The sequence below is a fragment of the Zingiber officinale genome, chromosome 2A (assembly GCF_018446385.1).
Source record: "Zingiber officinale cultivar Zhangliang chromosome 2A, Zo_v1.1, whole genome shotgun sequence".
NCBI lineage: Eukaryota > Viridiplantae > Streptophyta > Magnoliopsida > Zingiberales > Zingiberaceae > Zingiber > Zingiber officinale.
This window is the reverse complement of record NC_055988.1, coordinates 171,877,989-171,948,939: the sequence shown is the minus strand read 5'-3', so window position 1 is coordinate 171,948,939 and position 70,951 is coordinate 171,877,989. Positions and strand designations below refer to the sequence as shown.

Sequence of the window (70,951 nt, the reverse complement as noted above, 5' to 3'; positions counted from 1 at the left end):
TCTCCGGGAGATCCAGCCCAATCTACATCACTGTTGGCAATCAACTCTCATGAGAACTGACAATATAAAATAAAATCATATAGAATAGTGTCTTTGAGATATCGAAGAATTCTCTGAATACATTCCCAATGGTGTTCAGTAGGAGCATACATAAATTGACAGACACGATTCACAGCAAAAATAATATTGGGTCTTGTAATAGTGACATATTGTAGGATACCAATAATGCTTCGATAGATCTGGGGTCAAACATTGAAGAGGAGGATGAAGGTGTAGTGAAATCACCTTCGATGATTGGTGTGGAGATAGGACGTGCACCATCCATTTTAGCTCGTTGTAAAAGTCCAGTAATATATTTGCTCCGAGAGAGAAGACAACCTTCAGAATATGAGAGAAACTCTATGCCAAGGAAAAAATGAGCATTGCCAAGATCCCGAATAGGAAACTCTTGACGAACAAGATGGAGTAAAGTAGTAATGTCGTTTTTATCACTACCAGTGATTAATATATCATCCACATAAATCAGAATAAATATTAAAAATTCCTCGTTGCATTTGTAGAATAGGGAAGAGTCAGTTTTTAAGCCAAAAAATTTCTAAATATGAAGTCAGGTAGATAGATGATGAAACCATGCACGAAGTGCTTGCCAAAGACCATATATAGATTTTTGAAGTCGACACACATGTGTTGGAAGATGCGGGTGGATGAATCCATGTGGTTGTTTCATATAAACAGTTTCTTCAAGGTGTTCATGAAAGAAAGCTTTGGAAACATTTAATTGTCGTATCAGTCAATTGGAGCTAATAGTTATAGATAGTAGCAATCTAATAGTTATAATTTTGATGACTAAACTAAAAGTATCATTGAAGTCAATACCTGATTGTTGATTAAAACCTTTAACAACAAGGCGAGCGTTGTAAGTTCAATAGATCCATCTGTGTGATATTTAATTCAATAAACTCATTTAAAGCCCACAATATTTATAGATAGAGTACGAGGAACTAAGCTTCAAGTTGCATTGCGAAGAAGAGCATCAAATTATATAGTCATCACAGCATACCAATTTGAATCTTTGACTGTCTGTTTAAAGCTAGAAGGTTCAACAAAATTTAAAGAAGCAATAAGAGCACGTTGAAGAGAATAATGAGTGGAAACTGGTTGACATAGCGCATAAATATCGCTTAGAGGAAATATTCGTTGAGGAGTATCATCATCAGAGCTACTCAAAGATGAGTAATCAGACAGATGAGTAATCAGACAGATGAGAATCAGAACTAGAGAGTGGATCACCACTAGCCGTTGAGTCTACAGGAATTTATGGAGATGGAGCAGAACCCAAGATATCATCCCTCTTGTACTTTCAATATGTCCTGCTGAATCAATATGTGGGGATTCTAGTATATTGTTCAGTGATATTAGATAGGTGTCTTGATTATTTGAAGGAGGATCTGAGGTAGCAACTGCAAACAGAAAAAGAGATTCATCAAAAATAACATGTCGAAAAATATATATCCGTCCGGTCGAAATATGGAGGCAACGGTACCCATGATGTAAATTACTATACCAAGGAAAATACATTGTAGAGAGAAAGGAGTTTAACTTGTATTTAGAGTAAGGTCGTAACCAAGGATAACTAACATGGGCAACCAAAGATACGAAAGAAAGAATAATCTGGAAGATGATTATAAAGTCTTTCCAAGGGACACTTATTTTGAAGTAGTGGAGTGGATAAATGATTGATAAGGTAGACTCCAGTTTGGACGACATTATCCCAAAATTTAAGTGGAACTGAGGCATGATTAATAAGAGCTAATGAAATATCAACCACATGACGATGTTTTCTCTCGACAGATCTATTTTGTTCAGGAGTATGAGGACAAAAGACTTGATGGAAGATGCTAGAGGAAGTAAGATGATGATAAAGTACTTGATACTCTCCACTCCAATCAAAATAAATGGAGAGTATTTTATGATCAAAATAATGGTCAACATGCTTTTGAAAACAATAAAAAATATCGAAGAGATCAGATTTTTTTTTCATAGGAAAAATCCAAGTAAACTTGCTAAAGTTATCAATAAAAATAACATAGTAAAAAAAATCTTGATTAGAAAGAATAGAAGCAAGACTCCATACGTCAGAGTGAATAGTTTCCAAAGGAAAGCTAGATTTGCGAGTAGAGGATACAAAAGGTAGTTTATGAGATTTTACTTTCATACAAGCTTCACATAAATGAGATCATGATGCTAAAGAAGTTGATAAACTAAAATGATTAATAATATCCTGAACAAGACGTAGAGACGGATGACAAGACGTGTATGATAAGAGAATTTGTCCATGCATTCTCCAATAAAAGTTTTGAGAGAGGTGGGTTGAAGATGATAAAGACAATTTTTAGTGCCCCCTTGGAGAAGAATAGTTCCTGTTGCGAAATCCTTCATAAGATAATAATGAGGATGAAATTCAAAAAATATATTATTATCAAGAGCAAATTGACGTACAAAAAATAAATTTTTAGTGATAAAAGGAACATGAAGAGTGTTGCGCATGTAAAAAGTACGACTATATGAATGAAATAATGTGTTTACAATGTGATCAATTTGCAAACCTGAGTCATTGTCTATTTGTATCATAGTAGATCCATGATAAGACGAAGCTTCTGTAAGAATATCATACTCCGATGTGGCATGACGAGTCGCTCCAGAATCCGGATGTCATCCTAGGGTTTCAGGAACTGATGATGTTGCATTAGGAGAGATGGAGAGTGATAATGCTCCAGAATGAGATGATTGAGAACTAAATTGTCAAGATGAGAGAGGGGGTCGATTTGATGATATAGGTCCTCCTAAAAAATTTAAATCATATTTTTTTTATAACAATTTTGAGCATAATGACAATAGTTGAAGCAAATCTGACAGTGTCCTTGACCTTGGCCTCGACCTCGGCCTTTAAAACCTCCAATCTGATTTTGATAACCATGTTGGGGAGGAGACTAATTATATTGATCAGATTGTGGAGCTTTGCTAATCATGTGCACCGATAAAGATAGAGAATCTGACATCCTTTGAGATTGTATTTGTAGAAGTCTTTCATGAGAGGATAACATACCATGAAGAGGTTCGAGTGATGCTTGATCCATGTGAGTTGTCATACTAGGAACAAAGCTATCATATTAAGGATCCAAACCTACAAGAACATGCATTAATAGTCATTGATATAGTCATCTCCTCATTGCATGAATGCCTAATTGCGGTTAGGTTGTTGGCAATGATCTTGATAGATTGCATATAGTCATTGATATAGGCATCTACTCATTGCATAGACTGTAATTGTAGACGAAGTTGGAAAATCCGTGCTTGAGAGTAGGATGCAAAAGAATGATCAAGAGCCTCCCGAATCTGACGAGAGGTGTTGAGGCCAACGAGCATGGGAAGTACATGCTCAGTAATTGATGATATTAACCAAGACAAAACTAATTGATTATTCTTAAACCAAATAGCATAGGATGAATCATCTTTTTGAGTTAGGGATGAAGTACCATCGCCATGACCAAGTAAGTCATGAACCTAAAGTAAAGAAAGAAATTATAATTTTCAAAGTAAATAGTTATCATAATCAAGCTTAATGAAAAAAGAAAAGAACCATATGAAAAGAGAGAGATGTATTTTGTGATGGCGCAATGATTAAAAAATGGAAAAAAACATGGTGAAGGAAAAAAAATGAAAAGAAAAATAAAATGAACAATAACAACTTTATCTTGCTACAACATTGTCGAAGTTGTTGCCGTCGATAGAAAAGAGTTGTTGATGAAAGGAGAAGAAAAGTTATTGTTGTTGAAGCTGCCAAGATTGTCGCACTATAGACGATGATATCAAACCTGGATGTAGAAACTCCTGTAGCTGATATAACAAAAATTCGGAATAGGTAAATTGGGAGAAAGAGAAGATTACTCTAATATCATGTGGAAACTAATAGATGAAGAAAAGAAATAGAATAGAAAATAATTTTTTGATCTATATTTACTAAAGTCAATAAGCTTATTTATACAAATTGTCCAAATAATAATGGAAAAATTAAATATGACATATAATTTATAAGCATAGTAATAAATATAATAGATTTGGAAGTATTATTTTTGCTATTTGATTCATGTCGATTGATTGTAATACCGATCTTGATTGTGATGTTTAAATATAATATATTTCAATTGAGTGAAATCAATTCAAAATTATTTTCCATAATTGTCATTGCAGATAACCTTGCTGGTTATCCGCCTACGGTTATTTGCGATAACCACTTTTGCTTTGAGGTTTGTCTCGATTCTGAAGTTTTTCTCAATTCTAAAACATCAGCAAACATCATGAATTAGAGCATCCAACCTGAAATTGGATTGCTTCGAGCTACCGAGGTTTTTCTCGATTCCAATGGTTAAGCAAAAAACTTTTCTGAAATTATCCTTAAAAAGATCAGAGTACGATTGGATCCGAGCGTGGTCATCTAGCACGAGCGGGGCGACACTGGTTCCTTCACTCGAGCAGGTTATCGTCGAAGCTTTATTTGTGCATGGCAGCGGTGGCTGGAGGTGGCAGCAAGTGGCGACGACCGATGTCACCGCCATTCGTGCAAGATAGCGACAGCTAACAACGACCATCGAATGACAGACGACGACAGCAGGTGTGCAGAGACGGCAGAGGCACAGCGACCGGAGGTGGCAACAAGTGACGATAGCCAACATCGTCGTCATTCCCATAGGATGGCGGCAGAGACCAGCGGGCAGCGGGTCGTGGGCAACAGGAAGAAAAAGAATGATTTTTGTTTTTTTAACTTAGGTATTTTGATTAAAACTTTAGTCAATTAACTTAATGAACTCCTACCTAAAGTTAGGATAAACAAAATAAAGTTAACCTAAAGCCCGATAAAATTATCTATTTTTTAAAATAATAAAAAATTAAAATATTATTCAATTTTTTATTTATATGTCACTATTAATAATAACATTATCATTATTATATAGATTTTTAGATTTTAATTTTCAGAAATTAAAATAAATAGAATCACAGCATCAATCCGACAATTTATATAATTCTCTCTGCACTTGAATCGAGGGTGTGGACAAGCATATAATATTATTATATATATTTTTTTTAATTTTGAATTTGGATAAGCATATAATATCATCATGTTTAGCATTAACCAAGTAATACAATAAAATGTTACATTAGATTATAAACTAAAACCTCTAAACAAATAAAGTTTTATTACATTACATGAATTACTCCCAACAATATCAAATTATGTTTCATTCCTCATAATCAATTGTGGCAATTTGATAATCATAATCAAGATTATATGATTAATGGATAATCATATAATATGATAATCTTAAATCAAACACACCCTAAGTATTTACCACTATACCATATCCGTGGAAGCAAGTTTGACACAATTGAGTTCGTTAAAAAGGTTGTTGAAAGATATATATGATGCAATTTACACATTCTGAAATGATCAATAAAAGTATGATCGATTTAGATCTTATAAAGCTACACAACTTCTTAAAGAAAAGTTTCAACTAATTATAAACAAATCAACGCTGAAAAGCAAAAGAAAGATTAAAAGATGGGTAATCAATTGCAGACAATGAAAGGCACCGACTTGGGACAGTTCGATCGATCATTGCCCATCTTTATAAAAACTTTTCTTAATTTTCTTTTCCATAGTGGAAACCCTTAAAGCAACATTAGGCTGAACAAAAGAAAGGTCCTGTAAAGATCCATGATAAGTAGTTTGCATTTCTATGGACGATCATGGAAGCAGCAGAAAAAGAATTCACAAACTTTGTAATACTTTTTTAATAAGAGTCAAGTGAGTCTAAAATGAATTAAAATTTTAAAATAGTTGTTTAAGTTTAACTTCATATATTTTTTATGAGTTTGAAGTTAATTTATTCAGATGTTATCGAATTTTCAATTTGAATTTGTTTATTATTTAATTTTTTTATATTTTTAAATTTATCTGGTTAAATATTGAATATTAAAAGTTTATTTATCTATTTGCAAATTTGATAAAAAATTTATTGATAAATATAATTGATAAATTTTGTCCTAAAATAATGATTATGAATATTATTCAAATGAATAGTTCATGATTAAGAAACCTAGAAGACTAAGAGGTGGATACATGGACTGGGTCATAGGATGTGTTTAGATCGATCGAATCAGAATGAGGAGGAAGATATAGTGTGCGACACTTGGAACTCAAGTATGCAAGAGCTCAGGATCGTTCATTATTAGACATTTAGGACTCGTGTATGTGAACCCTGGGATCGTTTGATGCTCGACACTTGTTATAGGTCCTAAAATAAATTAGAGGAATCTCTTGCTTTCTAAGTTAGCAAGGGTACAATAATAACTAAGTACAACTAATTAATATAAAAAATAATAACATAAAAAATAAAAAGGCTCATAAATTTACTTAGTTATAATCTAACTAGTTATTAATCTAAATTAGTTTTAAAAAAATTCTACTAAAAAGACTCCTTCGTGAAAGTGGAGTAGCCTCTTAGAGACTTTGAACGTTTAGAAAAAGCTAGGAAAAATAATACAGTGATTGTTATCTAATTCGTAGCTCTAGTGACTTTTTACAGCCTCCTGAAAAAAACAACTCTTGCTTCGAGGAGCCTCCAAGCCATCCAGTGCACCTCTAAGTAGATAAGATTTTATCCACTCTTCAACGATCAGCCAACGACTACTGTTCATTGGAGGCACCTCTATGGAAGCTTTAAGGCACCTCCAAGAGAGCTTCAGGGTGCCTCCAAGAGAAGTGCGAGGGCACCTCCAAGAGAGCTCCAGTGCGCCTCCAAGAGAGATAGGAGGGCACCTCCAAGAGAGGCACGAGGGCGCCTTCATGCATTTTGGAGGTACTTTGAGCATTGTTCATCTGAGAATGAACAACTCTAATCACTTGGGTGATGCTCTGATCATCCAGAGTGTTGGTACCCTAAGGTTATTTTGATGTGATCAAATAAGTTAAGTTAGGTCATGTTGTGTTTAACCCTGTGTCTAAGTGTGCAGGAACTTAGAAGCACAGGAAGTGTGTCTAAGTGTGCAGGAACTTAGGAGCCCTATTCCGGATGACCGAAATCACTCAAGTGAGCAGAGTCGGAGCTAGAACGGAAGACCTGGACCGAAGTAAGCGGAGCCGGAGTAGAAGGCCCGGACTGAAAAAAGTCAACATGGTTGACTTTCCTGGTCCAGGTGTTCAGAATGAAGTTGTATCCGGATCACGTTTGACCATGATTCGTTGCGAAGGAGATAAAATTTTATCCCCCTCCAGGCACCTGGAACCCTTCCAGGCGCCTCGACCAAGGCTATAAATACAGCCTTGGTCCAAGAAGCTAAACACAACAAGCTTTCTGAGTAACAATACTTGCACACTTTCAGTTTTCGTTTAGCTTCTTCTTTTCTAAGCTTTCATTGATGTAAAGAGACTTCTCCGCCTGAAGGAAAAATTAGTGCGACATTATTCTTTGGATTAACAACCTCATCAGTTGTAACCAAGTAAAATCCTCTGAGCCTCTATCTTTTTAGTTTCCTTATTTTTTTTATATACAAGTGTTTGTTTAAGTTATAAGTTGAGGAAGGTATTTTTTGTTTGATTTTATGCAGGGGCTATTCACCCCCCTCTAGTTGGCCTCTAAGGGTCCCAACACAGAGTTAAACTCACTCAAACCAAACTCAGATTTTCTCCTCGAGGAGGCTTCCTCCCCGAATTTTCATCCCTCGAATGCTCCACGCGTGTCCTTCTCGTCCCCTAATATACTCTTCAGTAACTTTTCATCCCTCAGATCCACAGAGGTCGTCGACCCATTTCCTGTGCCATCCTTCTGGCTCACCGCATCTTCCACTCAACTTCTTATGTTCCTAAGTTCCATGACACTTAGACACAAGGCATAAAAATGACACAGAATCTAACTTAACTCGATTGATCACTTCAAAACCAACCTATGGTACTTACACTTATGACTTGAGCATGGGGGAGTTTTGGAATGTTAATGGATGAAGGCTTACATGAAAATGAAACATTTTAAGAAGGGTCGACCGATAAAGAAGACAACCAATAATGATAAATGTTAGTCATTACAGAGAAATTGTTAGGGTCGCTAAGGGAGTTGGCAGCTGTTGCTAAAGGAATATCATAATGGGAACTATTACTTGGTAAAGGATATAAAAGGAGTTTGGTAATCTAGGGATGAGGTATGAGCATAGTTTATAAAATTGCGATCCTGGATCGTAGGATTGCACGATCCTATGATTTTGGATCATAAGATTGCAAGATCCTATGATCCAGAAGCATAAATAGATATTGGATCATGTAGAATCGATTTTGTAGTAAAAGCACAGCAAGATCAGTAGGATCGAATGTGATTGGTAGGATCATAATATGATCAGTGGAAACTTTGAGAGATTATGACTTTTAACTTAGGTTGAACCATGGGACCTATAATATTATCAAATCGAAGCTCATTTAGATAGTTATAGTTAGCTTAAAGGTTTACTCTTAATCTCCTAATTTTAAATCTAAAAAATATCATTTAAAACCTTTTCGACGACTCGAAAGATGTTTAGTCTTTATTATTATTATTATTATTATTATTATTATTATTATTATTATTATTATTATTATTATTTTGTCTTTTGCATGGTTATTGTTAGAATTTTGAGACTATCTAAATATCTATTTAGTTGTTTTAAGTTATTTTTTATTAATAATATTATGTCATTTCTTTTTCTCAAAATGACAAGTTTTTGAATGTCTATTGTCCGGTATTTTGTAGAATCAACAAGTCTTTAGAAGATTATTTCTGACGTTCATATTCAAATCAAAGGATTCAATAGTTTCCACTATGTTAGCTATTTTGTTGGCCTTTATATTAGGTCATCTTGTTTGTTGGTGCAATCGTACTCAAGTCAAAGTTAACCAGTTTTTTTAAACTTGGGTTTGCTCAAACTTGAGTTTTGATATTTGACAATGTGTGAGAAAGAATTTAAGTAGGTCAAGGGAGAACCAGATACTTAACTATAAAAGTCCTAATTAGGGGTTAAGCAAATGGAAAGCGTTGGTGCAATGACTTTTAAGGTTTTGATGTTTGATAATATACCTAAGTCTGGTCAGTTTGACCAAGGGTTGATCCAAACAAGACTTAATATTTAGAAGAGAGAAGTCTAATCAGGACTAGATGACTAGCAAGGGTAAGTTATAATCGAAAGATAGACAAGTGAGAAGTCTACTGAGTGATTAGTTATAACTGGAAGTTAGGTAAGTGGAAGTCATGGTGAGTGAAGTCGGGTCCTAGTGAGTAAAGCTAGGTAGTGGAAGTCCTGGTGAGTGAAGTTGGGCCCTGTGAGTGAAGCTAGGCAGTGGAAGTCCTGATGAGTGAAGCTGGACCCTAGTAAGTGAAGCTAGGTGACAGAAGTCCTGGTGAGTGAAGTCAAGCAATGAAAGTCCTAGTGAGTAAAGTTGGGCAATCCTAGGGGGAGGTAACCCTAGCTAATGAAAAGTTCTTGAGGAGTAAACTCTAAGCTTGTGTGGCCGACTGGTATCCGGTCACAATCGCACTGGCGCTATCAAGTAATAAAATTTATATAAGTCAATCCCACGAGGACTGAGGATCAAATGCTAATTGATTTTACACTTCAAATTTAGCTAGACAAAATTGATAATTATTTGATTTGAGATTATCAACTAAAATGTGAAAATAGAAGAAAGAAAATTGAGGAAGCCCTAAATTCAAGAAGATATTCTAGGCCTTCAGTTTCATTGTAATGGTGAATTGTGATATGTATTTGTCCATTCCTAGTTCTCCACTTCTATGCTTGCAGGATGGTCTAAACTACTACCGATTACCACCCGCAACTATATATCGGAGTACCTTCCCTGTTAAAAACCAAGTATGTCATCAGGTGAAGAAATAACTTAGAGAGTCCGAATTTTCAATAAAGTACCTCCTGTCACAAGGCCTCCCCCGAGTTTACGTCTTTAGATTAAGTAGGTCACTTGCATAACATATGATTAAGGAAAACCCATTAGGTCAAGTGAAAGACTCATTAATATATGGAACTGTTCTTCATAGGAGGTTATGATCCATATAGAAGGATAGTTGCCTTAGATACTCAATGTTAAACAAGCATCCTAAAGCCATGTCGAGCTATATCGAACATACACTCAAAAGAGGTAACAATCTATGCATCCATTCAATAAAAGTTTAGGTTCACACACAGATTTAGACACACAACAATGTTCTAGTGCAGAACTGAGATCTACACATACAATGCAATCTAGATAGATAAATTCATGTCCATAAAGGAAGCTTTCTTGCAAGCATTTCATCAAACAGAACAAGTGTCATACAAGCTTCATCAAATAAGGAAATTAGCAATTCCATAGAGTTTTACATCATTCACACATTATAATTACTCCCTACATCTTAGAACAATACAGATCTACTCCATAATTGAAAGATATATAATTCAAGAACTCAAAATGATAGAAACTTTGAAAATCCAAAAAAATGAGAGAAGAAGCTTATCCTTTGATGTCGAGTGAAACCCCTAGATGTGTTAGGACCCGTGCAACTGGCAAGAGGGGTGAATTTTCCTTCAAAAAGAAAATGAAACCTTTCTCAATCTTTTAAAATATTAAAGCACTTGTATAAAAAGAATTGATAAACTAATTAAAATAAAGAAGCTACCGATTTTACTTGGTTACAACCGGGAAGGTTGTTAATTCAAGACTTTGATGCACTAATCAAATTCTCCTTTCGTTATAGGCGGAGAAACCTCTTACAAGAGTTGGAAGAACATAATCAAAGCAGTAGAACAGTAAAAAAACTCATATATAAGTTATTTTGAACTACTGGGATTAGGGCTCGCACCCGCGAGCCCGCGACCAAGGCTCACACTCGGGGCACCCTGGCTACCCCGGGTGATCCGTGTTTGTGTAATTTCCCTAGGTCAAGGTTGACCAGGTTGACTACACTTGAATTGGCTCAAGCTTGAGTCGGCTCAAGCTTGAGTCTTAATATTTGAGTTTTGATGTTTAACAATGTATGGAGATTGTAGGTGCAATCACCCATTAGGGAAGACTGTTGGAGCAATTCTTCTCTGATTAATGTTTGACCAGTTTGGTATGAAGATGAGTCAAGTACATCAAGATTGACCGAATACTTGACTAGAAAGTCCTAACTGGAAGTTAGGTAAGAGCAAGTCCAATAGAAAGGTTGGCAGATGATGAAAATCCAAGTGGGCCAGTACTAACTGGACACTTGGTGTGGAAAGTCTTGGTGAGTGAAGTCAGGCAGATGGAAAGTCTTTGTAAGTGAAGTTAGGCAATTGGAAAATCCTAATGAGTGAAGCTCGGTAGAAAACCTAGTGAGTGAAGCTAAGCAGATGAGAAATTCTGATGAGTGAAGCCAGGTAAAAGACCTAATGACTGAAGCTAGACAGTGAGAAAATCCTGGTGAGTGAAGTCAAGTGAAAGTCCTAGTGAGTGAAGCTATACAGTTTAAAAGTCTAGTGAGTGAAGCTAGGTAATAAGAAAGTCCTAGTAAGTGAAGCAAGGCAATAAAGAAGTTCTAGTGAGTGAAGTAAGGCGTGTGAAAATCCAGGTGGATCCAGGGTAACCAGACACATGGTGTTTGGAAGTCCAAGTAGGTTATGCAAGACCAAACACTTGGCACGAGAACATAAATCCAAGTGGGTCAAGATTGACCAGACACTTGACATGGCTAGAAAAATTTAAATGGGTCAAAGAATTGATCGGACACTTGGTAATGAAGTCTCAGCAGGCCAAGGTTGACCAGATGCTAGGCATGTGTGAGTCCTAACAAATTACAGTTGACCGGATGTTGAGTTTGGGACCCTAGACTTGAGTTAGTCAAGTTAAGGTTGGTCAATCGATCAGCCGATCGATTGAACCAGAGTCCAATCGATCAGTTGATTGATCGGGAGAGTTTTACGAGTAAGGACAGCCTAATCGATCAGCCAATCAATTGGGGCTACGACAATTAGAGCTGTCAGACGGGTCAATCCATGGCGGGGCGGGTCGCCCGTGGTGGGCCAACTATTTGGCGGGGCGGGGCGGGCCGTCAACTTGGCGGGTTAGAAAATTTCCAACCCAACCCAATCCAAGGCGGGTCGCGAGTTTGGTGGGCCAACCCGCAGGCCTATCAAATTTTTTAAAAAAATTAAAAAATAGTTTATATCTTCAATGTTTTACTTTGGATATATTTTATCAATCAAATATATTCATAAACAAGTATTTTAAATATAAATGGAAATAAACAAGTACTTATGTTGGGTCAAAAGTACTATTTTTATTTTAAAATTATAACAAAGAAAGATAATAAACTGACATAAAATTGTGCAACGAAGGGGAATAGTAATTAGGACTCTTGACTGTGCGTCGAGCAGTTTAGATCAGTGGTACCCTGGTTGTACGTGCATAAACGAATCAAATAAGAAAGTCATCTATTTTTAAGAAGGTCATCTAGTTTGGGTACACACACCAAGCTTTTCATTGTGCATAATGTATGTTTCAGATTTATCCCATAAATGAATCAAATAAGAAGGTCATCTACTTTTAAGATTAATCGACTTTGTGTGCATATATATTTATGTAACTTTTGTCTATCACACTCAACTTCACAAGTATGGGCTTTTCCTAATTAGTATTCCTCTCAACGAAGAAGATAATGAAATGCTACAATTTAACTCCTGGTACTCTCGCAGTTGCAGCATTGACTACTGATCTAAACTGCTTACACAATATGTTTCTCAACCCGCGGGCCAACCCAAGTCCATCGCGGGCTGACCCGTGCGGGTCGCGGGCCTAGGCGGGTCGACCCGCAGCGGACTTGGGTTGATAAAATTTCAACCCAACTCGCTTAAATTGTTTGGCGGAGCGGGCCAACCCGACGGGCTTAACCCAAATTGATAGCTCCAACGGCAATCGATCAGCCGATTGATTAGGGCTATGGCAATCGATCAACCGATTGATTATGGCTATAGCAATCGATCAGACGATCTATTGGAGGCTGCTCACACGAAGAGCACAGTGTGTTCCCTAATTGATCAGTTGATCGATTGGGATAATCCAATCGATCGGTTGATCGATTGGTGCTTATTTTCTAGCAAGATTGTGAAGAGCATAGAGACACTCTAAATCGATCGGTCAATTGATCAAGTCTCTCCAATCGATTGGTCAATCGATTGGGATATGACTGTTACGCAGGATGTAGGTTTTAGATTGTTGGGATTGCATGGATCTGACATGGCAATCGATTGGGAGCAAGCTCAATCAATTGGGAGCCCTAGATCATGGCAGGATAAAGCCGTTGGAGAGGTTCTCCTATTCTCTTTACTGAGCTTACAACTACTCATTGCTGCTTCTCAAAGCATCTTGGAGATAAGTGTTGTTGCACTTCCAAGGTCAAGGGGCATCTACAAGCTACACGAGTTCAAGCAAGAAGGAGGTTTTCCCTTGTATTCTTGTATTTATTTCTTCATTGAGTTGTACACTTGTGTAAGTATTGTAAGAGGTTTCTTCACCTCCGGTTGTTCCAAGAAGGAGTTTCTTTCTTAGTGGAGAGTGTTCCCGGTGTGTGGATCCATAAATTAGTCACCTCTTTTTGAGGTGGATACCAAGTAAATCCTTGTGTTAGCATTAGGAGCTTGCTTCGAGTCTATTCCGCTGTAAATCATCAACATCGAAGCGTGAGAAGCTATTCACCCCCCCCCCTCTAGCTCCAAAGTGTCCTAATAAGTGGTATCAGAACGAGGTCGCTTTTTTCGGACTCATCACCAGAAGGGCAACGAGCTAGAGGAAGAAGAAATTGAAGCACCAATTTCATCAAGTCAAAGATTTCAAAAGCTTAACTTCAAATAGTTTTCTGAGATGGACTTGGATATGACACAAGGATGCCTCCACCATTCACATCCACGAGCTTCGATTCTTGGAAATTAAGAATTGAAAACTTCTTAATGATAGAGATAGAATAATGGTTTGCTCTAATGGAAGGCTTTCAAGCTCCAATAAATGATAAAGGCAAGTTCATCAAAAAGATCAAATGGAGCGAGGAACAAGTTACGAGAAGCGAGACCAATGACAAAGTGATCAAATTATTGGTCAATTTATTGCCAAGCAATATCTTGAGAAAGATAGGAGAATTTGAGGATGCCAACGAGCTTTAGAGTAAATTGGCTAAGATTCATGAAGATCCCTCCAATATACAAAATCAAGAAGAATCTAAAAAGGTCAACTCATTGGATCAAGAAGAAGAGGAATCCGAAATTGAGAGATGCTCAACATCAAAATAAGAAGAAGAAGGTTCATTCTCTAGAGAGCACGAAGACAAAGGCAAAGGAGTATACTCCTTATTTCATATACATGAGGATGAAGATAAAGAGACCTCCACCTCAAAGATTGAGGGGGAGCATCGAACATCAATGTCAGATCAAGAAGAAGTCTCTTCATCCGGATCAAATATAAGTAAAGATATAGAAATTTAATTATAAATAATAAAGATCATATCATTTATTTTGAGTGTAAAGAAAAGGACACTACTAGAGTAAGTGTTATAAATTAGCCAAGAAGAAGGGTCAAGTGGCACCAAAGGATAAGGAGAAGCCTAAGGAGGTTGGCCCCATGGTACACAAGAGCAAGGAGTACATTGTGTGCTTCTTGTGTAAACAAAATAGACATTACCGGAGTCAATGTCTAAAAAGGAAGAATCCAGCCAAAGTCAAAAGAGGAAGCTCAACTCAAGGGGGAGCTTCTAAGGAGAAACTCAAGGTATCATTTGTTGAACCAATTCCTTTTACACATGATAAAAAGTATGCCAGGTTTACACATTTTATTGCTATTTATCATGAAAATAGGAAGCATAATAGGATTAAGGAAAAATATGTAGCGTATCGTGCAAAGACTACCTCACCTAAGGTTAGGAAGGTAGATAACAAATTAGGCAAGAACTCTAAGAATTTTAGACATATGCCTAAAAATAAAAATGCTCATGGGAATCAAGAAAATTCCAAATCCATGGACTTAAGGATTGAAAATCAATCCTTAAGGTCAAGGCTTGATAAATTAGAGAAGACCCTAAAGAAAATGAAAAGAATCTTAAAGGGGTCAAATGGACATAACCTAGGTTTAGGAATATATAAACAAGAATCATCCAATAGCCATAGGGGTTTGAGATACAAACCTAAAACCAAGAAGGACGTGACGTCATACCATAGTGTTCCATATAGTTATGGAACCAATCCTAGGTCTAGGGATCAAGTCAAGGTTACAAGGGAGGTCATCCCTAGAGTTAACCTTGAGAAGACCAACATGACTGAGGCTTCTAAGAAGCCTAAGAATGTCACAAGAGAAGTTATCCCTAGAGTTGACCAAGAGGAATGTAGCATGACCAAGGCTTCTAAGAAGTCTAGGAAAGTTATTAGGAAGGTATCCCTAGTGAATACCTAAAACACCCAAGGAGCACTAATCGGTTTTGGGTTCCTAGGAGTATGTTTTCTTTACCCTAAATGAATTTAGAAAGTGTCAACTTCAATTGGAAGGGTAGTTAACCTAACCTTGAAGAAGTTGACACTTGGAGGACATTTTCAGGATAGTTATACTCCTTGAAAATAAAAAATATTTAAGTGGTTACTCTTTTAGAAGAGTAAAATGTGTCAAAATTTAAGGAATTGTGATTAATTTAAATTGGTACAAATAGAAAAAGGTGAAAGAAATGTCAAGTTAGGATTTTTAACATTTTATTTGGTGATGAGGGCAACTTAGGATAAATTTTAGCTAAGAAAATTAATTTAGGATACTTGATAGATAATCTAGCTAAGAAAATTGATATATATATATATTAATGGTCATGATTGTTTGTCCATCATATACCATGACATCGTATTTTGCATTTATAATTATTATGAAAAATAAAAACATAAAAAATATCATGCCTTGTCATACATACATCATGTAGCAATAGTATGTTTTCTTTTAAAAATTATTCATTTTGATGTATGTCATAAATCATCATGCATTATTTTAAATTTCTTGTAATTAAGGATAATGGCGTTAATCAACAAATGACATCTTAGGTGGATGATCAGTTTTATAATGCATAGATAGATATGCATGATTCCTTAGATTATGAAAAACTAATATCCACATCTCATAAAGACCATAAGTTGACTTGTATATGTTTTAGTGCACATTAGATACGAGTGAGATATTAGGAAGATGAATATGACTCAAGATGTTAATTTAGTGCATCTTTTTTGAGTTTTAGTATCATTCAAACACATAGTTATGTGTTATTCAATCATTGGGAAAGCTAATATACAAGTCATGTGCATTTAACCCAAAGAACATGGTTGGAAATTGGTTTTGAAAATCATTTCAAAATGTTTTTGAAAAACCATGGTGAAGGTTATCTTTTGATAGAAATCATCATTGCATAGTTTGACACAAATTAGGAAGAAACTTTGAAGTTTTTCAATGGTTTCAAGTTTTGTGTCAATTTTTAAAAATAAGATGTATTTTCTTAGAAAACTATTTTTTCATGATAGTATATATCTTAAATAATATCTACATGAACTTTCATGATTTTTAGAATTTTGTAAAATTATTAGGGCATTTTTGAATTTTGGCTGAAACTTGATTTCAGTAAATCAAAAACTCAATCGATCAACCAATCAATTGGGGAGGTTCATGTAGGTCCCTTGATGACCGACAGGAGGGGGGGGTGAATTATCCTGCACAAACAAACTCAACCCTTTCTTGACTTATAACTTAATTATGAACACTTGTATTAAAAAATAAGAGACTAATTAAAAAGACAGAGACACAAAGAGAATTACTTGGGTTGCAATCAGAAGATTGCTAATCCAAAGAAAATGAAGCGCACTTATGAAGATCTCCTTCGGGCAGAGTAGCCTCTTACAACGTTAATAGCTCACAATCAAAAGTAGAACAGAAAGAGAATAATTTACAAGTTGTTATTATGAACTACTGAAATCAAGGCTATATTTATAGCTCTTTTCCGGACGCCTGGAAGGGTTCCACGCGCCTGGAGTGGGATAGAATTCTATCCCTGACGCATCGGTCAATGTCCACGATGATCATGATAAGATTCGGGTTCCGAGCGCCCGGACCCAAAAAGTTAACATCCGAGTCCTCTGCTCCGGTTCTGCTCGCCTCGGTCCAGATCTTTCTCTCCGACTCCACTCGCTTGGGTGATTTCGGCCATCCGGAATAGGGCTCACCCGAACCCAACTTCCGGTCTTCTCGAGTAGTCTTCCGCTCCGGCTTCTCGTCCCTCGGAAACGCCTCACGCTTCCTTCTCGTCTGCCAGCGTACTCTTTCGCAACACCTCATCCCTCGGACGCACCGAGCCCGTCGTCTCTCTCCCGTGTCGTCCTTCATGTTAGTTGCGTCTTTTGCTCGACTTCTTGTGCTCCTAAGTTCCTGCACACTTAGACACAAGGCATCAAACAACAACAGGACCTAACTTGACTTGGTTGATCACATTAAAACCTCCACGGGGTACTTACAATTCAATCAATCAGTCGATCGATTGAATTGGGTTTTCTCGCGAACAGAAGCTCACAGAATCGATTAGTCGATCGATTGAACCCTGCATGGATCGATTCAAGTCATTTTTCACTAACAACCTTCATAGATCAATCAGTGGATCAATTGAAAGGCTTCAATCGATTAAGTCTCAACTTCAATCGATTGAAAAAGCTAATTTTTAGCTGAAATGGTCTAATTTTGGTCTATTAAGTCACGTTTAGTCATGTTAATCATCCCTAATCCTAAGAAATTCTTTTATAAACATTTAAGGGTAGTTTTCTTGATGAAAACAAGAAAGGAATGGTCCCAACAATCCGGACGCCCAGACCTGGTCCGGGCGCCCAGACTAGAGTCAACTCCTAGTTGACTTTTTGTTCGAGTCTTCTACTCTGATTTCGCTCACTTAGGTGATTTCGACTATCCTGAATAGGGCTCACCTGAACCCATTTTTTGACCTTCTCAAGCAATCTTTCACTCCGGCTTCTCATCCCTCGGAAACGTCGCGCGCCTCCTTCTCATCCGCTAGCTTACTCTTCTGCAGCGCCTCGTCCCTCGGATGTACCAAGCCAGTCGACTCCCTCTCGTGTCATCCTTCTCGCTAGTTGCATCTTTTGCTCGTCTTCCTGTGCTCTTAAGTTCCTGCACACTTAGACACAAGACATCAAACAAATATAGGATCTATCTTAACTTGGTTGACCACATCAAAATTACCTTAGGGTACTAAGAGGATGCAGGTCTTAGAGTGTCAATGAGGATGAAGCAATAGAACAATCTCCAAGGGTCCAGATGATGACTCCGGGTGCAAAGATTTAACCTAAAGGGTCTCCTCCCACCTTGGAACTGTAGGATCGAAAAGAATTTAGATATCTCCACAATGACATGATATTGTCCACTTTGGGCCTAAGCCCTCATGGTTTTGCTCTTGGGCTCTACCCAAAAGGCCTCATGTCAATGGAGATATCTTTCTCTTATAAACTCATGATATTTTCCATGTGTTTTCAATGTGGGACTATGTTTGCAACCTTGCAACCCCAACAATCCCCCCCTCAAACAAAGGACCATGGGCTTCCCACGTCCGATCCTCGACCCACCAGGTCTTCCTGCCCCTCGGTCTACCCGACCTACTAGGACTTCCTGCCCCTCGGTCTACCCGACCTACTAGGACTTCCTGCCCCTCGGTCCACCCGACCTACTAGGACTTCCTTGCCTAGCCGCAACTAGGACTTCCTGCCTGGTGTCTGGTCCTCTTGATCAGAACATAGGAGCCCCCACTTTCTTTGTTCGAGGTCAATATTGTACTCACATGGTTCAATCAGACCATAGCTCTTGTGCACAGTCGGCGGTTAAACCTTCTGGCAGTCCGGGCTCTGATACCAATTGTAGGATCGAAAAGAATTTAGATATCTCCACAATGACATGATATTGTCCACTTTGGGCCTAAGCCCTCATGGTTTTGCTCTTGGGCTCTACCCAAAAGGCCTCATGCCAATGGAGATATCTTTCTCTTATAAACCCATGATCTTTTCCATGTGTTTTCAATGTGGGACTATGTTTGCAACCTTGCAACCCCAACAGGAACCTCCTCCCTTGCAAAGGGGATGAAGTGCCCCTTATATAAAGGTGAGGGCATAGGGTGGCCATGCTTAGGGGCATGGGGTGGTCGTGCCTAGTTGCACGGCTCATGCCATTTGGTACGAGCCAAACCACTCTCTTGCTTTCTGGCCGTGCCATTTGGCACAGCCAGAGATAAGTTATTTTTGGCTCTGAGGACCCAGCCATGCCATTTGGCACGGCCAGAGCTATCTCTGGCTTCTGGCCTAGAGCTTGCTCTGTTTATCCTTCTGGGCCATGCTATTCGGCATGGCCTGATCTTCAATCCTGTAATTTTTTTTTTACTTTTAGAGGCATGGTCGTGCCTCAAGGCATGACCAAGTTCATTTTTGTTTGGAAATCTACATGTGCTGGCTCCTGGCCATGCCATTTTGCACGGTCTAAACCATTTCTGTGTTAATCCTCCTTCCCGGCCTTGCCATTTGGCATGACCAATGTCTTTGCTGGTTCATTGGTCGTGCCTTTTGGCATGGCCACCTTCTGGAGCTTCTCCTGGCCATGCCTCAAGGCATGGCCAGATCCAATTTGACTCTGGAAGTAGTTGTTGCTTATGCCCCATAACTTGGGCACTCTAATCCTTTTCTTTCCTCACCATGGCGAAGACATGGCGAGATCATAGTCTTCTTCAAATTGTCTTCTTTTGCATATTTTAAATCCTTTATCGTTCCAAACTACTCCTGGAAATAAAAATAGACACTAAGCAGATCTCTGGACATAAAATAGTAATTATGCTGAAATTAGCATGATAAAGGGTACAAAAGCATAGATCATAGGCAATGAATACATAAAGATATGCGTTAAACAATACAAAATAACATATATAATCTACGCACATTAGTAAAGTTGAGCAATCCTAGGGGGAGATAACCCTAGGTAATGAGAAGTCTTGGAAGAGTAAACTCTAAGTATGTGTGATCAACTGGTTTCCAATCGACCGCACCAGCGAATCTTAAAATGTATTAACATTGTTTTACATTACTCTTTTATCTATTATGCTAACTCAATGTTGTAGGTAAGTCTTAGTAGATTAGCTTGGTCAGATACTAAGCAAGACTAGAGAAAGTCGAAACAGATCTGGAAGACCAAATGTTTGGCAGATAAATGGAGGTAAGTCAATGAAGGAGAGTGATTCAATAAGGGTGCGCCCCGATTGAAAGGGCAGTAGGCATCGACCCAATTTAGATCCATTTTAAAAACCTAAATTGAGACCTTAACTAAATCATGGTATAGAGGACATGGTCTAAGTCATAAATTAATCATATTATCATTATGCTAACCTTATTTTGCAAGGTAAATATTTCTATATTGGACTAATTCATTTTGTAGAACAAAGGGAGCACAAAAGGTGTAGGGTAAACAATCCCAAGGCGCCTTCGGTAGCTTAGAAGGCGCCTTCAGTACTGTTCATGGAAGGTGCCTTCGGGAGCTTGGAAGGTATCTTCGGTCGAATAAAATCAAACTTTGTCTACAATAAAGAGTAGATTTTTGTAGGATAAAACTTTGACTATGGAAGGTGCCTTCAGGACTATGGAAGGTGTCTTCCATACTCCATAAAAGAGCATCTTGACCAAGCCATTGAAGATATCTCTCATACAAGCTTGTACGCGTCCGATTGGCATTCTGACTGTTCCAGCTTCCTGCTGTTGCTCTGCTACGACGCTGTTACACTCTACTACTGCTAAGGAGCCGTCCGACATCGAGCAATCCGATCATCATTGAAAGTGTTGGGTAACAAAGTTAAATTCTGTACTTACTTTTTGCAAAGGGAAAAGTATAGCATGTTATACTTGTTCCTATTCTTTTTGTACTCGATCCCTTTTCCAATGGCTTTGGAAGAGGTATTTAGTGAATTACCCGTCGATAGGTTTGCGGGACCTGGGTCTTGGAGTAGGAGTCGTCGAAGGCTCCGAACTAAGTAAAATCGATTGAGTCATGTTTTCTTGTTTTCTATTTTTTTGTTTAAAATTTTCGCTACATATATTTTGATTTCAAAACCAAAGGATAAGTTTTAAAATCATGTAATTCACCCCCCCCCCCCTCCACCCCACACGTGTGTCTCGATCCAACAGAAAGTCTTAACGAGGCTAGGGGTGAAAGACATAGTTGAGAACTAGGCAATAGAAGTCTTAGCATTATTAGGTAATGGAAAGTCCTAACTGAAGATTAGACAACGAAAAGTTCTAACTGAGATTAGATAAGAGAAAGTCTTAACTAGAAGTTAGGCACCGGAAAGTCCTAACTAAGGTTAGGCAGCATAAAATCTTAACTAGAAGCTAGGCAACGGAAAGAGATTAGGTGAGAAGCCTACTGAGTAACTAGACCTAACTAGAGATTAGGCAAAGAAAGAAAGTCCAACAAAAAGTTGACAAGGTAAAATCCAAGTGAGTCAAAGGTTGACCAGATCAGCACGAGATAAAAAGTCCAAATATGTCAAAGGTTAACCGAACACTTGGTGAAGAAATCTTGGCAGGTTAAGGTTGACCGGATGTTGAGCAAAGAAACCCTAAAATTAGATTTCGGGTGTTAGGATTGGGTAATCGATTAAGGTATTGAGAGCTATTTTTGTGAAGCACAAAAGGTTGTTAAATTGATTAGGTTAATTGATTCAACATAGGTTAATCAATTAGTGCAATCGATTGAAGGTTTCTCGTGAGCGAATGGAAGCTTGTTGAATCGATTGGGGCAATTGATTCAGCAAGCCAATAGATTAGGGCAATTGATTAGTTGTGTTTTCATGAAGAAAAAAAAGGTTACTAAATTAATTAGCTTAATCGATTCAGTAGCTCCAATTGATTAAAGTACTTTTCGCAAGAACAAAAAGATTCTGAATCAATTAGGTTAATAAATTAGAAGTTGTCAATTGATTGGTATGATTCACCAATTGATTGGACGACAAAAAAGAGTTGCTCTGCAGGTTTTGAATGATTGAGCTGACGTAGTAATCAATTGGGGATGAGGTCAATCAATTAGGAGGCACATAAAGAACCCTAAAAAAGGAGTTTTCGTGGAGTTTCTTTCACACCAGTTCTTTAGGGTTCAAAGGAAAAGTGTTGATGTATTTCCAACCATCAAGAGGTAATTCAAAGCGACAAGCAAGCATTCAAAGCAAATAATTCATTGTAAAGTGTTATGCTTTCATTCCCATTCGTCTTTGGTGTTACTTGTATTTTGTTCTTGTGAGAACAATCTGTACTAAATTCCTTCACCTCTATAAAGTTTCTAAGAATGAAAAATTTTATAGTGAATGAGATCATGAGAGTTGACACCCTTGGATTAGTCATCTCAAAGAGATGGAGACCAAGAAAATCGAAAATGTTAACTTTATGATGTGTTCAACTTCAAATATCTACTGCAAAATCAAGAAGAATCGAAGCAAGCTATTTTTCCTAGTTCTCAAGTGTCTTAACATTATAAACCAAGGGAATAGACTTGATATTGAATGTGATATTATTATTATTATTATTATTGTTGTTGTTATTATTATTATTATGGTGGTGGTGGTGATGTTAATAAATATTTTATACTCTTCTATTATTTAATAGAAAATATAAATATTATTGAGTATTATCATGTCAAAATATTAATTAAATTATTAATTAATTTAAATTTATAAATGTAATAATGTAATATGAGACGTGATACAAAATTATTAATGTAAATAAATATTTTTTTTAATATTTTTTATAATTATTAATTATGTATAATTAAATTTTAAGAATTTTTGATAAGACATCATCTCAATCCGACGGATTCTGAAATCAATTCGGAATCATCATGGTGACAAAAGAAGTTTCAATTCTTAATGATCACGATTTTACTAAAGTACTAAGTATGAGTAAGATGATTTTCTTGGGATAATTCTTTCACTCAAAACATTTCTATTTCTCTCTTCCACACAGGAACAGTCAGACACCACTAACCACGTGTTAATTTTGGACAGATCATAATAACGTTTAGACTTATTCATTTATTTAATTGACCTTTTTATATTAATCGAATATAAATAAAGTCTTACACCGAATTTAAAATTCCATTAATCTTTGGCCACTTATGCTTGTATTTATTCTCTGCAACTTGGGCACGAGCGCATCTCTATATATATACGGCCTTGCCCATAGAGAGAGCTAGCTAGCTACCTCTCTGAACGTCTCTCTCTCTCTCTCTCTCTCTCTCACACACACACACACACGCTCCCTCCTCCATTTCTAAAGCTCAAACCAAATTAAGCAGTAAATGGACGAGGGGAACAAGGTAGAAGGCAAAGCTGAAGAAGGCGAAAGCCGACCAAGAACTGGGATTTTCCTGTTCGCTGATTGGGCCGACGTCGCTCTGATGGCGGCGGGGACGCTCGGAGCCGTCGGCGACGGCTGCTCCATCAACTGCCTTCTTCTCTTCGCGAGCGCCGTCATGAACAGCTTAGGCGCCGGCAACGCTCAAAACAGTGGTCATAACCATGCAGACTTCATGCAGGACGTGAAAAAGGTCCTAACTACTTCACACTCTTCTTCTTTAAAACATTATTTGTTTATTTATTTATTTGTTTTTTGGTTTGTGGTTTCTGCAGCACTGCTTGTACTTCGTGTACGTGGGATTAGCAACTCTGGTGGTGGCTTTCATGGGTAATTACCATGTCATTAATTAGCTGATCTTAATTCCTTATCATTTGAGACAGTAATTGATGCTTAATTTGCTCTGCAGAAGGGTACTGCTGGAGCAGAACGAGCGAGAGGCAGGTGCTGAGGATCAGGCACAAGTATTTGGAGGCGATTCTGAGACAAGAGGTTGCCTTCTTTGATTCGCAGGAGGCAACCACCGCAGAGGTCATTAACAGCATCTCCAAGGACACTGCTCTCATTCAAGAAGTGCTCAGCGAGAAGGTGATCCATTAAATATAATTAACTGATCGAATTGATTGAATTTAAAATTTAATTCTATTTTTTTAAAAAAATATATGATTTTAATTTTAAATTTCATAATATATGCAAACTGGTCAGGTGCCTCTGTTCATCATGCACTCTTCCACCTTCATCTCCGGCCTGGCCTTCTCGACGTACTTCTCGTGGAGGCTGTCGTTGGTCGCCCTCCCGCTCGTCGGCGTCCTCGTTATCCCGGGGCTCATCTACGGCAAGTACCTGGTCTACCTGTCGCGCGAGTCCCGCGAGGCGTACGGCAAAGCCAACGCCATCGTGGAGCAAGCGTTGAGCTCGATCAAGACCATCTACTCGTTCACGGCCGAGAAGAGCATCGCGGAGAGGTACTCCGTCATCTTGGAGAAGACGGTGAGGCTGGGGATCAAGCAGGGGATCGCCAAGGGACTCGCGGTGGGAAGCACTGGGTTGTCCTTCGCCATCTGGGCGTTCCTCGCCTGGTACGGCAGCGGGCTGGTGATGTACCACGGCGAGAGCGGCGGAAGGATTTACGCCGCCGGAATTTCCTTCGTTTTGGGCGGATTGTAAGCGTTCTTAGTCCTTTGTGTTTGTTTCTGGCTGTGAAATGAAATCCATGGATCGGTGTACGTAGATCTCTTGGCATGGCGCTGCCGGAGGTGAAGCACTTCGCGGAGGCGTCGGTGGCGGCGAAGAGGATACTCGAGAGGATCAACAGGCGGCCGCGAATCTATGCGGAGGATCCCAAGGGGTTGAAAATGGAGGAGATGCGCGGCGAGGTGGCGTTCGAATCGGTCGAGTTCGCGTACCCTTCGCGGCCGGAGGTGCCCGTGTTGAGGGACTTCAGCCTCCGGGTCCCGGCGGGGCAGACGGTGGCGCTGGTGGGCACCAGCGGGAGCGGGAAGTCGACGGCCGTTGCGCTGCTGCAGCGGTTCTACGACGCGGACGCCGGCGCGGTGAGGATCGACGGCGTGGACATCAGGAAGCTGCAGCTGAAGTGGATCAGGGCAAAGATGGGGCTGGTGAGCCAGGAACATGCTCTGTTCGGGACGTCGATCCGGGAGAATATTTTGGTGGGGAAGCCAGGCGCCGCCGCCGGCGAGATATTCGCGGCGGCCATGACAGCGAATGCCCACAACTTCATCAGGCAATTGCCGGAGGGATATGAGACCAAGATCGGGGAGAGAGGCGCGCTTCTGTCCGGCGGCCAGAAGCAGAGAATCGCCATCGCCAGAGCGATCATCAAGAACCCTGCGATTCTTCTTCTCGACGAAGCCACGAGCGCGCTCGACTCTGAATCGGAAAAGCTGGTGCAGAATGCCCTCGATCAAGCTTCCATGGGAAGAACAACACTGGTAAAAACGAAGAAAACCCTAATCTTTTCCCTCTTCTTGATCTGCTACACACGAAGCATAAATCCTTGTCGCCGTTGTGATGGATCAGGTGGTGGCTCACAAATTGTCGACGATTAAGAACGCCGACCAAATCGCGGTGGTAGATTGCGGAAGGATCGTGGAGATCGGCACCCACGACGAGCTCATCGCCGAGAAAAACAGCCACTACTCGCGCCTGGTGAAGCTACAGAGGATCCCGAGCAATCTCGATCCGGAGCCGGAATCCTTCCGCCCTTCCTCCGTCGCCAGGAGCAGCGCGAGCCGCCTCAGCCTCACCAAAGCCAGCCCCGCCTTCTCCGAGGACCAATCCACCGCCTCCGTCGCCGCCTCCCCTGCGCCCTCCTTCTCTCGGCTCATCGCCATGAACGCGCCGGAGTGGAAGCAGGCTGTGGTCGGCAGCCTCTCCGCCGTCGTTTTTGGATCCGTTCAACCCATCTACGCCTTCTCGATCGGCGGCATGATCGCCGCCTTCTTCCTCCAAGACCACGACGAGATGAAAGCCGCCATCCGCCGCTTTGCCCTAATTTTCTCCGCCCTCTCTCTGGTTTCGATCATCGTCAATCTGTTACAGCACTACAACTTCGCTTACATGGGCGAGCGCTTGACGAAGCGCATTCGGATACGGGCGCTGGAAAAGATCCTAACTTTCGAGGTGGGGTGGTTCGACGACGACGAGCATTCCAGCGGCGCGCTGTGCTCGCGGCTGAGCCACGAGGCGGCGCTGGTGAAAACGCTGGTCGCCGATCGCCTGTCCCTGCTGCTCCAGACCGCCTCCGGCGTGGTCGTCGCCATGACCATGGGGTTGGCCATCGCCTGGAAGCTGGCTCTGGTCATGATCGCGATCCAGCCCTCGACGATGATCTGCCACTACGCCAAGAAGGTGGTGCTGTCTCGGGTGTCGGTGGCGCTGGCGAAGGCGCAGCACAGCAGCACGCAGATCGCCATCGAGGCAGTGTACAACCACCGGATGGTGACTTCCTTCGGGTGCGCCGACAAGGTGCTGGAGCTCTTCAAGGAGGCGCAGGAGGAGCCGGTGAGGGCGTCGAGGAAGAAGGCGTGGGTGGCGGGCCTGGCTACCGGGAGTGCGCCGTGCCTGTCGTTTCTGTCGTGGGCGTTGGACTTCTGGTACGGAGGGAGATTGGCGCAGTCCGGCGAGATCTCAGCCGGAGACGTATTCAAGACCTTCTTCATCTTGGTGAGCACGGGAAAGGTAATCGCCGAGGCCAGCAGTATGACTTCCGACCTGGCCAAGGGCGCCACCGCCGTGGCGTCGGTCTTCGAGGTGTTGGACCGTCAGTCCTTCATATCAACTTCTTCTTCCCCTTCTTCCAACGGCGAGACCAAGCAGATACAAGGAAAGATCGAAATCCGGAAGGTGGACTTCACCTACCCGACGCGGCCGCTCTGCCCGGTGCTGCGTGACTTCAGCTTGGAGGTGAAGGCCGGGACGAGCGTGGGCTTCGTCGGCCGCAGCGGCTGCGGCAAGTCCACCGTCGTCAGCCTCATCCTGCGTTTCTACGACGTCGACCGCGGCGTCGTCCGCATCGACAGCACCGACGTCCGGGAGCTCGACCTCATCTGGTTCCGCGGCTTCACCGCGCTCGTCAGCCAAGACCCGGTCATCTTCTCCGGCACCGTCCGCGACAACATCGCCCTGGGCAAACCCAGCGCCACAGAGGATGAGATCGTCGAGGCCGCACGAGCCGCCAACGCCCACAACTTCATCTCGTAATAACCATCAACCACAACAACATTCCTATCAAATTCAATCGAGAGATTGATCATAACTAAACGAACGAAATCGATGCAGATCGCTGAAGGACGGATACGGCACCAACAGCGGGGAGAGGGGAGCGCAGCTATCGGGAGGGCAGAAGCAGAGGATCGCCATCGCGAGGGCGATCGTGAGGAACCCGAGGATTCTGCTGCTGGACGAGGCGACTAGCGCGCTGGACGTGGAGTCGGAGAGGGCGGTGCAGGAGGCGCTGGACCGGATCATGGTGGGTAGGACGACGGTGGTGGTGGCGCACCGCCTCAACACCATCAAGAAGGTCGACTCCATCGCCTTCCTTGGCGAAGGGAAGGTGGTGGAGCGGGGTAGCTACGCGCAGCTGATGGCCAAGAAGGGAGCCTTCTTCGACCTCGCCGCTCCGTGACGCCGAGAATCTACAATTTTCCGGCGAATCAAACTGCAAGCATCTTTGATGCCAATGGCTGATTGATTTACTCAATAATATCAAAATAAAAATCCAGTCGATTGCACTAGTCAATTTGCCGCGAGTTCATAGCTAGGCTAGTTCGCGCAAGCTCACCGTCTGGCTCACGGCGAGCTCAAGAAAAGACCGCCATAAGATCAGGGATCGAAATGCAGCTCAGCAAAAGAAATCCAAACAGCAGCAGTCTTATTTCATAACCATGCACTCAGGCACAAGGAAACCATGGAGATGAACAAAGTAACAGAAAAAACTGAAAAGTTTCCTGGAACAGCAACTTGCTCCGGAGGTTGCAGTTCATCGACATAAACTAAAGAAGGCGATCAGATCGGATCGTCTCCATTTATTTTTTATTAGTGAAAAGGGGGGAATATACCGAAGAGAATGAAAAACTAACCGCGGACAGTGCTGCGCGGCAATGGCAATTGCAGAATGCACACAAGTCTTTGCTCTTCTTGTGATGGGCAGTACCTCCTTGTTTCTACTTGCTATCATATGCCTATCTCAAAGGTTAACTTAACCATTTCCTTCAGATAAAATAAAACAACAAGATGCTCGTTAGGACTCTTCGAGCTCTAGATACTGCGAGTGAGATGCTGCGAGGAGAGATGCTCCGATGCCTGACCCATCGTTCGCCAGCTTGATGACGATGGAAGTCGAGGCTTCAGGCCCAAGCATCTCCTTGAGGGTACTCTGCAAACAATCACTGAATATGGTGTAGTGTTCGTAGAGCCCTCCATCCATCGCAATGACGGTCTTTGGGAGTTTACTGCCGTCCTTTGGTGGAGCATCACGCCCGATCTTCTTCAGAATGCCGACTATGCCGGCTGCAGCCAAGCGAGCGCCGCGCTTGGCAACTATGTCACAGATTTGGACGACCACTTTTCTGGTTTTGAGAGATGTATTAGGGATCTGTAACCCAAGGAGGATAAGATTCGATAAGAAATACATGTTTTGCATTAAAAAAACAGTAAGGATGCGATCATCTCGGGAAGACGGGAACAAATATGTACCCCCAAGAGTTCTTTCAGCTTAGTCCCGACCACTTTTAGATCAGGTGAGTTGTCATGGTGTATGGCTGACATGGCAGGTGTCCTGTGAAACTCAATTTGGAAATTTGATCAGAAAAACATACTGTGAAGAAAGAAAGAGAGATGATGATTTCGCGATAGAAAACACACTACAACGAAAAAGTTAAAACCAGTACAAGCAGTTCATACTTTGCTATGAATTTTAGATCATGAATTGAGCAACAAGACAACATAAAAAATTTATAATGTAAACTGAAGTTTAAGATTCGTCATAACTTGGCTAGTGAATAAGAACAAAATCGTTGATCAACTTAAAAGGGTTATGAAACTAAGATGAACTCTCCATTTGCAAATTAAATGAGTCAAGATGATGGTAAGAAGAGCAGTTTGTTATTTTTGCATTGTCCTAGTGAAGAGAAGAAGATAGACAGACATGGCGACAAATTACATTTTATTGTGATAAAAAGTCTAGTTCAAGTTAAGCTTATCATTTCAAAATTTGTGCTTGTAGAGGTATCATAAAGGTGCTAAAATCAATGAAATTTGTTCATCGGAAATATCGGTTAAGTCTGATAAGCTGCATTGCCTGCCTTAGAATATTCAGTCATTCAGGCAACTCCATGGACTTGGATTGCCATTGGGCAAGAATCGAGTATCTGATTATAGCAAAAGGCGAATACGCTCGCCCCCAGCGCCCCCGCCAATCCGTTCCAGGACCAACACGGAGGAGGTAAATCACAGGCGGCTACTAGCCTTTGGAATAGTGACTAGCACATAAGGGAGGTATTTACCAAGAATTGAGTATCTGAGCATACTCAGATAGTCGTTAAATTGGAAGCTGAGTCAAAAAATAATGAGCGATTGAGTAAAAATATATCATAATTCATTTGGTATAATCCAATATTCGTTTGGTGCAAGCGATAGAATTTTCACTGTTTTATTTTTTCATAATTCAAGATTATAGTAATGCCTCATGAATTACAAGAGTTTAAATCATAACCATGGCATTATTCTTTCATTGGATTCTGGATTAGTTCAATTAATAAAGAGTCACTGGACCCAAATTCATTTTAGGCATAACTAGCTGATTTCTATTTGAAACTAATCCAAGTGCAATACTAGAATTACCGATTAAATTGCAAATAATCATTATTTCTGTTCATTAAATCATACTATTTAATTGCACTTAATACTAATTATAGTTAGTTCAATTAGTTATATAGGGTTGATCCAAATGGATTCATTATACACTTTAGGAGAGCCCAAAAGTTAATTGGCAACGGTTAGATATATGAGATGATGGATTAAAATTTAAGCCCTATCATTGTGTTCATTCAATCACAAATATATTGGTCAGCTAGAAATAAAATTGGATTTGATTACTGATGACTAATATCAAGAATTTCGAGAAAGAGTGATGTCATTACTAAGAGTTTAATCCTTGATGTCATGTAATCTACGATCTATGGTGATTCATTGGGACACTCTTTCCTGTAACCAGACTATCACTTACAGTAGTTGATAGTTGTAATATACCTTCACTTTTGAGTTAATTTTCTGATTACTAATACTCTTTAACCCATCTCTTCGGGCCGTAAACGAGCCAATTCAAGCTAATCTCAGCTATGTTCAAACTTGCTCCTCAGAAAAAAAAAATATGCTCAAGGTTGTTTTCAAGATTTTTTATAAAAAGTTCATAGTGTGAGCTCGAATGGAGCTCTGATCAAGCTCCAGTATACACAAGGTTATCCATATAAGTTAGCTAAAACATAATACACCGACAAAATTCATGTTATTTCTTCAGTTTTACCATATCATTGATATTAATAACATAAAAATTTGTAAATCTCAAGAAATAAAACAAGAATAATACCATTGATATATTTGAGCAAACAAGTTACTAGACAAGCTTGAGAACAAGTCTGTTCATGAACTACCCACAAGCTTCCGTGCATACTAATTAAATTGTCGTCATAAATGTTCAAAGCTCATTTGCATATTGTATTGAGCTTAAAAATATGCCCAAGTTTGTTCCTCTTCAATTTTTGATACCAAAAGAAACAGGAACAGGAACAGACACAATTGGTTCATTTACATTCCAAGTACCAGCTCTTTAATCTAAATTGATGTTTCTCAATAATTCAGGATATGATATTTGGAAATATAAATATGTTCAAACAATTTTCTCCCACCGTATATATATTGTGTCAATAGCTTTTTGGGACCTAAATTGTCAGACATGACAATGCCATGTTTAACCACGTTTGCAATTAATGAAATTGTACAGATTGTGGGAACTCCCCTTCAAAAAAGTGAAGACACTTGAGATCTTAGTGTTTCATGTATATTGAATCATGCTTTTGCGAGCGCTTATATCTTGATCAGGACATTTCTCCATCATTGCTCAAAAAGTACATTTGGAATATTAGTTAACTGCTAGGAGCAAATTTGACATTTGATTTATTGACTATTTGTTGAATATCCTATCTCATTTCTCTAGACTTGTATCAATATGCACCACTATATTTATATATGTTCAAATGTAATTAATCGATCCTATAGTTAAAACGAAATAAATCAACTAGTGTGGAAGGGGTAAGGGGTAAAGAAAGACCAAATAAAACTCAAGACAATGCAATAACAAAAAAAATTGAACTGAACGTTACTAGTTATAATGGCATAGCCTTGTATAGATTTCAATGGTATCACTAACTCCAATAGATGGGGCAACCATGATCAAGGAAATCTCACTTCCAAATTTGCTATGACGAGATAATTTATATATTTCAACATAGCATACTTTGAATTATTTGTATTCAACTGGTCTTAGCTAAACCGCTAACAGAGATGATTGAGTTACAAGAGATAGATGATTAAGGATATGATATGTCTACCATGATGTCTTTCGTTTTTTTCCTTTGTTTTTTTGAGAACTTACTGTATGGAAGGCAACAAGTGCAAATCCTAGCTACCTATAGCTAAAATGGAAATTTTATCGTCAATAATATGGACAACAGTCCCAAGCAACAGAATTTAAAGAGCATTAATTTGTTAGTAAAGATCAAATATACCGGAGTATGAATGGAGTTTCAAGTTTTGGTGGGACAGTATCTCCAAACAACGCAGTTTCAGTAGCTAATTTTAGGAGTACTCTTCGTAAAATTTCACCCAGGTACATTCCAGACATTAACTTTTCAAAAATCTGCAACAAAAAATCTAATTGATTTTATAAATTGATACAATTCCTCATAACCAAAAAAATATGTAAACATACACATCACCTGTTCACCAGGATTCAAACTCGCTGCATCTAGTGCTTGGTCATAATCTGTTAGAGGAAGATGAGATGACCTGAAATTTCCCCACTCCATGTTGATAACCTAAATATTAACGATTTAAACCATGAAAAATAGACCAGTGAACAGCTAGACAATAGCCTTGCTTGATTAATTTGTCGTAACCATATTAGAGGAGCTGGCACTTACCATCTCCCCTGATTTGGGTAGGAGACCATGCCATTTTGGTATTGCATGAGCACGCTCTACGTAAGCTGCATTCGTCCCTGTGCCTAATATCACAGCAGCAACTACATCATGATCAAAATATCTCCCACCGGCTAATGTCCCAATTGTATCATTCACCTGTACCAAAGAATTACAGCCAGCATTTACCAAATCTAATCTTGATTATGACAGTCAATTGACAGCAAATTGATACCTGTGGACAAATCTTTCAGTGATAGGGAAAGGTATAAGAGAAACATACCAGTGCTGAGACTCGCATATCCAGGCCTTGTCTTTCCATGGCCCTAGTCAACTCAGTTACCACATCTTCCCCAACCTGCTTTTAACAAAAGCATTAACAAACTGAAGTAAAAAATGATTGTGATGTATGACTTGCACAACAAGCAATGCCAAAAAATACTTCAGATATATCTAAGAGCTCCAATTTCAATCATTTAATTAAATCAATTGCCAAACATAATGGCCATAGACTGAGATTTTTAAGCTACCAATTGATATAAATCTGCAAGAAATGTGCATTCAATGAGCGAATTGAGAGACCGAAAAACAAAGTGTTCCATGGCCACAAGTCTTTTGAGAAATTTGAAGAAATTAAATATTAGTAGAGAAAAAACATAAACCAAAGTAAGATTATAAAGTAAAGGATTTTCCTAATTTGCTTTTGTAGTTTTAAAACCATCCTATTTAATCCCTGGTTGTAACTGTTTGTGATAAATTTATAAGCATGATGAATGGAAACAAATGGGAAAAGCAAGCCTGTAGTTTCAAAATAATGTTTATCTTCTTCATCGTTCTCTCCTCGTAGCAAGGCCGTCATTAGGACCTAAAAATCTTACAATCTTAGAAGCCCAAATGACCAACATGATCTAGATCCCATGTAAAACTGGAATTAGATTGAGGTGTTACGATCTTACACCTTGATCCTATGTTCCCTCATCATGCTTAGATAAGATCATGGAAACATCAACTTAACCAGATATGCAAATAAAAAGAGCACCAAAGATTATGGACTAATTTAATGAAAATCCTTGAGGTTTAGCAAAAGATCATTAGAAAAGAAAAACATCAAACAAAGATGGAAATTTTCAGTTTCAGCTGCAAATCATAATTTGATAGTCTAATAATTATATGAGAACCAACAGATTTCGAAGAACCTATTTACACAAAACATAGTGAAGAGATACAAAAAGTGTTTCTAGCTTCTATTGCAAATTATATTCTAAAATCTAAAGGTTCATAAAACAATGAAAATATGAGCATTGTTTTTTTTAGAAAATTACAAATTACTCTGTCTGACTTTCAACAGGGAACAAAGCCAGAAGCTTTTTTAAAGTAAGCTACAAAATGGTCAAGCAAGAAAACTAGTTTCATCAAGCAACGGGAGAGAGAATTTCACTGAATGAAGCTAAAAGGTGGTCAGGAATTACCGTGCTATCGATATTAAAACCTTTTGTCCATTTAATTAGGGTGCCTGATGCAATTGAAGTTTGTCTCACTGGAAAAGAGAAGGTGAATCCAAGCTCCCTCTGCCTACCAATAGGAAGGTGAAAATCATCACCTTCAGCAGCAACAAATTTTGCTAAAGCTGAAGCGATAAAATCAAAAAGTTCCTGAAAATGTTCTCAAATGTAAGAAAGGTGGTAGGTGCTACAGATGTCAAAAATGAATAATTAACATAACAATCAGGACTTTTCACTTACATCTGAGCCTCCAACCATTAGATGTGGTGGTATGGAGACCTCCTCAAATTCTTGCTTGACAACACGTTTCTCCTTCCCTCCTAGTTGAACACGAAGTACTCGGAAGTTGGTTCCTCCAAGGTCTAAAGCATAAAACAATCCCATCTCATCCCTTGTAAATAATATCCAAGGACTCGGAGGTGTTAGTTTAGAATGTCAACATAAACTTGAAGTTGTAGATTGAATACAACACTAGAAAAAAATACAGCAGTTTAATTCTAGCCTCAATTCATTCTTGAGGACCGTTCTTCATTCAGACATAAATCCAAGTGGAAATTTAAATGAAATTTCCTAAATGATATATGTTTCATATATATACTCTCAGCATAAAATTAATTAGTTTTTCTTTTTTTTTCGTCAGAAAATTTTATTCACAATAGTACTTCAGGCGTTCTTTAAGGCAGACATGAGTTAACTAAAATTCTCAAGCCAATGCTTGCAGGCTAGATGCATGGTACGATTAAAAGTAAAATAGATCACTGGCTTGAACTTACAAGTCTCTAATGCTACGTTACCGACAGTTAGCAGCATATAAAGCAATCTCACAAGGAATATTTAAAAAAAAAAAACCCAAAACATTAGGAAAGCTAACGATGGAAAGCATTCAAGAAGATAGAAAAATTAGGCAGTTCTCACTAGCAAATTCTCATAAAATTTTCTTATTGTACTCCAATGAGATCCAGGTACACAGAAGTGCAACAACTTCAAAACTTTTGAAAGCTTGTAAAGATTCAAAATTGTTAAGTCCAAAGACAGCTAATGATATGAAGTAAATAAAATTCTGCAAGTATTCCACATGTCTAAAGCAATCATTGATCCCTCTCAGATTGACCATGCTATCATCACTCCAGCTAAAATTGACTAGTGTTAGGAAGGGCAGATTGCCCATTCACCAAAGTGTGCCCCATTGATCCATTGATCGTCCCATTTATTATCAAAATAGGGCTAGAAAGAGCATCCATAAATTCTATTGAAATCAGGGTGAAGAAGGCACAAACAGAGAGAAGGAAGATAATAGGAGAATACATTACAATTGAAACCTAGTTTTTTTCTTCTCTTATTAACTTTAGTCTATTCCTAGCTCTGTTAAATTGATACGAGATCCAACATGCCACTATGAAATAACTAAACTCTGCGGAGTTTATAAAAAGAAAGATCGCGACCAAAATAGCAAACTTTCAAGATTCCACACAATACATATAAAATTGATCGTTTGACATACACAACAAAGAGGTTCCTTTCGGATAAGGGAAAAAGGCATATACCCAGTGGGCAGGTTGTCGACGTAGCTGATCAGCATCTTCAGCTTGCTGCCGCCCTCGGAGGCGAGGCCTGCGTGCATCTCCACCGTCATCGCGTCCGCCACCTGCCGCAGCTTCCCGATGGGCGTGGCGGCCCGCTCCTCGAACTCCTTGATCACCGCAGCGACCCGAGACCACCGGCCCGAGCTCCTCATGCGGTGCCGCACAACGAGCACCGCCACGGCGCACGCGGCCGCAGCGCACACCACCGTCGTCGTCACAGCCACCTTCCCCATGCCTCCCGAACCAGAGCTGTTCCTAGCCGATCCGACGCTTGGAGCCCCGTCTTCCAAGATCCCTCCACGGGATATCAAAAAAGAAAACAGAAATCACAAGATCAAAGATGAAACTTTGTGAGAATCCGCACCATCCTGTGTTCGATTAGGATCGCAGAGGAAGGGAAAGGAGGGATCTTGAAGGTGGCTTCCTCAGGACTTTGCCAACCTCGAGGACCGGGCTACCGGGGTAGGGAGGGCATCGACTCCTATTTTCCAGTAGGAAAAACAAAAAGGTCGTTGGAGATAAAAATAAAAATAATAATAATAATAATAATTTAATAATATTAACATTTTAAAAGCCCTAAAATATATACTTGTGTTAATTAACAGTAGTACATGTGTACGATCTTACTCTCACGATGGATAATTGATTCCACGCAAGCATGAATGGGATGCGAGCATAAATAAAGTAATGGATAAAATTATTGAGTGGCGAAATGAATAAACAAACAAAAATACAAATTTGATGCATGCCAAATTTTCTAAAAAAATGTTTTTTAAATTAAGTAATTTACTTGAGCACCCTTGTATTTATTAATATTTTTATATCCTCGTTCTTTCAAAAAAGGAAAAAAAAACTCGTTAATTATATCTGTTAAACGACTAGAACTTGTATATTTACAAGAAGATACCTTCGCTCATCCCTAAACCCTAATTTTGACTAGATTGAGATGTCTCGTTCTGAAATGTGTAACTCATATTAGAAACAGAGCTATATTCAGAAAGGGACGGATCTAAAAATATAGAGGATAGGAACGAATTTAAACTAAATTAAGTTGGGATGGATTTTAGCATTATATAATGAAGGAGGTAGGCTGGGCTTTAGGGGTTACATTTGGTAGGAGGTAATTCATCCAGTAATGTAATTATATTATATTACAATATTAATTACTTTATTTACCTTAGCGGTTTCCAGTCTCACGAATATAGAGGGAAGTATATGCAGGTATATATATCATAAACGCATGGCGAATAAACCTCAGGTCGTCAGTTCCTGATAATCGACCCCTGACCATTACGTCCTGGGGGCTTAATATAATTTAAAAGTTATAATGTAATGTAATATGTATTAAAAAGGTAATAAAGTTTTATAATTTGAATTACAAGATCAACATCGTGTAATCCGATTACATTACAAGATTACTGTTTAACTAAAATTTTACTATCAAATATACCCCTAGTCTATTTTCGTCATGAATCGATCACCGACGTTGCTTCTGCCATCGACCGCCACCGCCACCAATTATTGGTAGCCACCACTCGCCGCCGTTGCCATCCACCGCCGCTGGTCACCAACGGCGCTGCCACCACCGTAGGTCACTTATGTCGCCGCCAATGCCGATCGTCGTCGTTAACGTTGCAGGATATTTTTGTCATTTTATAATAATACGAATTACATGTTGGAGCAATCTGGGTACTATAGGTTTTGATATTTGGGTAAAGGTTTAAGTTAGGTTTATTGTTGTATTTGATATGTATTATGAGCGTGCAGGATACAAGTATAACAAGGGAAGTCCAAGTGTGATCTTTACAAAGGAGGAAAGTCCAATGATGAGTTTTGGCGATGTAAGCCCAAGCATGTAGTCTTGGCAACATAAATTCAAGTGTGCCTTGGCAATGGATAAAGTTCCGGAGGTGCGACCTCTTGGCAAAGGAAGACCCGACAACAATGACAAGGTCGATGGAAGCTCCAAAAGGTAAGACGTGAATGATGGGGAGATATCCGAGGGACGCAAGGCTAATGGAGGATATTAGAAGGCTAGGTATAGATTGGTCGGGCAAGGACGAGTGCTGAGTGAATGTACTCGGGAGTTAAATCCTAGGATTAGTGTGTGTACTGTAGCGTTACTGTAGCAGTCGACTGGTGGTTTAATCAATCGACCATTGTAGTCGACTGCACCAGTCGACTGGGAGCGAACAGAGGGCTGGTATCGAGCTGTTGGGCTGTAACGATCGAATTTCCACAGAGGGCAATCGACTGATGGTTTTGGTAGACGTGATTTCCCAACCCGTGACCTATATAACCAAGACTTGGGAGCTTGGTTGAGGTTGATGAAATAGAGATGATTAACCCATATTAATAGTCTACCTGTGCCCTAGTGTGTCAAATGTTCTTGTGAGAGTTGTGGTGAGGTTTCTCCACCCACAAAGAGCTATGTGAACTAGCCGGAGTTTGTCGGGGAGTCATCAACAACGGATCGAGATCGTCCACCTTACAGGCAGTCGTGCAGTAGGAGCCCTAATCTCCGAACCACGTTAAATGATCATGTAGCTTGGTTTACATTTTTCGTCTTGTATTTAGATTAGCTTTCTACTTGTTTGTTTGTATTTTCGCTGCGTAACTAACAAGTGTAGGAAGAAGCGATCGATTTAGATGAGATGCTATTCACTCCCCTCTAGCGGACGTCAAGGTCCCAACATTACATTCCTTATAAAAAATATTGGATACCAAATAAAAGAATATAATTATCCTTATAATTACATTACATTACCAAATATAGTAATATATAGCATTATATTATAAAATTTATTACATTAAAAACTTGATTATATTAAAACTTTTCATATTTTTATATAAATTTACATAAATGTGTAACTCATCTTTTAATATTGATTTTAAAATATTAATTTATAAAAATTAATAATACTACTGATTAGAATGTAAATGCGCTTATTTAGACAACTTTTCATCACGAATTAAGATTCATAGCCTATTTAGGAAGTCTTAGCTGAATTAGTTTATCAAAAGAGACTAGCATTGATCAGAGCCGTACTTGTTTTCGATAGGGCTTGAAGCGCATATAAAAAATGACCCTTTTACTACTATAAATAATGATAAAGTTCAATTTACAAATAATATATATACTAAATACATAAATAAATAAAAAATAATATATTTTTATAAACACTACTTGTCTAGCTATTTTAGAGATAAAAATATTTATAAAATCTGAATAATCCAATTGTCAGACTATTTCTTTCTCAATCTATAATATTGATAGCTCATTTAGTATATCATATAACACTGAGCGGTGGCTGGTAGTAGCAAGGAGACAAGCAGTAACCAACATGCAATTAGGTTGTCATTCGCACAAGCGACTGGGATAGCGTGCAACAACCACCGCGCCGTGTAACTAGGTTACACGAGCAAAGGCCAACCACCAGCCCATATTGCATGAGATAACCACTGTGAAAATTGACGTGATTAGGTCGCACAAACGACTGTTGTTGCACGATTAGGATACAATTGGTGTCGCATATTGTAAGACGAAGAAGATGGTCAAAGAAGAAGATTAGAATTACCTATTGTTTAGTGAATCCATGCATTGGTAGAAAAGAACACTGGAGAAAAAATCACATGCAAAGAAGAGCAACACTAGAGAAGAAATTGCATTCAAAGAAGAGTCATGCATCGGTGCATCCCTCGAAAGCGTGAGTATAGGTTTAGCGGTCATTTAGGATCTATGCCTCTCATTTTGTTTTAGGTATAATTAAAAAAATGGGCCCTTTATTGGGTTGGGCCCTGAGGCGGTTGCCTCTCTGGCCTCATGGAAGTTACGGCTCTGGCATTGATGATTAAACATAACTCTCATCAACTCTCCCAAGTGAGAATCATAACAAATTCAAGTGACAACGATTTTCACTCATTGAATTGATCTCAAACACGTCGAAAACAAAGAAAATAGCGAAAATGACTAGGCTTAGGTAAAGAAATGGCATCATTTGTAAATTGAAGAACTAATCAAGGTCGTTCTTATGAACTAAACTTTCTCAATGCAAAGATTAATAACAAATTTCTCGTAATTGAATTGAAATGATTGAACAAGAACAATTATTAGTTAACAAGCAAAAGTAGGAGAACGATCTGTTCGAGCATCTCCACTTTCCTAAAGCAATGACTTGACAACATGTATCTTTAGACTTATATAATTATATAATTGACAATAAATAACAACACAAAATTATTATTTTTTATCTAATTATTGTGTTGAAGCCATAATTATCCATGATCTAATTAATTGTTTGAACATGAAGCGGAAGAGATAGGTATCAAAGACGAAGAAGTTATAAGTTTTTTTGAGGGAGTCAAAATGAAAAAGAGAACATGATTATAAGTTTTTTTGTTATTTTAATCTTCTTTATCTTACTTTTTATGTTAAAATTTTTTTTCTTAATTTCTTCCTTTTCTGTTCCACTTCTCTTCCTCTCGATGTCTAAAGGTAGAATTATAGGCTCCAACGAAGGTTCACAATCATCAATTGTACTTAATTGATCTCGAAATGTGCCTACAAAATATCTTTCAAATCTAATTAAATTCTTGCTTGAATCTTTTATAGTCAATATGGCAAAAGATGAATACGCTCGCTCCCAATACTCCGGCCAATCCGTCTTAGGACCAACACGGAGGAGGTAAATCACGGACGACTATTAGCCTTTGGAATAATGACTAGTACATAAGGGAGGTATTTAGAATCTTTTATAGTCAAGACCCAATGATCAAGGGTTGGGATGACTTGTTTCCCCCTAAATTAGGGTTTGCATTAAGACATTCGGACTATATGAAGTCATTATTTCGATTTTCATAGGTTTGATCGCCAACGTGACAATCAATAGCCTCTCCATAACATCTCTTTGTAGGCATACTTTTTTCTTTTAAATTTTACTTTCGTCATGCTTTGCATGGTTTAGAACTAGGCTATGCTCGGCTCAGAACACGAGCTGAGCCCATGCTGCCTAGTCCAACCGATGGACCTAGCCATCTTTAACACAGTGTGACCCACTAAGAAATGACCCTTGCCAATCATGCACGAATTGAGTCGGTCCCATTGAGAGCATTTCGGCCTAACTCGATCGACACCTCTATGATACGCAGAGGTACACATCGGAAGAGACCTAGGGAGCAACCATCTAACTTTTTCCCCAATTTGTTGGTTCCGTTGCTCCTCTATTGAATTGCTAGATCTCCTTCTTCTGTCTTCACGTTTTCAATATGGAAAAGAGGACAAAAACAGAGAGCAAATCAAATTTCTCCACTCAAACAATCAAACCACAGCCATCAATGCACAGAGTCCTGCACCATAACACCAATTCATCTATCGAATAAATCTAGAACACAATTGATACCCAACTCAGTAGGTCAACGTTCGCGGCACAGATCCTGCTCGATTAATCACAATCCACAACACTCAAAATCCAATAACCCATTAGGATTTGGGACCTCTGTACAAGGTTTTTACTACCTTCTTAGCTTCTACATTAATGATGACTTAGGCATTGGAAGAGCGGTCCTTTGACACATGTTGATTTACCTAGGTCTAACAAGGGAGAAAACGTCCCGATGAGATCCAGCAAAACGGTAGATTCTCTTATGCACACTCAGAAGCCGACCGAGCTTAATGTAGCATGACATGCCTCTTACATCAATTTTAAATTGCAGTTACAGTGCCTCTCCTCTGAAACATTCAAACAAACATCCTCCTAGAAAGCAGCTGAAAGGCCCCTCCTTTACTGCCATGCATTCGGTCGCAGGCAAAATGCACTGCACTGCTGCTGCTCAGCTTCAGTTCAGTGAATCAGACACACTCCTTTCTGTCTCCACGCCTCATTGACTTGACCGAAACAGCTCATGAATGGCTCATGCATGGACATCATCTAGCTGTAGTGCTTTCGATTGGACCACTGAGAACTAAGAATGTCTTGTTGATTAAAAGATGATAAATTTATTATAATATAATAAAGAATCAATTTTATATAGATAAACAATCACCTTTTAACAAATTTAATGATTAACTATAACTTTTTTCATATAATTGAGAGACAGATTAGAAAGAAAATGAACGTACTCATATTTTATAAAGCAACAAGACGGTGTGCTTTGGCCTAACTTCCGGTTTGTCTCATTGAGAATTATAGCACATGTGTATCCAAAGAAATTAATAGTTACAGTAGAGTCAAACAGTAAAGTGACTGCAGTCATTTGTTCGAAAAGAAGTGGATAAGGATGAAGAGCGTTGAGTGATCGGCATTCTGATTATGATCTGGAAGAAAAAAACAGGAAGAGGAAACAGTGAATTATATGAATAGTGGAAGATGAAGAGCAGAGCTCGCACGATGGCTTGTCTGGGCTTTGCAGGTGTTTGAGCGGGACGAGGCACTTTAGTGACGCGAAGGCGGCACGCAATATGAGGCCTGACGGCGAGAGGCGGCGTCAGGAGGAACCGAGGTTGAGGCTCAGCTCACCCGATTACCTAGCACGGCTGCCGCGGACCATTCGCGGTCCCTGCTGCGCTCGATCTGATCCAATGAGTGCAGATCTTTGATTTTTTTTGTTTTTGTTTTTGTTTAATTAAGGGATGAATCATTCACAATTACAATAATTATGAATCGGATTATCATCATGATCTAATCATAATTAATTACAATTATTTCCTAAATTCATCATTCCTTTCAAATTATAATTTGATTTGGAGATGACGATCGGTCCGAATGTCACTTCCACTAGACATTCAGTAATCTAGCTACTTGTCCACCACCGATGATCTTCAAGTAGCTTTAGGTTATATTATCCAAACTAAATTATAATATGGAGAGGACGAGAAATACAGAAAGAAATTACAATAAATTACGATGAGATCACGGTCACGATTATAAGTAGTCCATCCTTGATCCATAAAAAAAATCAAGAGACCTACTCTCTGATCCAATTACCTAGGACAACTGTCATATCAATTTTTCTATCTAAGATTTATAATTTAAAATAGAAAAATATTTTATTAAATTTTTTTATATACTTTTCACTATACCATATATTAGCTTTAGTATTTTTTTCCCCTCTCCTTTATAATATTTAGAGAATCAAATCTATTATTTTTGAAATTTAGAGAAATATTATTTATAAATATAAAATTTAGTGAATAGATAGGTAGCTAATACAAATATTTTTTTAACTATCTTATTCAAAATTTAAAGTAAAATTTTTAGATAGAATAATTGATGTGAATGTTTGTAGTATGCTAAATAAGTCAAATCGAATTAAATTTTATAACATTTAAATTTATTTAATGAGATAAACGAATCAAGTTAAGTCTTAAAATACATAAAGCTATCAAAATAATTTTTAAATTTGGCTGAATTTATGTCTTATAAGTTTGATTTAAATTTAAATTGAATTTGATTCGTTTAGGTTGAAACTTATTTGATTGTATAAAAATTTTTGATTGATTATTGAATTTCACAATATAAATTTATTTATTAATTTTAAAATTTCGTTGTTTATTTTGATATTAGTTTTATTGATTGACGTTGATCCTGTCCGAAAGTTGAATCAACGGACGTTGGGCACGTGGCGCTCTCCGAATTGCTGACGTAGATCTTCGACCGGTCGTACGGACCTCTGGCGAACCTACAAGGAAGTCGGGCCGGGATGGGGTTCCCGACGACGACCCTCCGACGCTCAAGTCAGGCAAGTGGACAACAAAGAGGTGGCTTCGAATATGCGAGAGTGTGTGCCTTCGGTGAAGAATGAGGACTCTTATATAGAGCCAGGAAGAGGCTCATGCACACATACCGAGGCGAATACGTGTCCTCAGCTCATACCTCAGTATGTGCTTATCAGAAAAGCTTACCTGACACCATACTGCTACAGTCCGAGCACACCTCTGATGGGACAAAGGAACCCTCTGTTATAAGATCATGCGTATGACCTGGTCGTTGAACATACCCGCTGTTAGATGATGTTCCCTTGTCCTTTTGTCTCTTCTTATCCCATGCCGAGCGTTCGGCCGGTCGGCAGTCCCCTCACGTCCGGCCAATCGTATGTTCTAGTCCGCTCGGGAGATTCCCGGTCGAGTGCTCTGCTGACTGTTCACAGTATTGCTGTTTTCTGTCTCGGCCGAGCGGGCTTCCCGATCGGCCCGGCGAGCCTGTTCCCCATGAGCGTCGGAGACCCGACTCCTCGTCGGGTTGTTTTTTATTCCGCTGAGACCCCGTTCGGCCGACCGGTCTCCCCTTCTCCGGTCGGGCGCTTGACCCTTTGACTTCCACGTGGCGTTGACTTCCCTCAGAGGGGGGTCCCTGTTCTTACCGCCGGATCACTTGCCTCCCCTGCAAGTCTAGTCGAAGGAGGCAATTAGTCCGACTGACTGGACGATTGTTTCGTCGAGCGGCTCATACAAGGACCTCCGCTCGGCCGATGTGGTGCTAACTATGACCTCAGTCAACGCCACCATCCCTCGGATCTCCTCGAAATTCGCGCTAATCTCCGTCATTAAGGCCAAGCACGCGCTCTGTGTCTCGATAAGGCACTTATTAAATGTTCTCCCGTGGTGGAATGCCACGTGGCATTACTGCCGTCATCGTACGGCGGTGGCGTCGCAGGCGACGAGACCGAGGAGATTGAAATGGACGGCCCGATGCGTGCTTCGGTTCTCGCGACCTGAATCCGTCGGTGGAGGCCGCTCGGGCTCATCCCTATAAAGCCTTCGCTTTCTCTGCCTTCGCCGCATTTCTGCTCTCGCGTGCCCATAAGCTTCGGCGTTTTCAGTGCTCCGGCGACTCCGATTCTCCCTTTCCGGTGATCCCGCGTTCTTCGTCGATCCTCCTTCCTTTCTGTAAGGTTTTCCTTCTTTCTCTCTTTGTTTCTTGTGTTTTCTCTGCATTTCTTTCCCGAGTTTCGATCCTCGGGGCATCGTTTCGTTTGCTGTCTTCTTTCTCCTATCTTCTACCTTCGCCTTTTTTGATTTCGTCCGCTCGAACAATGGCTAGCTCTTCCCAGCCACAAGACCAAGCCCTCGGCCCATGGTATACCACCATGGAGTCGCGCTTCGATCGGCGCGACGCCGACGTTCTGATAAATAGTTTTGACATCCCTTCTGACTTCGAAATTATCTTACCCACTCCTTCCGCTTGGCCACACAAACCGTCGCACGGAGCCTTTTGCGTTTTCCGCGACCAGTTCACTGCCGGTCTGCAACTCCCCGTTCATCCCTTCATTGTTGAAGTTTGCAACTTTTTCGGAATTCCGCTTGGAAGCCTAGTCCCCAACACTTTCCGCCTTCTATGCGGCGGCGGCGTCCTATTTAAAATCCATAACATTCCCCTCCGTCCAGAGGTCTTTTACTATTTCTACTATCATAAACAGTCCGAGCTGGGCACCTACATGTTCCAGGCTCGGCCCGATTTAGTTTTCTTCAATAAACTACCCTCTTCCAATAAGCATTGGAAAGAATTTTATTTTTATATTCGCCTTCCCGAGCGGGTACCCTTCCTAACGAAGTGGCAGATCGGACCACCAACCTCACCAGAGCTCAAAAGATTCAAAACCCGACCAGACTATCTTCATGCCGCCAACATGCTGGCTGGTCTGAGATTTGACATCAACAAGTTCCTACCTGAAGGGGTGATGTATATATTCGGTCTGAGTCCGATCAAGACCCCCCTTCCGAGCGGCTTCGGTAAGAATTTTACTTCGTGAATTCATTTTAATTGCTAACTGATTTTCTCTTTTTTCCTTTGCAGCGAACATTGTCATAGAGTCGGTGATGGCTGGAATTTTGAAGAGGAAGGCGACGGCGCTCGAAGCCGCGGCGGCCAAAGAAATGGAGACACTCGGCATCCAGGCGGTCGGCTCTAATGAGGGGGACAGCGGGACAAATGCTGGGGAGTCGGCCGCTCAGGCTTCTCTCCCAGAGCCAACGGCTGGCGCAACTGCAAGTCGAGAGCTTTCCGCTCGGGAGGAGGGCTCGGCGCAAGAGGAAGAGCGTCCCCTTCGACAAAAAAGACGCCGGGCGGATACGCCACTTCGCTCGGCTACTTCTGCGATCCATCCATCCGAGCGGGTCACCGCCGCTTCTCGAGGCAAAGCTCCAGAGATCGAGGCGATTTCGTCCGATCGGACTCCCTCCCAACTTAACGCGTCTGCGGACCCTCTTAAGGCCATTCCAGTCAGCGTCCTTCCGCCCGCTCCCCGCCAAGTCCATCGTTCTATAATTTTGTCCCAGTTTTCTGTGCCGGCTTTCGCCCAGACGACCCCTGGTCGGCGCCGCACCGTCCGAGTCTCACTTCACCTCCCGACCGAAGAATTGTTGTCCGAGGCCGATCGACCCACCGCGCCCGAGCACATGATCACAATGAAGGGGCCCTTAGCTGAAATGTGGGCCGACGCTCGGGCGCGTGTGGCGATGATTCCACTCAGCAACTTGGCCAATAGCCACATGCAACAGGCCACCAGGGTAAGTGCATTTTCTCAAGTCCTTTACACATTCTTTCCGATCGACTACTAATAATTTTTCTTTTGTCATAGATGGGTGGAGGAGATTGCTGTCTCCAATCGGCTTGCCATGGTAGACGAGGAGCTCAAAAGGCTACGGAGTTCGGGTGGCGCTCCTTCCCAATGCCCTTCATATGCCGAACTTCAGAAGGAGCTCAAAAAGACCCAAGATCTGTTGGAGGCCGAACGAAAGAAGACGGCCGACCAGGCTCACAATCTGATCGAACTTGATCGCGTGAATAAATCACTGGATCGCAAGATAAGCCTAGCGACCGAGCGGAAGAACACGGCTATTTCCGATATGGAGAAGAAGAATGTAGAGGCTCGGGGGCTGGAGCAAAAAGTTAAAGAGCTGATGGAGCAGCTCGATGAGGAGAAGGTGGACCGCTCGACCGATGCAATTAAGCACAAGGATGAACTGAAAACTTTGCAGGAGTCCCTCGCCGCCTCCCAAGCGGCCTTCAAAGAATATCAAGAGACTGAGCCTGGCCGAGTCGCAGCCTTGAGGCTAAACTACATCCGTTCGGCCGAATTTTCAGAGAAAGTCTATGAACGGATGTACACTACCTTTGACCTCGCTATGACCGCCACCACAACATATTTAAAGTCCAAGGGTCTTCTTCCCGACTCTGCTCTCATCCCGGCCGCAGATCAAGTGGCGCTCCTTGACAACATCCCGAAGGATCTTTACGATTATCTAGAATAGAAGTTTATATGTAATTCGGCCGCTCGGCTAAAAACGGTCACCTTTTTGTAATTCAGGCGCTCGGCCTTAAGGTTTTAAATGTTATCCTTTCGCTTGCCTTTTCATTTATTAATCAGTATGTGTGCTAGCCGGTCGGATTACCAACTACCGTTGTTTGTATTCCCTTAATTCTCCTTGTCATTCGCCTTTCCTCCCATCTTTCTCGTGTTCGAAAGGGATTTTTACGAAGTCTTTTGGATAGCTAGTCCGCTCGGCTGAATATATCCTGTTTTGCAAACGAGATTTCCGCCGGACATTTACGAAGTGCTTTTGGTTAGTTGACCGATCGGCCAAATTGACTTACAAAGTCCCTCTTTATGTCTTCTTCCGCTCGGAGGGTTTATAGTCGCCGGCTCGACTCTCGATATTTAACGTCGGAGCTCGACGGTCTTCCGCTCGGAGGGTTTATAGTCGTCGGCTCGACTCTCGATATTTAACGTCGGAGCTCGACGGTCTTCCGCTCAGAGGGTTTATAGTCACCGGCTCGACTCTCGATATTTAACGTCGGAGCTCGACGGTCTTCCGCTCGGAGGGTTTATAGTCGCCGGCTCGACTCTCGATTTTTAACGTCGGAGCTCGACGGTCTTCCGCTCGGAGGGTTTATAGTCGCCGGCTCGACTCTCGATATTTAACGTCGGATCTCGACGGTCTTCCGCTCAGAGGGTTTATATTCACCGGCTCGACTCTCGATATTTAACGTCGGAGTTCGACGGCCTTCCGCTCGGAGGGTTTATAGTTGCCGGCTCGACTCTCGATATTTAACGTCGGAGCTCGACGGTCTTCCGTTCGGAGGATTTATAGTTGCCGGCTCGACTCTCGATATTTAACGTCGGAGCTCGACGACCTTTAAGGCTAATTTCAACACTTCCGTTCGGCGAAGATATTTGCTATCTTATCATTTTGCTTCCTGCATTACAAGGACATGGACGACCAAAACATATATAAAATTACATTCAGCGCACCTCTCACCCAGCTCGGTACGACTGGAGATGATTTGCGCTCCATGGTCGATCCAGCCGCCGTCCGTCTTCATCCTCCAAATAATAAGCGCCCGAGCGGAGCTTTTCGATGACTTTGAAGGGCCCGCCCAAGGAGGCTCTAGCTTGCCAACGTCGCCGATTGGCTTTACTTTCTTCCAGACAAGGTCGCCAACTTGGAATGCTCTAGGGATCACGCGCCGGTTGTAGTTCTGCTTCATTCTTTGCCGGTACGCCATCAGCCGGACGGACGCCTTGGCTCGCTCTTCGTCGACCAAATCCAGCTCCATGTTCCTCCGCTCGGCGTTATCATCATCATAATTCTGGATCCGGACGGACTCGACGCTGACTTCGACCGGAATAACCGCTTCACCGCCATACACCAAATGGAAAGGCGTGACGCCCGTTCCTTCCTTTGGGGTCGTGCGGATGACCCATAAGACGTCTGACAGCTCATCCACCCATCTTCCTCCCATGTGGTCCAGTCGGCCTCGAAGAATTCTAAGGATTTCTCCGTTGGTTACTTCCGCTTGGCCGTTGCTTTGTGGATACGCCACGGAAGTAAAGTGTTGTTCAATGTCATAACTTTTGCACCAGTCTTCGAGCTGCTTCCCCGCAAACTGTCGTCCGTTATCAGATACGAGTCGACGAGGGATGCCGAAACGACAAATTATATGCTGCCAGATAAACTTCTTGACCATCTACTCGGTGATCTTGGTTAGTGGCTCGGCCTCCACCCACTTGGAAAAATAGTCGATAGCCACCAGTAGAAATTTCCGCTGACCGGTCGCCATAGGAAATGGACCCACAATATCCATTCCCCACTGGTCGAACGGATAGGATACGGTAGCTGCTTTCATTTCCTCCGCTGGTCGGTGGGAGAAGTTGTGATACTACTGGCAGGAAAGACACGTCGCGAAGGTCCGAGCGGCGTCTGCTTGCAAGGTTGGCCAGAAATACCCGGCCAATAGGATCTTCTTAGCCAACGATCGTCCGCCCGGATGCCCTCCGCACGATCTTATGACAGAGGGTTCCTTTGTCCTATCAGAGGTATACTCGGATTGTAGCAGTATGGTGTCAGGTAAGCTTTTCTGACAAGCACATACTGAGGTATGGGCTGAGGACACGTATTCACCTCGGTATGTGTGCATGAGCCTCTTCCTGGCTCTATATAAGAGTCCTCATTCTTCACCGAAGGCACGCACTCTCGCATATTCGAAGCCACCTCTTTGTTGTCCACTTGCCTGACTTGAGCGTCGGAGGGTCGTCGCCGGGAACCCCATTCCAGCCCGACTTCCTTGCAGGTTCGCCGGAGGTCCGTACGACCGGTCGAAGATCTACGTCAGTAATTTGAAGAGCGCCACGTGCCCAACGTCCGTTGATTCAGTTTTCGGACAAGAGTTATTTCATTTTGTTTAATAAATTATTTATATTTATTTAATCAATTCACTTTATGTATATTAAACTAGTATAAATAAACTTTTACCAATTTCAACGTCAAATTTATTCACCAACATTTAATACATTTATAATTCTACTTACGACTAAGCTTTTGGGCTCTCTTTCTTGCCACTTGACTCCACCAAACCTTGGTAAAAGTTGATTGTATTACTGTCTTTATATTTTATAATATTTTTATCCAACAGTACTAAATTATTATTTTTTACCTGCAAGTGTTTTCTTAATGTCACAATAATATTTGATAATTCGTATGATTAAATAATAATTATTAAAATTACAATAGCATTTTTCAAAATATTTAAAAAAATATTTTTATTTATTTTAATTATTCTAAAAAATCCATTTTATATTCCTACATTCATTTGTCTAAGAAAAAAATATTGATCGTTCAATTAGTTAAATTCAAGCAAAACACTATTATATAAGTGTCGGTGAAACTATCAAGGAGCTAATTATTGTAATTTTTTTTCTTAAAATTAAAATAAGATGTTTCAATCAAAATTGACTATACAAACCTTTAAAACGAAATGTTTTTTTTTTATTGTTTTAGTCCATATGAAAAATAATTGCAGGGTTTAAATTTGTTTGATATTTCCCATAATTACAATATAAACCCACGTTTCCTGAAGCACGTCCATGGCAGAGGCGGCCATGGCGGTGGGCGGCCCACCATCGCCCTTTCCTGCCACCGCTCTCCCTCCCTCCCTCCGTTACGTCATGATCGCCACCGCAGCATCGATCGGCATCTCTCTCTCTCTCCATTTCCAACCATTTTATATGCCGCGGCCTCCGCCTCCATCCAACACTACTCCATTCCTTTTCCTTGAGATCAAAGCCGCATCATGCTTTCTCTGTACTCTCTCACTGCAGCGTACTAAACTAGCCCACTGACCGCCCCAAAACGAGCAAGATATGGCTGGCCAAAGGCAGGATCTTCCTTTTCGCTTTCCTCTTCCGCCTCGCTCTCCGCCGTCTGCTGAAAGATATGCATCATTGGGCGTGTAGAAAGATTCCAGCAGCGATAACAGAGTGAGTGGGAGCAGAGGAAGAGGAGAGGCGGTCGCACTGAGACTCCACCACCACCCTGCCACCTCCGACATTGCTGTAAGCATTGAGCTCAGGTTCATCACTGCTTGTCGCTTGGCTCTGTGGAAAGCTCCGAACTTTTTCGTTCTTTGAGGTGATCTTCGCTCATCCATCGTTTGCGTAGCTGGACGTCGAGTCAAAGATGGAGACTACCGCCGCGAGGAAGGAGCAGCCTACAGGTGGCGGAGACAGAGGAGGGAATTGATTTTGCTTGAATTTTCCGCTCTTTCATCGGGCAAAACCCTCACTCTCCCTGTCGTTTGTGGCGAAGGTTGGCAGGCACGAGACGACGATCATTGTAAGAGCAGCGCGTCCACCACTTTTTGACTGTTCCAAGTGGAGCAATCGAATGATTGCTTCTTTCTTCCATTATTTTTTCTCGATTCTTATCGTCTCTTATAAAATGGAGGCCTCTGCATCGCCATCTGTGAATTGGTTTTGTAGCTTTTGAGAGGGAGAGCTCGAGTCGATCGCGATGGGCCGAGCGACGAGGTGGCTGAGGAGTGTTCTGTGGGGGAAGAAGGAGGCGAAGGCGGGCGGGAAAGACAATGCCAGCATCAATGGCTACGAGGTCAAGGAGCGGAAGAGATGGAGCTTCGCCATCGCCAACGTCAAGCTCCGGCAGGAGGAGAGCACGGGACGACAGAGTCCCTTATCGGCGACGGACGTGGCGTGGCTGAGTTCCTTCTACGACGAGAGCGAGGAGGAGGGGAAACACGCGATCGCGGTGGCCGTCGCCACCGCGGCCGCCGCCAGCGCTGCCGTGTCGTCCGCCCAGGCGGCGGTGTGGCGGCTCCAGAGACTGGATAGGCAGCCGAGGGCATTGCTGCAGGGGAGCTACGCCTGGTGGGCCGCCGTCAAGATCCAAACCGCCTTCAGGGGTCACTTGGTGAGGCCGAACCGCATTCCTCGTCTTCCATTTCCAACTTCCTCTGCTTAATTTAACGGCCGCCGTCGTGGAACAGGCGAAGAAAGCTCTTCGGGCACTCAAAGCCCTGGTGAAGTTGCAGGCCCTCGTCCGAGGCTACCTCGTGAGGAAACAAGCCGCCGTGGCCCTCCGCAGACTGCAAGCTCTCGTGAGAGTTCAGTCCCATGCATGGCCGCCTCAACAGAGGAGCCCAAGACTCCCACAACAGTTCTGCCACAGAAGATCCTACGTAAGACCACAATCAACCAAACCCTAAATTCTGGATCCATCTTATCCCCATCGTGTTCTTAGCAGGATAGAATCAGTACAAGGCGCAAGCAGATGGGAACAGAGCCGAGATCCGGTCTCGATCGGAGCCCAAAGATCGTCGAGATGGACACTCACCAACTCAAGTCAAAATCGTTCAGGCGAGCAACTTCCAACTGTAACGCGCGGGAGCAGCAGCAGCAGCAGCACCCTGACAGATCACCCTTCACCCAGAACTGCCATGGCCACTGGCCGGAAACTCCAAGCCGCCTGAGCCACATGGCGAAGACGACGTCCTTCGCCGCGAAAGTAAGGACGCAGAGTGTACCAAAACAGAGCAGTAAGGCGCTAAGGGACTACTACTTGGACAGCATGTGGTGATAGGATGCAGTAGAAGGATGGTTCTTCACGCCATTGAGAATCTCTAATTTCTGAGACTGAAGGAACGTGTAGATTCTCCTTGTTTGATTTGAATCTGTATGCAACTGTTTTTTCTCCTTAGCCTCTTTGTTTCAGAAACCCAATTGAATCCGCCAATTGAAAATGGATGAGCTTTTCGCACAGTTTGCAGTGAAAGTTTCAGCACGAAAACTATGAATGTGCACACGAAAAAACCAAACAAAAAAATCCAAGACTGGATGATTATGAACCCTAAAAGGTCTACAAGAGTCTCTGAGACATGTGACCTGCTGAGATTCAGAGCTAAGTCAAAGGATTAGATAAATCTAGATGAAAGTGTTTCTGCAAACGAAAGGCACGCAAGATATATATAAAAAAAACAAAATAATCCCGCAAAAGTGACTATAGTTATCACAGGAGCAATCAATTAGCAGAAACTGAAGAATGTTGTGTGCTAGAGATCACATGCTGCAGAAACTTATCTGCCATCGCTGATTATTTATTTACTCATCACAAACCATCTTCATGCAGTAAAAATGCCACCTCACACAACAGGGACAACACCCCAAAGACATTAATTGTGTGAACAATTGCTCTTAACCATGCATAGCAGCTTTGCTCAAGGGCAACCACACAAATCCACAAGGACTGTTATCAAGCGGTAATCTACCACTCTTAAACTTCATTGGAGCATTTCGAAGAACAGTTTGCACTCAGCATCAATTCAATGCAATGGTTGCAGAATTGCTGTTGTTGACATCAAAAACACAAACAAACCCTTGCAAGAACTGTGAAAGGAGGAGTTGCCTTTGCCTCGGGTAGCTTCCTCTCGATTTTGTATCAGTCCTTGATTGCCCTTGCATCTTAACCCCTTCATTATAACCACTAAAATCATTCAATGATACAAAATTGTTGGAGATTCGCCCATTTTAGCTCCCCTCCCTCCAACTCTTTGATCAAATTCTTTAATAGTCAAAGCAAAAGATATTGAGCTATTGTCAACTACTTTTCCTATGTAGAAACTCCTCAACTCCATCAATATGAGGGAGCTTTACACTCCATTAAGTTTGGACAACAAAACTAGTTTAGAACAACTCGATTAAGTTGTTCATTTTCTCGCTCTTGAAAAAAATATTTTGTATATATTGAGACCAACTTGTGGATTTTCCATTTTTTATCTTTCGCCTTAAACACGAGCAAGCAAGAACATTAAATCAACATGAGTAGCTCGCTAGAAGCTATAGGTGCTACTATTGGAAGAATGCGAATAAGAATGATTTGTGTTATTTGGTGGCACCAAAAGATCACAACTTGACCCACTCAGAGCCATCAATGAAGGTCAAGGATATGAATGGCTTGGCTTCCTCGTCGGTGAGCTCCCTCGACCATGAAACCCTTCCCGCATAGCTTGCGCCCGGCCCCATGCACTTGTATTGCCCGTAAAACACAGTCCTGTGAAAGATTGTAGTAGATAACTTGATAACAAGTTCAAACATGAAAGTGAAAACAAAAATTCAATCGACTCAACTTGACATATAAGTAGTTCCTTTTGCACTCATGAGGTGAACCCATACAAAAGTTTGATTCCAATGCGTGCGCATAAGAGATCACTTTTTAAAAAGGTTGGAATGGGAAAGAAGAAAAGCTACTAGAAAGAAGGTTTCAACATGAAAGGCAAAAAAAGAGTTTAGGGGACCAAAAACAATTGTCCTTGGAAGAGTATAAATAACTTCAAAGAAGAAGCCAAAGGAAGGAGAATAAATAAATCTTAATGTTCTTTATTGCGATAAGATGAATACTCTCGTAACTAAATTCTTGCGATCCATTCGCAAAGACAATCTAGGGGAGATCAAAAGTGGAGTAGTATCTCTTAAACCTTAAGTTTCAATGATAGCTAGATGTTGAGGGTCATTTATGGAATTTGAGAAACAATTAGTACTTTTTTGAAATTAGATTGGAAGTGTTATGAGCACTAAATTTGATGTGGTAAAGTGAAAAATTTAGAAATGATAAGGATTTATCGATAAAACAGAGTGAGGGTTGAGCGACGCCGAGAAGCGAGCGGCGGCGGCGGCGGAGGAGGAGGAGACGAAGCGAGGCGGAGGAAGGAGAAGGCTTACATTTCTCGGTTGGGATCGCCCCAATTGTACCATCCTCTGGGAAGAATGATGTTGTCCATGTAGGTGTAGGCGAAGACGACCCTGGAGAAGGTCCCCCACGCCCGCCCTAGGTACAGCGCCCCCGACCCTGTCACCTTGCAGTTCACGAACGAGAACCCCGTATCCTCCAGCAAGCTCATCCGGTTCTGCGCCGTCAGCGCGCCGTAGTTCTGCGCGATCGCGTGCACATGGCAGCCCTGCAACCAGCACCACGCATTCACCGGTGAGTACTACGCCCGAGGCGCGCCCGCCACCTGTTCGACCTAGTGCCTCGCTGAGCAAGGCGTGACTGAGAAGAGGCCAGGCTTGTGTTCGTTTTTAATGGATTTTGTTTTGTTTGATTGTTTGGAACGAATAATCGATGCTCAAGATGCAATTTTTGCTCAATGATTTTGTAGAAGCTGACCTCAAAGAGGGAGAGAGCGTTGCCGAAGATGAAGTCCACGGAGCCTTCGATGTAGCAATCCTTGTAGTAATGCCTGCCGAGGTGATCGTAGAGCGTGTCCTGCGCCCCCAGAAACTTGCATCCCACGAAGGCGGCGGTGTCCCCCGATATCCTCAGCGCCACCGCTTGCTTCCCCCTAGCCCCTGGTCGTGGAACAGGGGTGGTGTTCTGTGAGAGCAGAAAAGGACAAGGGTTGTTGGATTGGGCGCTGGAACAGGGAGGTGTCATTGTCGGTATTGCTTACCTTGAAGGTTATGTTCTTGGCTATGAAATAGGGAGCATTGACGGCAAAGGTGGCTGAATTGAAGGTGCCAATTGGCTGTCCTCTCGGCCCGAGTGTCTCCGCGGTGTCGCCCCACTGCACCACTGTGCTATCCGCTCCCGCTCCTTGTATGCTGATGAAGGCTCTCATCGCCGGAATCTCCACCTTCTCCCTGCTCCATGATTAACACCCCGGTAATCAAGCGATCGACCAATGTACAAGTAGCCAAAGAGGAGACGACGAAGAATGCTCACTCACGTGTACGTGCCGGCATTGACCTTGATCACCACGCGCACCAAGTTAATCAGCGGGAGCGAGTCGACGGCGGCCTGGATCGTGGTGAAATCTCCGACCGATGGCTTCTTGTCAACAGTGAGCGTGTAGGAAGGGAACGCCTTGTTGAGCGCTCTGCTGAACACGCTATGCCGGAGGCCACCGACGAACCAGACCCACCTCATGAACTGCTGCTCGGCCAACTCCACCTGCGTGGAGTTCTTCTGCCGCCGCGGCAGCCGGAGCCCCTTGGTATGACACTGGACCTCCCCGGAGTCCACCAGCAGCAGGAGAACCACGGCGAACGCAATTCCTCGTAATCTGAACATCGTCTGGGCGACGCCCGCAACGTGTCTGTGGAAATGCAGAGCAGAAAAGATAGAAGATGAATTGAGAGAGATCACGGGTCCTTCCACCGAGAAATTAAAGGCAGAGGTGCTTTTATACATGCGTACATGGTATTTTTGATCTGCCTCCCTTCACATTCTTGCTCCATATTCTCCCATTTTGTGGTTATTGTTGCTGCATCTTTTCATCCTGGTTTTATCCTTTCTTTTGTTTATTGTTGTTGTCGCTGCAGCAGCCCGTGATCTCCCTCCATGGCATCCCATGAACACCAAGAAAAGGAACTGTTTGGTACGCTTCGCTAAAAACCACAGAGAGCATCATTTGTATAATGGAATGGACTGTGGCTCCACACTGTGAGTGAAACCTTACACTTTTGTCATTTACAGCACTAAAACTGAAACTTCTCCATCTCCGAGTCGGATTCATCAACATCATTTAGCTTGTTATGATGTTGTACAACTGAAGTTTCTGTTCCCAGTAAAAGAGACACTGTACCTCGACTTGCTTATTAATCTTATAAATTTTTGTCTCAGGATCAATCCTTTTTGCAGACTAAGCATCCATTATGCTGTTGCAGGTTGCTAATGGCATTATGGCAATGGGCAATGGGCCATGCATGAGGTGAGCTTGTGGTGGTGGTGGGGTGGTTGTGTGTGGGTTGTTTAGGTCGAGTGACTGGGTGAGCAATTTGCTCTCATCTTCCTCGTGCCTTCATGCATGCAGAGTAGCATTGAGGGCACTGAGTTAGGTCTTAATTAACTCTGAGGGGGAGTGACGCAGGGCGCATGATACTAGTTAATGGTCCAGTCGCTCATTGTTGATTTTGTCCTTTCTGCATGAAGCTTTTGAAGGTTTATTGGTCGAGCACGATGTATTCGGAGATAATGAGCCATCTCCTCTCCGCGAGGTCCAGCTACCTTCTTTGAGGCGCAGCCCTGCTAACACTCGTATTTAGGAGTCCCCTATAACGGAGACTTTTGTCGAGAGCTGGTTATCTTCGATTTCAACTTCCTAAATTGTTTTTGACTATCGCGGCCTTTGTATTTGGCTGTCAGGACCCCTCTTGGCTGAAGACAGGGACGACACTTGGTCAACGGTCCCACCATGCTAGATGTGCAATTCAATCGTTGTCTCTGGTGCCCGATATTTAGGGATAACAATCTATCAGATCAGATTTTATATCTTTCGCTTTCATACTTATCGGATATCAGATATCCATTCCTATATCTATTAAAGGATTAGATATTTTTTATACTAATTAATACGATGATGAAAAGGGATCCATCAAAGACAAGTCAAAACAAGTAAGATCGGCTAACGTGCATGTCAAAATCAAAGAACGTAAAAAAAATGTTGGCCATTGATCGGCCGAATTGGCTAGTTATGGCTAGATGAGCGGTATGTTCGAAAGAGTCAATTATGGCCGAACGGACATCATAAAGTTAAGAGATAGATAGACACTACATCCTCCGCCATCGTCCTGGTCGAACGGGCGACGTGTTCGTTCGGGTTTAATGCAGCCCTCCGACTACGAATAAGATGAGTGAAGGAGGATTGTGATGTTCAGCACAACCGAGCAATGGTCTCCTGCCGAGTAGATGTCGGTCGACCTATAGCGGAATCCATCCGTGTATCTCCTCGTATTCTTTTGGAGGTTTGTATCACAGCCTGTCACATCAGAGATATGCATGTTCACTTAAAAAAAGGCGTCAGAGATACTTTTTGACTTGTTTTTTAACAGGACGCTTGGGAACTTGCGCACGCTTTGAGATGTGTGCACAGATACTACAGTAGACTATAAAAGGGGATTCTAATCTATAGGCGGAGGTATGCACAACTTTATTATTCTACATGCTTTTTTGCTACAACATTTTTGCTATCCTCCACATCACCGGAAACTGACTTGAGGATTGGAGGGTCATCGTCAGGAATCTCTTCCTAGCCCAACACTAACGCTTTTGTGTTGCAGGACCTATTGGAGTCTTCGCCCCGTCAAACTTTCAGCCACATCCCCAGCTTGTCATCTTCTCCACTTTCGGACAAGAACACTAATAATTTTTCTTCTTTACATCCAACTTATCATTGTTCAACAAAAACATATCAACCGTCTACTGCAGACTTGTGTGCACCTCGACTCAAGGTGCCTTCGTCAATAACTTCTTTTTTTTTATACAACATTGAGGCACCTAGAATCCAAGCGCCTCAATTTACCTTTTATTTTTATTTTTTTTAAAATTAATATTTTCTAAATCTTCAATCCTAAATATATATATTATACTTCGTGAGTATCTATTTTTTTAGTTTTATATATTTTTTTAACTTAAACACTATAATCCAACCCCTAAATTTTAGAGGTAAAAATCTAATTGGTTTAACTTCGGAGCTATAAAAAATTAAAAATGTCATTAGACATCCTAAATACATACCCTGCGAGCACCTAAATTTTTTTTTTGTTTTATTTTTTTAGCTTGGATACTATAATCCAATCCCTAAACCCTAAAGACAAAGTCTAATTGGCTTAACTCCAGAGCTAAAAAAAAATTAACAAAAAAAATCAATTGAATTGGGGCGTCTGGATTAGATACAGGCGCCTCGACGCTATAAAAAAAAAGTTTCGACCAAGGCGCCCCTCCCCTTGCCCCCTAGTGCATTGGAGGCGCCTTGAGTCGAGAGGTGCACAAGTCCACAAACACACACACACACACACACCCCAGTCAGGATGTTCGTTTCTTGGCAGGTTAAAGCCTAGATATGAGATTCTAGTAAGGGTTGGGATGTGCAATTCCCTATGGATGAAGACCGGATGTGTGAGTTCGGCAAGTCGAGATGTGCGATTCTCGAGTGGAGAAGACCAGATGTACGATTCCGACAGATCAAGATGTCTAATTCCCGATAAGTGAAGACCGGATATATAATTCCGATAAGTCGGGATGTTTGATTCCTAAAGTCCGGATGTGTGATTTTAGAAGATAACTCTACACTTAGTAAGTAGAGGTAAGTCACTAAAGAAGAGTGACTAAGTGAGGATATGCCCACGTTCGAAGGGATAGTAAGCGTCGGTTCAATTTAGGTTCATTTTGGAAACCTAAATTGAGACATTGACTAGATTTTGATCTTAAGGAAAGAGGATATAATTACTACTCCTTATTATTACTATGCTAACATTGTCTTGCAGGTTATTTAGTTTATTGGACTAACACGTTTTGCAAAGCAAGAGGAGCATAAAAGGTCTCAGGTAAACAGTGTCCGAGACGCCTTCCATTCTATAGAAGGCGCCTTCCACATTGTTTATGGAAGGCGCCTTCAGTGCAATGGAAGACGCCTTCCAATGGATAAAATTCAGAATTCATCACCGATAAGAGCCGAATTGATCGGGATTAAATTTGAGGGATTGAAGGTGTCTTCAAGGCTATAGAAGGCACCTTCTACCCTATATAAAAGAGCATTCAACATCAACTTCTACACGAGCTCCTACTCGCCTAATTTGGCTTTCTGACTGCTCCAGCTTCCTGCTGCTATCCTATTGTGACTCTGCTATGCTCGACTGTTGTCGAGAAGCCGTTTAAACACCAAGCTCAAGGAGACCGTCTACGAAAATGTTTGGTAATATAATTTAATTTTTGTTCTTAATTTCTGCAAACGAAAAGTGTAGTCTATTACACTTTTCGGATTCTTTTGTACTTGATCCCCTCTTCTGGCGATTATGAAAGAGACTTTTAGTGAATGACCCATTGATAGGTCCGCGGGACATGAGTTTTGGAATAGGAGTCGCCGAAGGCTCCAAAACAAGTAAAACTGCACGCGTTCATGTCTTTTACACACTAAAAGAGCTCAGATGCTGCTAGGAATTGAATACAGAATTGAATTCTTAATTCCTAGCTCTAGGGGCCTTTATATAGCTCCTGGAAACTCTATCTCGGGTTTTGAGGGTGCCTCCAAAGGGGTTGAGGATGCCTCCAGCTGAGGCATCAGATAAAACTTTATCCAAATTCGAAACGGTCAAGTAGATTGGGTCGAGGGTGCCCTCAATGGCCTTGAGGGCGCCCTGGATAGTGTGGAGGGTGCCCTCAAGGTAATGAGGGCGCCCTCATGCCTGTGGGCAGCGGAGGCGCCCTCAACACTTCGTTGAGGACGCCTTCAGCTTGCTTATCCAGCTCTTTTTGACTTTTTTTCTTCTTCTGAAGCTCAGATCGCTTGGATGATTACGACCAACTGAAATAGGACTCACTCAAACCCAATTTCCGGAATTCTCCTCGAGTAGGCTTCCATCCCGACTTCTCGTCCCTCTAACGTCGCGCACGTTCTTCTCGACCATCGGTGTACTCTTCCGTAGCTCTTTCGTCCTTCGGACGCACCGAGCCCGTCGGCTCTCTTCCCGTGTCGTCCTTCTCGCTAGCTGCGTCTTCCGCTCGACTTCCTGCATTCCTAAGCTCCTGCACACTTAGACACAGGGATCAAAACCAAACAGGATCTGACCTAACTTGGTTGATCACATCAAAACAACTACGGGGTCCAATAATCTTCCCCTTTTTGATGTGCATTAACCCAAGTTCAAGTTAGGGTAAAAAAATAGACAAGACAAGTAATAATTTAAAGAAATTACTAAACTAACATTTTAAGCATAAAGATTGCAATAATAGAATTTGCAATACAAAAAATATTTAAGTACCCATTAAAAAAAATATTAACTCTCCCTAAACTTGTTCCTATCTCTCCCCCTTTGTTCACGGCAAAAAATGAGGTAGGATTTTTCAAAATAAATTCTAAGTTAATAAAGAACTCTAACAAAGTATTTTAGGGAATTTAAACAAAGTATTTTTTGAGAAATTTCCAACAAATGTTTAAAAAAATTGTTAAAGCATTGTTTAATTCCTATTTTCATGTTTTATCAGCAAGTTAATTAAACATTTTATTTCAATAATTTGGCATTCAGGCAGTGGCGAGGCACTAGGCCTTCTTGGTTATTGGAGCAACAACCACTTTCTTAGACAAAATTGTTGGTGCAACCTTAGGTCAAGGTTAACCTGGTTGACCCGACTCGAGTTGACCTGACTCGAGGTGTATTTTGATATTTGACGAGAATAGAAAAGTTGTATCTTGATGTTTGACAAGAATACAAACTTGGGAGATTGTGGGTGCAACCTTTGGTCAAGGTTGTGTAGGACCGTTGGGCCGGCTAGAAGGGGGGGTTGAATAGCCCTGAATTAAACACAACCCTTTCTCGAACAATTAAGCTAACACTTGAAAAATAGATTAAGCAGAAAATAAAGCATAAAAACGAGGCACCGGATTTGACTTGGTTACAACCGGGGAGGTTGTTAATCCAAGGAAGATGATTGCACTAAGAACTCCTTCAGGCGGAGAAGCCTCGTTTACAGCAGTGTAGGCACAAAAAGAAAGAAGCTAATCAAAGCAGTGGAAGCACACAAGTGTTGTTTACAATTTCTGAACTCATGAAAAGCTTCTGAACCAAGGCTATATTTATAACCTTGGTCGGGGCGCCTGGAAGGGTTCCGGGTGCCCTGGGTGGGATAAAACTTTATCCCCCAACGTTCAGATCACGTAAATCACGATCTTGGTCAAAGTCAGGGTCCGGGCGCCCGGAAGCATTCCCGGGGCCCTGGAGCAAAAAGTCAACTGTAGTTGACTTTTTGTCTGGGACCACTTCTCCTTTAAGTCCCCGTCTCGGTCCGGGTCTTCTGCTCCGGATCCGCTTGATTTGGGTGATCTCTGATATCCGGAATAGGGCTCACCCGAACCCATCTTCCGGTCTTCTCGAGCGTGCTTCCCTCCGGCTTCTCGTCCCTCGGAATTGCCGCGTGTCCCTTCTCGTCCACCAGCGTACTCATCCGCAGACTTCGTCCCTCGATCGCACCCCGTGCCGACCTTCGCGTTAGCTGCGTCTCTTGCTCCCCGAGCAATCTTCCGCTCCGGCTTTCGTACCTCGGAACCATCGCGCGCACTTCCTTCTCGTCCGCCGGTGTACTCTTCCGCAGCACCTCGTCCCTCGGACGCACCGTGTGCCGTCCTTCTCGCTAGCTGCGTCTTCCGCTCGAGTACCTGTGCTCCTAAGCTCCTGCACACTTAGACACAAGGTTAGAAATAAACAGGACCTAACTTAACTTGTTGATCACACCGAAACAACCTTGGGGCTCCAACAATCTCCCCCTTTTTGGTGTGATCAACCCAAGTTAAGCTAGGGCTAAAAATAGACATTAAATAACATTAAGTAAATTAACTTAATTTTTAATTTAAGTGCAAAAAGATAGAGAAAAGATAAAAATCAAATTAAATCTATCTACCTCCCGCTAGACTTATACTTTCCCTTCTCCCCCTTTGATCACAAAAAAAATGGGGTTCCAAGAAAAACAATCTAAGGGTTAAATACTTAGAAAAAGTATAAAAAAATTTCTAAGTTTTTAAGAAATTTAGAAATTTTTTCTAAGTAATTTAAGCTAAGATTTCTTGTTTAGAAAGATTCTTAACTTAAAAAAAATGATTTTTGAGAATATAAAAAATTCTAAGTAAATTTCTAATTTGAAATAAAATGTTTTGAATAACCTTTTTCAAGCATTAATTAGTTCTTGTATTAATGCTTCATTAGTAAGTTAATTAAACATTTATTTCAATATTTTGGCTTCCAGGTCGTGGCGAGGCACTAGGCCTTCTTGGTTATTGGAGCAACAACCACTTCCTTAGACAAAGCCTCATAAAGAAATTATTTGTTTAATTCTCTCACTTAAAGCGCTAATTTTAATTTTAAAATTAATTTAAGCATGATTTAGGACCCAATATAGGTTCCAACCTACTGGATTAACTAAAAGGTTTTTAGGGACATGTTTTCTTGAGATATTCCTGATTTGTCCCGGGTGATATTTAAAGTACCAATTTAAATTATTAAATCTTCTAAAATTGGTTTTAAATGAACATGCATAGTTCTTTAAGTTATCTATTTGAATTTTCAAATTTTGATTTTCTAATTCCAATTTTTCATTTTTCAATTTTAATTTATCTAATTCTTCTAAGGGACAAGACTTAGCTAGAATTACTTTTAAATTTTTATTTTCACTTTCTAATTTGCAGCAGTCTTTTGTTAACAGTTTAACGAACTTAAACATTTTATCGGGAGGAGGAGATCGTACCTGACTTACCTTGTCGATCTCGTTGTCCGTTTCTCCCCCTGAGCTGCTGCTTTCTTCCGACATGTCTCCCCCTTCATCGATGCTCTCGATGCTCATTTCGGAAGAGCTCGAATCGCAGTCGTCGTCTTGATGGCTCGCCATTAGTGCAAGTCCGGAGAATGCTTCGACTTCGGATTCGGACGACGTATCGTCCCACGTCGCTTTCAGGGCCTTTCATTTCTGGATAGGCTTCTTTCCCTTCTCCTTGTCTTTGTTCTTCAGCTTGGGGCAGTTGTCCTTGACGTGCCCTTCTTCGTCGCAGTGGTAGCAGCGGATCATCCTTTTCTTCTTCCCCTGCGGATGGTTAGCAGATCTATATTTACAAAGTTTCTTGAATCTTCTTACCATCATTACCATTTCCTCGTCGTCGAGAGAGGATTCCGATCTTGTACGTCTCAAGCGATGTTGTTCTTGGGCTCCTTCTTCTCTGCACATCTTGATTCATGAACTTCAAATGTTGAAAAAATTCTTCTAATGAAATTTTTCTAAGTCCTTAGAAATGTAAAAGCATCTACTAGTGATGCCCATTTTGAATTTCTCGGAAATGAATTAAGCGCGTACCTGAGCGAATCTCGGTTACTTACCTCTTCTCCGAGATTCGTGAGTCCTGATTTATTTCTTTAATCGAGGTATGCACGATGTCGCCTTGTTCCAGTCGCAGTTGTTGATCTGATTTCTAAGCAAATCTCTCTCGCGAGCTTCGCTTCAACGTCCTTCGAAGTCAGGAACTTTTCCCAAAGTTCCTTTGCCGAGTTGTATTTACCGATCCTGTTGACTTCTTGAGGCGGAAGTACTCTGCTTTGCCGTTCGCCACGAAGTCAGCCTGCTCCTTTTTTGTCCATTTATCTATTTCCTTGTCCTCTGGAGCTTCAAAGCCAAATTTCATCGTTAAAAATAGTTCAATATCGGTTGTAAGAAATACCTGCATCAGTTTTTTCCATGTGGTGAAATCCCCTTCGTATTTCGGCGGGTGGATGCTTGGTCCGGCCATTTCGTTGCTTCGTTCGGCGGTTAGTCCTCCTGAAGCGCCTCGGCTCTGATACCACTTGTAGGACCGTTGGGCCGGCTAGAAGGGGGGGTTGAATAGCCCTGAATTAAACACAACCCTTTCTCGAACAATTAAGCTAACACTTGAAAAATAGATTAAGCAGAAAATAAAGCATAAAAACGAGGCACCGGATTTGACTTGGTTACAACCGGGGAGGTTGTTAATCCAAGGAAGATGATTGCACTAAGAACTCCTTCAGGCGGAGAAGCCTCGTTTACAGCAGTGTAGGCACAAAAAGAAAGAAGCTAATCAAAGCAGTGGAAGCACACAAGTGTTGTTTACAATTTCTGAACTGATTAAAAGCTTCTGGACCAAGGCTATATTTATAGCCTTGGTCGGGGCGCCTGGAAGGGTTCCGGGCGCCCTGAGGGGGATAAAACTTTATCCCCCAACGTTCAGATCGCGTAAATCGCGATCTTGGTCAAAGTCAGGGTCAGGGCGCCCGGAAGCATTCCGGGCGCCTCGGAGCAAAAAGTCAACTGTAGTTGACTTTTTGTCCGGGACCACTTCTCCTTTAAGTCCCCGTCTCGGTCCGGGTCTTCTGCTCCGGATCCGCTTGATTTGGGTGATCTCTGATATCCGGAATAGGGCTCACCCGAACCCATCTTCCGGTCTTCTCGAGCGTGCTTCCCTCCGGCTTCTCGTCCCTCGGAATTGCCGCGTGTCCCTTCTCGTCCACCAGCGTACTCATCCGCAGACTTCGTCCCTCGATCGCACCCCGTGCCGACCTTCGCGTTAGCTGCGTCTCTTGCTCCCCGAGCAATCTTCCGCTCCGGCTATCGTACCTCGGAACCATCGCGCGCACTTCCTTCTCGTCCGCCGGTGTACTCTTCCGCAGCACCTCGTCCCTCGGACGCACCGTGTGCCGTCCTTCTCGCTAGCTGCGTCTTCCGCTCGAGTACCTGTGCTCCTAAGCTCCTGCACACTTAGACACAAGGTTAGAAATAAACATGACCTAACTTAACTTGTTGATCACACCAAAACAACCTTGGGGCTCCAACAGGTTGACCTGGTTGACCCGACTTGAGTTGACCTGATTCGGGTAAAGTCCAAGTATGGAGACTTGGCACGGGAAAAGTCCAAGTATGGAGACTTGGCACGGAAAAGTCCAAGCAGGGAGCTTGGCACGGGAAAAGACCAAGTATGGAGACTTGGCATGGAAAAGTCAAAGCAGGGAGCTTGGCACGGGAGAAGTCCAAGTATGGAAGCTTGGCATGGGAAGTTGGAGAGGGCTCGGTAGCTCGTTCTCCGGACTAGGTCAGAGAGGGCTCGGTAGCTCGTTCTCTGGACCGGACGAAGTCGGAGAGGGCTCGGTAGCTCGTTCTCTGGACCGGACGAAGTCGGAGAGGGCTCGGTAGCTCGTTCTCCGGACTAGGTCAGAGAGGGCTCGGTAGCTCGTTCTCTGGACCGGACGTGGAAGTCGGAGAGGGCTCGGTAGCTCGTTCTCCAGACTAGGTCAGAGAGGGCTCGGTAGCTCGTTCTCAAGACCAGGAAGGCCTTAGGATTTAGGGATGAGAAGCTCTAAATCCACATGGGCATTGGATCGGTCAGCAGACCGATCCAGTGATACTCAGGTTTATCTAATCGGTCTGGTGACCGATCAGTAACCAAACAGAGGTCACTGTGAGTTATCTGATCGGTCTGTAGACCGATCAGGAAGCCTACTGATCGGTCCACAGACCGATCAGGAAGCGATCAGAAACGAGAACAAGTATGGGGATCGGTCTGGGGACCGATCAGCCTAGGGCCTGATCGGTCCACAGACCGATCAGGAGCCTCCCAGACCGAACAGGGTGGAGCCTGATCGGTCCAGGCCTAGCCGTTGCGACACAACGGCTAGATTTCTGTGTTGTTATTTGTCTTCTTCTTCGCAGGTGCAGATATAAATCAGATGCTAAGCGCCTCTACACAACTTCCTTCTTCCTCACTCTTGCGATCTGAGCTTTGCTGAGCTCCCTATTCCTGAAGCTTCGTGTGAGCTTCCCTCGACTGGGTGATCAGCTGCTGTTGACATCGTGAAGTTGCTGCTTCATCGAACTCCAGTCGACGAGAAGGCAAGCAAAGTGTTTTTACATTTATGTTGTTCTTGTTTTCTTTCTCTATTGGTTGTACTCCATTCTTGCTGTTGCAAGAGAGATTGTGGCGAGGTTTCTCCACCCAGAAGGAGTTCATATTAGCCGGTTATCCGGGGTCTCATCCACCGACGGATTGATAGGCTTCGTCCACCTTACGGACACGCCGAGGAGTAGGAGTATCATCTCCGAACCTCGTTACATCATCGTGTTTGAGGTTTGATCTTCTCCACTTTCGATTCTACATTGTATTTCCGCTGCGCTAACCTAAATTGTAGGAAGAAACGATAATTTGAAGTCAGCTATTCACACCCCTCCCCCCTCTCTAGCCGCTATCCGAAGGTCCTAACAAGTGGTATCAGAGCGAGGTCGCTGTTCGTCGGATTAACACCCGGGGGTGCACGAGCTAGAGAATGGATCAACTTGGAGAAGACGTCACGATTCCACCCTTCTACGATCGCGACGACTTCGCGTTTTGGAAGGTAAGAATGAAGTATTTTCTTATGACTAACCTAGTAAATTGGAATTGTGTACAAGTAGGTTTTATTCCTCCGGTGGATAAAGAAGAAGAACCTCTCGAGAAGAAGAAGTGGACGAAGGAACAAATCCACCAATCCATAATCAACGACGAGGTAACTAAAATCTTTAAATTTTCATTACCTAATGATATCTTGTGTAAGATAGGTAGATACAACAATGCCAAGGAGTTGTGGAACAACTTGGCTAAGTTCCATAAGGAGAGATCCAATTCAAGTCATGAAGAGGAGTCAAGTGAGCCAAGTAGCTCACATTATGGAGGTATGGAATTAGAAGTTGAGGGCTACTCAACATCTAAGGAAGAAGAGGAGGAGAGTTCTTCATCAAGATTGGTGCAAGAAGAAGCCTCTACCTCCGGAAGGGATGAAGAAGAGAGCGTATATCCATCCTCAACCCTAGGTAACTCAAGCAACTTAATTTCAAATAAATTACATATAATGTGCTTTGAGTGTAGGGAATATGGGCATTACAAGAGTAAATGTCCAAAGAGGATTAGGAAGACTCCACCGGCGCCAAAGGTCAAGGAAGCCGGAGTCCCGATACGCAAGGGCAAGGAGCACGTGGTGTGCTTCCAATGCAAGCAAAGGGGACATTATAGGAGCCAATGTCCGAGGGGGAGGCAACCTCACAAGGACAAGAAACCAAGCACATCTATAGGGGGAGCTAAGGCAAACCCTAAGGTACCCTTTAAGGCACATTATTGCAATTCTAATAAGAAACATGCTAGTAGCTTTATTGCAATTGCCAATGATGATAAGCATGATAACCATAGAAACTGATACATGTGCTTAGGTGCCAAACATGTTAGTCTAGGTAAGGATAATACTAGAAATGCCAACCCTAGAATTAACTCATCTAAGGTTAAGGAAAACCTAGATAGGAATCCCAAAACAACTAGACATATGCCTAGGAATACCTCAAAGAAAAATGACAAATTAAAACTTGAGATATTAGAGAAGAAAAATCAAGTCTTGAGGTCAAGACTTGACACCTTAGAAAAGACTCTTAAGAATTTGGAGAAGTCAACTCTAGGGTCTAAGGGTCAAAAGCAAAAGCCCAAGGACATGAGAGGTTTGAGTCACAAACCTAAGTCTCAAGTGGTCAAGCCTACCATAATGTTCCATTCGATTATGGAACAAGACCTAGGGCTAGGAAGACCATCACCAAGGTCACAAGGGGAGTCACCCCTAGAGTTGATCTTGATGAGTCCCAAATGACCAAGGCTTTAAAGCCTAGGAGGGTCATTAGGAGGGTTGCTAGGGAAGTCATCCCTAGTGAATATTTAGTGAACCCAATGAGCTCAAATAGGTTTTGGGTTCCTAGGAGCGTGATTTCATCACGCTAGATGGTTTAGGGTGTGTCCACCTTATTTGGATAGGTAGTTAACCTAATAATGACAAAAGGTGGCATTTTAGGAAGTTTCAAGGTATAACCAAGCCTTGAAAATAAAATTAAAAATTATTCCTAAGGTGATTAGGATGTGCCAACCACATTTGAGGAATTTTCTAGGGTCAATCTAATTGGCACATAGTGATCTAAAAATCTTTAGTATATGATTTTAGGTCTATTACACTTAGGAATATAGAATTTATGGCAAAATGATCAAAATTATCAAAATGACAATTAAGGCTAGAATTAGGTATTTTCTATACCTTTATATGTTATTTGTCATATATTGTTTGCCATATGCCATGTCATGACATCATATTTAGTTTATTGTCATTTGAAATGTCATGATAATGCATAGGTTAGTTATATGTCATGCCTTATTTAAGTTTTATATTTTATGTCATGACATCATGACATTGACACATATGTTCACTTATGATATTATTTTATGTCATGTCATCATCTCTTGCATTTATGATCAATTAAATTGATTTAAGGATAAAAACTCAATTTGATATGGAAATCAAATTGTTGTCTAGAAAATGCTTGAGAACTTAGCTTAAGATGACCTAAACTCATATCTCACATCAAAATTGACTTGGATATGTTTGATACACCTTAGATGTGTGTGAGATATTAGGATTATAAGTTAGGATCAAGGTGCATAGTTCTTGTACCTAGATGAGCCTAATTCGAATTTGAGGATCATAGGGAAAACTTGTGTACAAGTCATGTACATTTAGCCCTAAGATTGTGGTCCTAAATTGAATGGTTTAAGATCATTTCAAAATTGATTTGAAAAACCTTGATGAAGCTTTTCTAGTGATAGCATTCATCATTGAGCAAGTTGATACAAAGATGGATTAACCTTGAGCTATTTCAAAGTCTTTCAAACTTTGTATCAAGATTAAAAAATGGAAGTTATTTTCATAGAAAACTATTTTTCCATGATAATATATGTTATGAGGAATGTATCCTCAAAATTTTACAATTTTTGTAATTTTTTGTAATTTTTTAGGGGTTTCTGAATTTCGGGAGAAAAATCAGAAATCTTATCAGAGAGTCGTGGACCGATCAGAGGAGATCCTGATCGGTCCAGGGAGGTCTGGATCGGTCACTGGACCGATCCAGGGAAGTGTGGATCGGTCTGGTGACCGATCCAGTAAAGGGCTGAGCATGCCAAAATGCTGATTTTCGACTGATTGTCTGAAATTTCAGCTGGAAGTTGGTATTTTAGATTTCTAAAGGATTGAAACTCTCCAAGACATTGTTGGTGCAATGGTCAAGGGGGAGTTTTACCTATTGGTCAAGCGGGAGTTGACTTTTAGGGGGAGTTTTTACTCGTTAAGATTAGTGATATGGGGATTGTCACTATGTTGATTGTTGTATTTAGTATCAAGGGGGAAATTAAGGGTTTCAATGAAAGGTATGGGACTTTCATTAGGAAGAAACTCTTGACCTTGATTCACTCTTTTTGATGTGTGTCAAAAAGGGGGAGAATGTCTAGAGAATGTTCAAGGAAGAACATTGGAATTTGGGGAGAATGCTCAAGGAAGAGCATTGGAGAACTATTGGAAAACCTAAGTTAGGTTATCGGGTCAACCTAACTTGATTATGGTTTTTGTCAAACATCAAAAAGGGGGAGATTGTTGGTGCAACCTTAGGTCAAGGTTGACTTGGTTGACCCGACTCGAGTTGACCTGACTCGAGGTGTATTTTGATGTTTGACGAGAATAGAAAAGTTGTATCTTGATGTTTGACAAGAATACAAACTTGGGAGATTATGGGTGCAACCTTTGGTCAAGGTTGACCTGGTTGACCCAACTTGAGTTGACCTGATTCGGGTAAAGTCCAAGTATGGAGACTTGGCACGGGAAAAGTACAAATATGGAGATTTGGCACAGAAAAGTTCAAGCAGGGAGCTTGGCACGGGAAAAGACCAAGTATGGAGACTTGACATGGAAAAGTCCAAGCAGGGAGCTTGGCACGGGAGAAGTCCAAGTATGGAAGCTTGGCATGGGAAGTCGGAGAGGGCTCGGTAGCTCGTTCTCCGGACTATGTCAGAGAGGGCTCGGTAGCTCGTTCTCTGGACCGGACGAAGTCGGAGAGGGCTCGGTAGCTCGTTCTCCGGACTAGGTCAGAGAGGGCTCGGTAGCTCGTTCTCTGGACCGGACGTGGAAGTCGGAGAGGGCTCGGTAGCTCGTTCTCCAGACTAGGTCAGAGAGGGCTCGGTAGCCCGTTCTCAAGACCAGGAAGGCCTTATGATTTAGGGATGAGAAGCTCTAAATCCACATGGGCATTGGATCGGTCAGCAGACCGATCCAGTGATACTCAGGTTTATCTAATCGGTCTGGTGACCGATCAGTAACCAAACAGAGGTCACTGTGAGTTATCTGATCGGTCTGTAGACCGATCAGGAAGCCTACTGATCGGTCCATAGATCGATCAGGAAGCGATCAGAAACGAGAACAAGTATGGGGATCGGTCTGGGGACCGATCGGCCTAGGGCCTGATCGGTCCACAGACCGATCAGGAGCCTCCCAGACCGAACAGGGTGGAGCCTTATCAGTCCAGGCCTAGCCGTTGCGACACAACGGCTAGATTTCTGTGTTGTTATTTGTCTTCTTCTTCGCAGGTGCAGATATAAATCAGATGCTGGGCGCCTCTACACAACTTCCTTCTTCCTCACTCTTGCGATCTGAGCTTTGCTGAGCTCCCTATTCCTGAAGCTTCGTGTGAGCTTCCCTTGACTGGGTGATCAGCTGCTATTGACATCGTGAAGTTGCTGCTTCATCGAACTCCAGTCAACGAGAAGGCAAGCAAAGTGTTTTTACATTTATATTGTTCTTGTTTTCTTTCTCTATTGGTTGTACTCCATTCTTGCTGTTGCAAGAGAGATTGTGGCGAGGTTTCTCCACCCAGAAGGAGTTCATATTAGCCGGTTATCCGGGGTCTCATCTACCGACGGATTGATAGGCTTCGTCCACCTTACGGATACGCCGAGGAGTAGGAGTATCATCTCCGAACCTCGTTACATCATCGTGTTTGAGGTTTGATCTTCTCCACTTTCAATTCTACATTGTATTTCCGCTGCGCTAACCTAAATTGTAGGAAGAAACGATAATTTGAAGTCGGCTATTCACACCCCCCCTCTCTAGCCGCTATCCGAAGGTCCTAACAAAAATCTCATAAACAAATTAATTATTTAATTTTTCTTGCTGAAAGCGCTAACTTACAAAAATTTAATCTAGAAAAGATTTTGGAACCCAGTATAGGTTCCTTCCTATTAGATTAATCAAAAACTTAGGAGGTATATAATTTCTAGAAATTTTTGTAAGTTGTCCTTGGTGAGGTTTAATATACCAATTTAATTTCCCATAAGTTCTAAGTTTTGATTTTTGAAATTTATCTAAGCATGCATGATCATTTTTCAATTTCAATTTTTAATTTTTCATTCTCTAATTTTAGATTATCGTATATTTCTATAGGGCATGCTTTTGCTACGTTTAATTTTAAATCATT

General features: G+C 41.7%; 4 protein-coding genes and 1 long non-coding RNA gene across 9 annotated transcripts; 3 read left to right on the top strand and 2 right to left on the bottom strand.

Moving 5' to 3' along the window:
* The first annotated feature begins 23,381 nt into the window (after positions 1-23,381).
* Positions 23,382-28,217, top strand: LOC122043278 (putative ABC transporter B family member 8). Its single transcript, XM_042603825.1, has 7 exons — positions 23,382-23,722; positions 23,805-23,859; positions 23,939-24,117; positions 24,235-24,692; positions 24,761-25,481; positions 25,570-27,248; positions 27,331-28,217. Exons 1-7 carry the CDS (start codon positions 23,474-23,476, stop codon positions 27,674-27,676), a joined length of 3,687 nt encoding a protein of 1,228 aa, XP_042459759.1. The 5' UTR covers positions 23,382-23,473; the 3' UTR covers positions 27,677-28,217.
* Positions 27,898-35,826, bottom strand: LOC122043279 (hexokinase-1-like). Its single transcript, XM_042603826.1, has 9 exons — positions 35,293-35,826; positions 33,989-34,139; positions 33,716-33,898; positions 32,530-32,604; positions 32,250-32,405; positions 32,046-32,144; positions 31,836-31,966; positions 28,747-28,828; positions 27,898-28,645 (listed from the first exon to the last, which is right to left on the bottom strand). The coding sequence occupies exons 1-9, from the start codon at positions 35,562-35,564 to the stop codon at positions 28,292-28,294; spliced, it is 1,503 nt and encodes a 500-aa protein (XP_042459760.1). The 5' UTR covers positions 35,565-35,826; the 3' UTR covers positions 27,898-28,291.
* A 13,836-nt stretch (positions 35,827-49,662) lies between these two features.
* Positions 49,663-51,883, top strand: LOC122043277 (protein IQ-domain 26-like). 3 transcript variants are annotated; one of them, XM_042603823.1, is made up of 5 exons: positions 49,664-50,160; positions 50,267-50,440; positions 50,587-51,031; positions 51,108-51,299; positions 51,362-51,883. In XM_042603823.1, exons 3-5 carry the CDS (start codon positions 50,618-50,620, stop codon positions 51,695-51,697), a joined length of 942 nt encoding a protein of 313 aa, XP_042459757.1. In that variant the 5' UTR covers positions 49,664-50,160; positions 50,267-50,440; positions 50,587-50,617; the 3' UTR covers positions 51,698-51,883. The 3 variants fall into 3 exon arrangements, with proteins under 3 accessions (XP_042459756.1, XP_042459757.1, XP_042459758.1); XM_042603822.1 differs by having other exon boundaries at positions 49,663-50,440; positions 50,552-51,031; XM_042603824.1 differs by having other exon boundaries at positions 49,666-50,440; positions 51,365-51,883.
* Positions 51,884-52,941: 1,058 nt separating this feature from the next.
* On the bottom strand, positions 52,942-55,397 carry LOC122043275 (probable pectinesterase 53). Its single transcript, XM_042603821.1, has 5 exons — positions 54,840-55,397; positions 54,564-54,753; positions 54,281-54,487; positions 53,836-54,071; positions 52,942-53,167 (listed from the first exon to the last, which is right to left on the bottom strand). The coding sequence occupies exons 1-5, from the start codon at positions 55,301-55,303 to the stop codon at positions 53,020-53,022; spliced, it is 1,245 nt and encodes a 414-aa protein (XP_042459755.1). The 5' UTR covers positions 55,304-55,397; the 3' UTR covers positions 52,942-53,019.
* Positions 53,956-56,332, top strand: LOC122043276. Of its 3 annotated transcripts, XR_006129475.1 has the most exons (4): positions 54,007-54,184; positions 54,273-55,312; positions 55,435-55,555; positions 55,780-56,332. It is a non-coding gene; the product is annotated as an uncharacterized LOC122043276 (long non-coding RNA). The 3 variants fall into 3 exon arrangements; XR_006129474.1 differs by lacking the exon at positions 55,780-56,332 and having other exon boundaries at positions 53,956-54,097; positions 55,435-55,752; XR_006129473.1 differs by lacking the exon at positions 55,780-56,332 and having other exon boundaries at positions 55,435-55,752.
* Positions 56,333-70,951: the final 14,619 nt, after the last annotated feature.

Bases quoted from the DNA above. Each gene is read 5' to 3' on its own strand.
- LOC122043277 (XM_042603822.1), top strand. From the start codon at position 50,618: ATGGGCCGAGCGACGAGGTGGCTGAGGAGTGTTCTGTGGGGGAAGAAG. The intron at 51,032-51,107 runs GTGAGGCCGAAC...GTCGTGGAACAG, and splicing joins CCGCCTTCAGGGGTCACTTG to GCGAAGAAAGCTCTTCGGGC. The intron at 51,300-51,361 runs GTAAGACCACAA...TCGTGTTCTTAG, and splicing joins TCTGCCACAGAAGATCCTAC to CAGGATAGAATCAGTACAAG.
- LOC122043278 (XM_042603825.1), top strand. From the start codon at position 23,474: ATGGACGAGGGGAACAAGGTAGAAGGCAAAGCTGAAGAAGGCGAAAGC. The intron at 23,860-23,938 runs GTAATTACCATG...TTTGCTCTGCAG, and splicing joins TCTGGTGGTGGCTTTCATGG to AAGGGTACTGCTGGAGCAGA. The intron at 24,118-24,234 runs GTGATCCATTAA...CAAACTGGTCAG, and splicing joins AAGAAGTGCTCAGCGAGAAG to GTGCCTCTGTTCATCATGCA.
- LOC122043279 (XM_042603826.1), bottom strand. From the start codon at position 35,564: ATGGGGAAGGTGGCTGTGACGACGACGGTGGTGTGCGCTGCGGCCGCG. The intron at 32,406-32,529 runs GTATGTTTCTCT...TCTTTGGTACAG, and splicing joins ATATGCGAGTCTCAGCACTG to GTGAATGATACAATTGGGAC. The intron at 32,145-32,249 runs GTAAGTGCCAGC...GTTAATATTTAG, and splicing joins TACCCAAATCAGGGGAGATG to GTTATCAACATGGAGTGGGG.
- LOC122043275 (XM_042603821.1), bottom strand. From the start codon at position 55,303: ATGTATAAAAGCACCTCTGCCTTTAATTTCTCGGTGGAAGGACCCGTG. The intron at 54,072-54,280 runs GTCAGCTTCTAC...TGCTGGTTGCAG, and splicing joins ACGCTCTCTCCCTCTTTGAG to GGCTGCCATGTGCACGCGAT. The intron at 53,168-53,835 runs GTAAGCCTTCTC...AATCTTTCACAG, and splicing joins GGCGATCCCAACCGAGAAAT to GACTGTGTTTTACGGGCAAT.